The 69,260-nt window shown below is 38.4% G+C and overlaps 10 protein-coding genes across 11 annotated transcripts; 4 read left to right on the plus strand and 6 right to left on the minus strand.

Annotated features, from left to right (window-relative positions):
- The first annotated feature begins 10,977 nt into the window (after window positions 1-10,977).
- On the plus strand, window positions 10,978-11,569 carry LOC5573146 (ejaculatory bulb-specific protein 3). Its single transcript, XM_001660712.2, has one exon. The coding sequence runs from the start codon at window positions 10,993-10,995 to the stop codon at window positions 11,470-11,472; it is 480 nt and encodes a 159-aa protein (XP_001660762.1). The 5' UTR covers window positions 10,978-10,992; the 3' UTR covers window positions 11,473-11,569.
- Window positions 11,570-12,273: 704 nt separating this feature from the next.
- LOC5573147 (ejaculatory bulb-specific protein 3) lies at window positions 12,274-12,859 on the minus strand. Its single transcript, XM_001660713.2, has 2 exons — window positions 12,828-12,859; window positions 12,274-12,730 (listed from the first exon to the last, which is right to left on the minus strand). The coding sequence occupies exon 2, from the start codon at window positions 12,709-12,711 to the stop codon at window positions 12,325-12,327; it is 387 nt and encodes a 128-aa protein (XP_001660763.1). The 5' UTR covers window positions 12,712-12,730; window positions 12,828-12,859; the 3' UTR covers window positions 12,274-12,324.
- Window positions 12,860-14,000: 1,141 nt separating this feature from the next.
- On the plus strand, window positions 14,001-14,662 carry LOC5573148 (ejaculatory bulb-specific protein 3). Its single transcript, XM_001660714.2, has 2 exons — window positions 14,001-14,020; window positions 14,112-14,662. Exon 2 carries the CDS (start codon window positions 14,131-14,133, stop codon window positions 14,515-14,517), a length of 387 nt encoding a protein of 128 aa, XP_001660764.1. The 5' UTR covers window positions 14,001-14,020; window positions 14,112-14,130; the 3' UTR covers window positions 14,518-14,662.
- A 5,879-nt stretch (window positions 14,663-20,541) lies between these two features.
- LOC5573149 (ejaculatory bulb-specific protein 3) lies at window positions 20,542-21,227 on the minus strand. Its single transcript, XM_001660715.2, has 2 exons — window positions 21,188-21,227; window positions 20,542-21,091 (listed from the first exon to the last, which is right to left on the minus strand). The coding sequence occupies exon 2, from the start codon at window positions 21,071-21,073 to the stop codon at window positions 20,687-20,689; it is 387 nt and encodes a 128-aa protein (XP_001660765.1). The 5' UTR covers window positions 21,074-21,091; window positions 21,188-21,227; the 3' UTR covers window positions 20,542-20,686.
- On the minus strand, window positions 20,542-37,153 carry LOC5573151 (ejaculatory bulb-specific protein 3). Its single transcript, XM_001660717.2, has 2 exons — window positions 36,762-37,153; window positions 20,542-20,681 (listed from the first exon to the last, which is right to left on the minus strand). Exon 1 carries the CDS (start codon window positions 37,151-37,153, stop codon window positions 36,767-36,769), a length of 387 nt encoding a protein of 128 aa, XP_001660767.1. The 3' UTR covers window positions 20,542-20,681; window positions 36,762-36,766.
- LOC5573150 (ejaculatory bulb-specific protein 3) lies at window positions 30,217-30,964 on the minus strand. Its single transcript, XM_001660716.2, has 2 exons — window positions 30,832-30,964; window positions 30,217-30,769 (listed from the first exon to the last, which is right to left on the minus strand). Exon 2 carries the CDS (start codon window positions 30,746-30,748, stop codon window positions 30,362-30,364), a length of 387 nt encoding a protein of 128 aa, XP_001660766.1. The 5' UTR covers window positions 30,749-30,769; window positions 30,832-30,964; the 3' UTR covers window positions 30,217-30,361.
- Window positions 37,154-48,045: 10,892 nt separating the features above from the next.
- LOC5573152 (ejaculatory bulb-specific protein 3) lies at window positions 48,046-48,807 on the minus strand. Its single transcript, XM_001660718.2, has 2 exons — window positions 48,678-48,807; window positions 48,046-48,593 (listed from the first exon to the last, which is right to left on the minus strand). The coding sequence occupies exons 1-2, from the start codon at window positions 48,715-48,717 to the stop codon at window positions 48,187-48,189; spliced, it is 447 nt and encodes a 148-aa protein (XP_001660768.2). The 5' UTR covers window positions 48,718-48,807; the 3' UTR covers window positions 48,046-48,186.
- Window positions 48,808-49,032: 225 nt separating this feature from the next.
- On the plus strand, window positions 49,033-49,704 carry LOC5573153 (ejaculatory bulb-specific protein 3). Of its 2 annotated transcripts, none has more exons than XM_001660719.2 (2): window positions 49,033-49,142; window positions 49,237-49,704. In XM_001660719.2, exon 2 carries the CDS (start codon window positions 49,256-49,258, stop codon window positions 49,640-49,642), a length of 387 nt encoding a protein of 128 aa, XP_001660769.1. In that variant the 5' UTR covers window positions 49,033-49,142; window positions 49,237-49,255; the 3' UTR covers window positions 49,643-49,704. The 2 variants fall into 2 exon arrangements, with proteins under 2 accessions (XP_001660769.1, XP_021703265.1); XM_021847573.1 differs by lacking the exon at window positions 49,033-49,142 and adding an exon at window positions 49,156-49,175.
- A 6,201-nt stretch (window positions 49,705-55,905) lies between these two features.
- LOC5573154 (ejaculatory bulb-specific protein 3) lies at window positions 55,906-56,540 on the minus strand. The gene is made up of 2 exons (XM_001660720.2): window positions 56,522-56,540; window positions 55,906-56,437 (listed from the first exon to the last, which is right to left on the minus strand). Exon 2 carries the CDS (start codon window positions 56,417-56,419, stop codon window positions 56,039-56,041), a length of 381 nt encoding a protein of 126 aa, XP_001660770.1. The 5' UTR covers window positions 56,420-56,437; window positions 56,522-56,540; the 3' UTR covers window positions 55,906-56,038.
- Window positions 56,541-57,411: 871 nt separating this feature from the next.
- On the plus strand, window positions 57,412-58,105 carry LOC5573155 (ejaculatory bulb-specific protein 3). The gene is made up of 2 exons (XM_001660721.2): window positions 57,412-57,501; window positions 57,561-58,105. The coding sequence occupies exon 2, from the start codon at window positions 57,581-57,583 to the stop codon at window positions 57,965-57,967; it is 387 nt and encodes a 128-aa protein (XP_001660771.1). The 5' UTR covers window positions 57,412-57,501; window positions 57,561-57,580; the 3' UTR covers window positions 57,968-58,105.
- Window positions 58,106-69,260: the final 11,155 nt, after the last annotated feature.

Here is a 69,260-nt window from a genome sequence, read left to right on the forward strand (position 1 = left end):
TTCGATTTTACATGTCATTTCTGTATAATTGTGTTCTGAATCATTACAAATTGGACTTCAAATTTGGGGGTCAAATTGGACGAATAATATGAAAGAAAATATTCCAGTGGCGATTGAAGGATGTTTGTTTATTCTATTATTCTATATTTATGTGAGCCTACTGTAGTAATTTTAAGAACGTCTGTTAGAGCCAAGATTAGACCAATAACTGACAGTCTATTTTTTTTCTTATTTTTCTCTGCTCGCTTCTTTTTTATAGTTATTTCTAAGCCTGCTTAACAATTCAATTACAATTCATTACTTCCTCACATTACACTCTCTTTCTACTCCTTTTTAGATTTAATTCAGTGTTTAATAAACCTTGTCATTGAAAATGTACAAAATAGGCTTGTTTCAGATATAATTGATTCTATGTTCTATTACAATGCCAAATATTATAAGAAGCCAGTTCAAGTCAAGGTTCAAGCCTTCAATTTGAAAGTTCATTCAACTCCAAATTGGGTCTTTTAAAGTACCATTACCGTTTAAGGCTGAAGGATAAACCCACAACTCAAATATTCAGTGGTAAACTAGACGATGTTGAAATAACACCATAATGAAGGTACTGATATCCTGAATATTAGATTCAAAGTGAAATTTGTTACTTCGGCATCGATTTGGAGGATCTCTCGTGGCTTAAGAGTTCAATTGAAAAAAAATGGCGAATTTTCATGCATAGTAGTCATAATATGCTCCACAGAATGTGCTCCCGTAGCCTTCGATTACATTATTTTATATTGAAGCTCTCTAGGAAGTACAATTTCACAATTTTAAAATAACAGTAGGCCTCTTTTTATAAGTACTTGGTCTTTTTCTAATTTCCAACGATATCTACATCGTTTCATCAGTAACGACGCATTTAGACAGATGAGTTCTTATTTTGTTTCTTTTGTTCAGTAGACTTTCTATCAGATTGCTTATTTGTGAAACTAAATATGCTATCGAACCATCATAGTCTAAACATCCGATGGCGTTTCATCAGACATCCTCTTCTGATGTTTCTAATAGATCTTCTCTAGCCTTAATTATAGAAATCTTCTACCGCTCATTTACCTGATTACGTGATCATCGCTCCAAAATTTTCTTGGGTGTAAGATTTCTCTTTGGACGGATTGGTGTTTTTTTTTACGAGATAATATTCTAAATTCTGCATGTTTGGGCATGTTTCATATTTTTTGACGGCATGTTTCATACTTGCTTCTTACGTTAATTCTGGCCCCTAGAAGTGTTTACGAAGAGTATGATCATCATAAAGTACTGCTACCGGGTACCCCCGTTGGTTTGACCACATTTAATCTGAACACTTTTTAATTTGTATCCCGCTAATTTGCAGATTGCAGATCAGATTAAAAATGGTTCAAACGTCATTTACCTCGTGGAACGGAGTAAAGTGAAAAGGAACGCTGTGGAACGGAACGCAGAATCAAAACAAAACAGCGAAAGAGGTAACCAGAAACACGTTTCTAGGGTGACTAGATGTTCAAATTAAAAATGAACCCCGATGGTTTGCATGAGGTACCGTTCAAATTAACGGGGGTGTACGGTATACGGGCTTGTTAAGAAGGTTGCAAAGTCTTATGTCGAGACTTTCTACGTTGATTTCAGGATTAAAAGCGATAAAATGTTCATGTTTGTTTAACTCTTATTTGCATATCATTGCTTCAGTTCCAGAAGAGCTCTGCATGAGCATGCGATGGTCCTAATTTAAATGTACTTGGATGTATTTTACAACGTACTATAATGATGCTCAAACGTAGCCATGCTAGATATCCCGTATCTTGAATATGAACCACTTAATATAAGGTCCAACATCATAAAGCTGTATTGAAACACGAAATTGTCTGGATTTTGTTCATTAGACCAACTGCGTTAGCACTGAATGATCATCAAATACCATCAAATTTGCATTTATCGTTGCCATCAGCCTTATTCTGAGTCGGGTGAGTCGAGGCGTGCTTATCTCAGCTTACATGAGACGATTAATGTAAATCTAATGGAAGCGAGTTCATAGAATAACCCTGATTTTTTTGTTCGCTGTTATCACCGTATGCATTGAGTGGTTTGTCACTAGCATATTGAAAAACAATTCTCAGAATCAGAGATATCGATATATTTTTTTTGTATTAATTCCAGGAGACAAAAAAAAAAACTTTGCCACTTGTTACGTTATTCTTCATCAATGTATTGTTTTCAGAATGGAAATTGTTCAAAGACACTTCAATTTTATCGACATTGAACAAAACTTGTTTTTAATTTTCTTCAATATTTGCTAAAATTCCATGTTGAACATGGAAACTTTATGCATATTGCAGCGTTACAGTCATTAGTCAAACAAACCAAAATCATAATTTATTAAACAATATGAAAGCGTCTATTAGTTACATGGAAACACCTTAAAATTTTCATCGCCAAAAACAAAATTTACTTGTTTTACTCATTGACTCTGTCTAATCAGAGATCAGTTTTGTTCGAAGATTACTGCCCATTTCCGTCAAAATCTCATTTTGGGTTTTCTGCCATTGTACATCAGAGACATTTTCTCACTGATTTCGGTCTATTCCATAAATTTTTATCTCCAAATTTCCTTACTGTTCAAACATAGCCGAGACATTTTATATCTTGAACTTCTGTGAAATAACTTTCATTAAATAACATTCATTCACTACTGAACGTATACTGCTAATCATAAATATCATCAGGATGAGAGAGATCCGTATCAGAGCAATTCAGAGCTATAGTGTTGACCTGGCCCCAGAATGAATGAAGAAAAAAACTGTGTGGCGTTACCTAAACCAATGTCATCTCATTCTGGGTTCGAAGGTATTCAAATATAATCGACATTGAACGTAACTATGATTTGGCATTATGCACTTTACTGTAGTTTGTAGCAGCTACCATTATATTGCATTCGAATAAAACTATGTTTTATTGTACAACTTGAAAAGATTTTTTTTTTTCGTTCTGTGGAAACACCTACATATTTTTTGAATCAATTTTGCCGATTATTAAACTCCTATAAGTAATAATACCTATAAACTCCTATAAGTAATAATCGTGCCGCGAGCCGAGATGTGCAGGGATAGGATGGGAGCATTCTGACGGACGAGCGTAAGGTGATCGAAAGGTGGAAGCAGCACTTCGACGAGCACCTGAATGGTGCTGAGAGCACAGGCAATGAAGGACGGGACAACGGAGGAAATGCCTTCGTCAGTACTGCGGAAGATGGAAACTAACCAGCCCCCACTTTGAGGGAGGTTAAGGATGCCATTCACCAGCTCAAGAACAATAAAGCTGCTGGTAAGGATGGTATCGGAGCAGAACTCATAAAGATGGGTCCGAAAAGGCTGGCCATTTGTCTGCACCGGCTGATAGGCACAATCTGGGAAACAGAACAGCTACCGGAGGAGTGGAAGGAAGGGGTAATCTGCCCCATCTACAAGAAAGGCGATAAGTTAGATTGTGAGAACTTTCGAGCGATCACCATTCTAAATGCGGCCTACAAAGTATTATCCCAGATCATCTTCCGTCGTCTGTCACCCGTAGTAAACGAGTTCGTGGGAAGTTATCAAGCCGGCTTCGTTGACGGCCGATCGACAACGGACCAGATCTTTACTGTACGGCAAAACCTCCAAAAATGTCGTGAATACCAGGTCCCAACGCATCACCTTTTCATCGATTTCAAGGCGGCATACGACAGTATCGGCCGCGTAGAGCTATGGAAAATCATGGACGAGAACAGCTTTCCCGGGAAGCTCACGAGACTGATAAGAGCGACGATGGAAGGTGTGCAAAATTGTGTGAAGGTTTCAGGCGAACACTCCAGTTCGTTTGGATCCCACCGGGAACTACGACAAGGTGATGGACTTTCGTGCCTGTTGTTCAATATTGCACTAGAAGGTGTTATGCGGAGAGCCGGGCTTAACAGCCGGGGTACGATTTTTACGAGATCCAGTCAATTTGTTTGCTTCGCGGATGATATGGACATCGTTGGCCGAACATTTGAAAAGGTGGCAGACCTGTACACCCGCCTGAAACGCGAGGCAGCAAAAGTTGGACTGGTGGTGAATGCGGCCAAGACAAAGTACATGCTAGCTGGTGGGGCCAAGCGCGACAGGGCTCGCCTAGGTAGCAGTGTTACGATAGACGGGGATACGTTCGAGGTGGTCGACGAGTTCGTTTACCTTGGATCCTTGCTGACGGCTGACAATAACGTTAGCCGTGAAATACGGAGGCGCATCATCAGTGGAAGTCGGGCCTACTATGGCCTCCAGAAGAAGCTGCGGTCAAAAAAGATTCACGCCCGCACCAAATTTACCATGTACAAAACGCTCATAAGGCCGGTAGTCCTCTACGGGCATGAAACGTGGACGATGCTCGAGGAGGACCTGCAAGCACTTGGAGTCTTCGAACGTCGGGTGCTTAGGACGATCTTCGGCGGTGTGCAGGAGAACGGTGTGTGGCGGCGAAGGATGAACCACGAGCTCGCCCAACTCTACGGCGAACCCAATATCCAGAAGGTGGCCAAAGCTGGAAGGATACGATGGGCAGGGCATGTTGCAAGAATGCCGGACAGCAACCCTGCAAAGATGGTATTCGCTTCGGATCCGGTTGGTACAAGAAGGCGTGGAGCGCAGCGAGCTAGGTGGGCGGATCAAGTGCGTATCGATTTGGCGAGCGTGGGGCAGAACCGAGGATGGAGAGATGCGGCCACGAACCGAGTATTGTGGCGTGAAATTGTTGATTCAGTGTTATCTGTGTAGATGTTAACTAAATAAATGAAATGAAGTAATAATACGAAATTCATTCATTGCAATACGTTAAATTGTACTCTATTTTAAATGCACCCCGTGAAATTGGGCTAGAGGCCACCTAATACGAAAACAAACGACACTTTCTGAACATACAGTAGTACTGATGTACTATTCCTTCTTCTCGAGATTTTAGTTATTTCTATCAATTGTGGATATCTTCTTCATCAATTGCCCAAACAATAATTCACGCATATATATACTATATTCTAGTCTCTAGATTTCAGCCCATTTCCGTCAGAATCTAGTCTCTTAGGTTCTCTGCCTTTGTCCATCAGAGACCTTTTTGTTCGGATTTCTGCCCTTTTCCGTCAGAAATCGTCAATTTTCGTCTCCGCCCATGTCCGTCGGAGACTACTGTTACAATCCTTTTATAGGAATTCTGTTCTCTCAGAATCTTCATTAGTTGTTTAATATTTAAAAAAATATTACCTGTGTACTACCAACTACGCCATTGTAGTAATTTTAAGAACGTCTGTTAGAGCCAAGATTAGACCAATAACTGACAGTCTATTTTTTTCTTATTTTTCTCAGCTCGCTTCTTTTTTATAGTTATCTCTAAGCCTGCTTATCAATTCAATTACAATTCATTACTTCCTCACACCTACGTCGTTAGCATCAAAAGAATAAAATTTGTTTTTTTTTTGTGAAAAGAAAACTTAAATGGAATTGCTTTTTTTTTGTTTTTGATTCTTTTCTTCTTCTTATTGAAATAAAAAATAAAAATGAACATTTACTGAATTTCGGTAAAAATGTGCCGAAACTATCGGCAAAGCATTGCCGATCTGCTCAGCAAATTTTGACAGCTGGATGAGTTATACTTTTTACAGTCGTGTTCGGCACTTTGAACTTTTACCGAGATTTTCGCCGAGATCTCAGCTGTTGGGTTCTCGGAGAAATGTTTTGCCGGCCTCGGCGATATAAATTAAGTGTGTAACGGATCCATCCAGTAGATTTTCCACCGCACTGAGCATATATGCAGAGAAAGTTAATTCATCGGTTTTTGGCAGCCAGCGAATTCCAAACACCGATTCTGCCACATCGGACTCTGAACTCCACACCTTAACAACTGACGTACATTGCTCTCCCAAACGAGATATTACTTCCGGGCGGTTGGAGGCAAGGTTTCTTATTTCAAACTCTCCCTGTTAGTGAACATATCGCAGATCTTCTGCCAAACAGAGGATTCCCCCCACAGAATTTCGACTGTCTAGAATATCATCCACGTTGTGACCTTTAACTATTGCTTCGGCAGCGTCTGGAACGTTTTGCTCGTATTCCTTTGTGGCTCCGAAATACCCACGATTATCAAATAAACGGCCGGCTCTTCTAATGGATCTTTACGGTACAGGAACATCTGTGATTTCTGATCTTGTTGTAAGATCTTGAACTGATGATACATTTCCTTAATTTCACCAGTTAATGCCACTCGTCGCTGTCTGAATCGATATTGCACACTCTTTAGAGGCATCCAGGCATCAACATATCAGGGCCTGACGGAAGCTTCGAGTTAAGTGATCCACCGTCCGGCATCCCAAATCAAACACAGTTTTTGTGGTTTCTTTGGGTTGATCACCAAGCCCGATGGCAAGTACCATTCCCAATCTAGATCATTAGTGCGCACCCCTTTTCGAATAGTCGTCCAATAAAACGTGCATTCGTTGACACAGTCCAGGTGGCTTCTGCATCTTTCGTTCCACGCTCTTCAAACGGCTCAAGGCCATGGTGTAACTTCCTTCCTAATAAGGCCAGTTGCGAAGCCTCCTGGTACACGCCTAGTAGGTGATTCCAGAATCTGTCTGGCTATTGTGTTCTCTGTAGACTCAAGCTTGGTTCCCAAATGCGATGTCCATTAGGATATGCTGCTTTACCAATTGATGTAGCTGCTGATCTTCCGATGGACGACTGACGTGAAAAAATCCTCGTGAATGCTCAGATTTACCTAACACACCACCGTTTACGCACCATCCTAATCTGGTTTTTGTGACGACTGGCTGGCCGCGATTCCGCTCTCTAATCTTCAGCGGAGCCGCCAAATACAAATGCTATGCTATAGTTCAATAAGCCATAGTTTCCCAAACTGTGGGTCGCGACCCCCAGGGGGGTCGTGAGCTAGTGTTTAGTGGGTCGCGAAAAAAAAATCTTTCTTTATCTATTTTCTAAGTTTTGAATGTTTCCTCGATCTTTAGCCACTTCATAACAGACATTATCTTCATTAATTAAAAAAATAAATCTTGTGGTGATGAACTATGCAGGTCAGAGAATACTAAATAATGATCACAATTTGATTTGAACATTTATCTTAATCTTAACTGTCAAAGTCGTTAGGTAGTAACAAATTCCTGATGAACAATGTTGCTGTAGTTTGAGTTTCCGTAAGAGAAGAATGAAAACTAATGACTTTCAAATATTTAATTTTCCTCAAACACTGAAAGTTTCAATTGATTTTGAGTATGATTTTCACGCCTTGTCATTGATCATAGACAAAGTATCGAAATACCATGCAAGTTACAATAAAGAATTCATTTTTTCAATAATTTATACCTGGTGGGTCGCGAAAAAGACGCCTGATGGCTAGGTGGGTCGCGCACCTAAAAAGTTTGGGAACCTATGCAATAAGCAATTGCGGCCGAGCTTCTTTGTATACTTCGATAGGGAGCCCTTTGAGGTACGGAAAGTTTTTTTTATTAGATCATCCATCTTGATAGACTGAACAGATAGTTTCATTGATACAACGGTGCGTGCGTTAACCAAGCTTATTTCTAACTGAAGAGAAAAATGTTAAAAAATATGTTGTCATCAAGTATGAGAAGCTTAACTATAATAAAGTAAATATACATAATTTACTAGCAAAATTTTCAGATTTATTTATATTTTTGGTAAAAACAATCTAAAAATAGTGTTTTACTAAATCCAGGATAACTCATGAAGCGGCAGATGACGGCAGCTAATTTTTTGTATACGACTAGTCAAGAACATAAGTTTTATTGTCGCGAAGAAAGAAAAGTGTGGTCACGCGGGGCTTTTTTGTTGTGGTGGATGGATAATTTGGTGAAAATATGTTAAAAAATGCTTATATTTGAGAAAATTTTCATGAATTTATATTTTCCAAATGTATTTCTGAAACATATTGCGTGTTGACGAAGTGTTTTGAAGAAGTCATCTCTAAACTGGTGTTCCAATAAACTTTTAAACGGAATTCAAGATAGTTTGTCCCATATGTATATCTACCTCTCTATCTATCCTTTGATTTTTATTAGAGTAATAGTATTGTGTTTGATAAAAGCCATATTATACGATACCAGTTTGGTGATGACTTTTTCAAAACACTTCGTCAACATACAATATGTTTTAGAAATACATTTAAAAAAATATAAATTAATGAAAAGTTTCTCAAATTTAATCATTTTTTAACATATTTTCATCAAATTTTCAAACCTCCACAGCAAAAAAGCCCCACGTGGCCCCACTTTTCTTTCTTCGGGACAATAATGCCGCTTCATAAGTTATCCTAGATTTTGTAATAGTGTTTTAGACTGTTTTTACCAAAAATATAAATAAATCTGAAAATTTTGCTAGTAAATTATGTATATTTACTTTATTATATTTAAGATTCTCATACTTGATGACAAAATATTTTTTAACATTTTTTTTTGTATGAAAAAATGATCAAAATCGATTTTTTGACTGTTTTTACTAAATTGTCATATATCGCAATCCACGTCAGTGATAGAGTGTAAGTGTCTTCCGAAGAAATGTCAAAAATACCTCAATGAACAACTTTGCAAAAGAAAGTTTTTTGCTACGACGCTCCTATCAAAAGATAAAACTGATCTAGATCAGTTTTCACTTATCTAGATCAAATCTGAATGTGTCAAAACATAGTACAAGTTATTCCAAAACACTTTCTCGAAGACACCAAACCTCTAGGGTGCATATCTAGAGTACTAGAGGTTTTAGCCGTCGAAAACTGCGATCTGCCCCAATTTGCGTCGTCATCTCGCTGGCTTTCCGAAGCATGTGCGTCGTAAACCGCCCAAAGAATGCGAGATTTACTATCTTTGAAGTCAAAAAAAAACTATCTTTGAAGTCAATCCACTTGAGCTTGATCATCGATGGCAGCTTTTCGACCAGGTCGTGTAACATAGTCGGATTTTTGCTTCGCCGACACTAGATGGTCACGGTAATACTGGACCGTCATTCCATATCCAATAAGAGTGTCCAGTCTTCCTTCTCTTGGAGAAGGTGTGAACCGAATTTGTCCCAGAATGGAATTGATTCAAACTTCTGGCCGACCAAACAGCATGCTCAACGTGTCGATCACACTTGAAACCGGCGCTGGAAGTAACAGGCGGCTCCGAACTGCCGCTAATGCATCACCTCGCAAACAACGTTGCAGACCGATAAGGTTCTCCGCATTAGAGTAACCGCATTCGGTAGTCGAGTTCTCGAAATAACCTATAAAAACTGACCAGTCTTCCAGATTCCCGGAAAAACTGGGCAGATCCTTCGGCAACACCTGTCGAGCAGTCAATTGCGAATTCGTCAGGGCAGATAAGCCTGGGTTGATATGTGAGGCTGCCTGAACTTGTCCTGGATTTGGTTCACTCCTCAGGGCTCCTAGACCTGGATATGAACAACTTTCTTCAGGAACTGTAGGTAGGTGTAACAGATGCGACGGTAAACTGGAAGGAGAAATAATTTGTTGTATTTGGACATTCTACTCTCTTCACGCTTCAAATACCGAAACAGGATCTCGATCTATGACTGCTTGTTGATTCGCTTTAGGATACGCACCGGTATACTTCCCTTGGCTGGATTTACTTATCGGTTCAGGGAATGGCGGCATTCCACCATCTAATGGCAGATTCATCGCCTATTCCACAGCATTCTGTATACGCGGTCCGTACAGCATATTGAACTTCTCCGCGAAACCCATATGCTCCAGTATTCTTTGTAATTCTTCTCGACGTGTGTCCTCTTCATACCGAATCTTCTTCAGACGTTTACGGTTCGTGTCAACTCCATCCTGCACTCATTTATCGGCTTGTTTGCTACGTACCTCCTCAGCATCTTTCGCATCTTCCTTACTAGGCTTCTGTTGTTCCGTGTTTACTCTATGCACCGAAGATACGCTGCTATTCGAGCTGGGATTGGTCAATGTAACCTGTAGCTGCGAATTCAATATTCGGTATTTTTCAGCTAGATATTTTTCTTCCAGACTTCGAATCAGATCCGTACGAAGCTTCTCATCTTCAATTTTCTTCTTCGCTAACGCATGATCCTCTTCATGCTGACGTCGTTGTCTCTCCAATTTTTTTGCGCTCTAGTTCCGCCTCCATTTCACACTGCAGTCTCTGTTGTTCGATTCGCGCCTTCTCGAGTTCTGCTTCTTGTTTTCGACGCTCTTCTTCTTTCAGGACATGCTTCAGCTCCAGTTGCTTCCTTTCTTCGAGCTGTAGCAACTCTAGTTGCCAAATACACACTATTTTTCTATCAAAACACACTAATGGTCACTATATCCGCTTCCCACTGACGAGATTGCCGAGACTGAACAAATAATATCACCAGAGATATCATAATTTCAAATGATAATGAACACGCCTCAAAATGCGACAGGTTTGGAGCTGCCGAACAGATTCGCCTGCAGCTCTTATGGGAAAGCTGCCGAAGAGAATGAGCTGCTGACAATAGTCACACTGACAAAAGAAGCACGGCATCGGCACTTACAAAAGAAGCACGGCATCGGCTTAGACTGACGAGAATACGTAAATTCCCCTTTGAAAAAAGATACAATTTTTGATCTGAAAAATTGCACATGTTCGAAAATTTTGAGGACATATTCGAAACCAGCAGGCCAACATCCATTTGCAATTTCACATTCATTGCAAATGGTCAAAGCAATTCAAAAAAAAATCAATTTTGTCGCCCAGTGTAATTTTTCGCACATGCAAACCACAACCAGTTCAATGTCAACTCTTTCAATTGGCCCGAGCCGCTGGACACATGGACTGTGTCTATGGGGGGTTACATAGGATCGTCGTGAGATTGCAGCCACGGCACCTCAAATGCACAATCTCAAGGAAGAAAGTCATCTGCACGGACGCAGTGCGAAAGGATTATAAATAGCTGAGTCAGCATCGGAATGGATCATAGTTCAATTTCGGCATCGAAACCAAGTGCACACTTCAAAGTGCTCAACAGATCATTCACCCACAAATTTGGTGCTACCGATACCATCATGAAGATCTTCGTCGTTGCTTTGGCCCTGATCGCTGCGGTTGCTGCCCAGGATGAAGCCATGTACACCTCCAAGTTCGATAACATCAATCTGGATGAGATTCTGATGTCGGACCGTTTGTTCAAGAACTACTACAACTGCTTGACCGATGCCGGACCGTGCACTCCTGAAGGCAACGAGTTGAAGCGAGTTCTGCCGGAAGCTCTGGAGACGAACTGTGCCAAGTGCAGCCCCAAGCAGCGTGAAGCTGGAACCCGTGCCATCAAGTATGTGACCGAGAACCGCGCCGAGGAATGGAAGGTTCTGCGGGCTCGTTTCGATCCGGAAGACAAGTACGTCGCCCAGTATCTGGCTGAAGCCGAGAAGGAAGGAATCAAACTGTAAGCTGATGGGCTTCCAAAAACTAGTGTTTCTAATTCATTGTTCTGTTAACCTGAGTGAATGTTAGCGCCATAGTAGAATAAACAATTATCAAATTCAGCATGTCGTCTTTCTATTAGCATATTTTTTCCTAATGAATTTCTGGCTCTAGTATTTATCGATAGTACCTATCATCACTTTTAATGATCTTAAAATTTAGTCCGGATGAGTCACTCCATTGCTTTTAAGCATCCATAAACCGTTAGAATTGCAATTGTCGGAATACTATGAATAATTCGTCTGCCAGACAAAACAAATTTCGCGTCGAATCTAAAAACATATTGAGTCATAGTGACGATCTTGTTTTGTACAACTAATCAACGATAACAATCTGAAATAGGTATTTATTGATCAGCAAAATTTCAGATGGCAGAGCGTTGAAGATCAGCAAATCAAAGTACTATAGGTATTTGGGTTTGACAATAGTCGTTGTTATCGTTCTTTTTAAACGATTGTTCTTCGACAAGTTCTTCAAAGTTGTTATTAGTACCCTAAAAAAAGATGCTGCCATGATTTTTCAAAAAAATCAAAAGTCCATTTTCGGTTTTCGGGTAACATTGATAATGGATATGTTAAGTTTAACTCAGTTGCTCTTCAACATTGGAGGCGAACGACCTTTGAAGATCATTCACGAAAAAACGATCATTTTCGACATCCCGCACCCCTGTTTTCAAAAATCTTGTATGAAAAATAGTAATTTATCGATCGAAAATTAAGTGTTCTAAGAAGTTTATTTTTAACGGGTAGTATTGACAATGGATTCAGTTTGTGAAAGATCATTTCATTTGGTATATTTTTGAGACTAGAAAAATGTCTTTACAGCTTGATTCCATCCTTGTCTGCATCAGCAACGTATTTCTGGACGTACTTGTTATCTGGGTCGTACTTGGCCTTCAGCATGGTCCATTCCTCTGGCTTGTTCTCGGTCAGGAATTTGATGATCTTGGTGCTGGACGTTTGCTGTTTTTCACTACATTTAGAGCAGTTGTTCTCCAGGGAATCGGGCAGGACACGCTTCAGTTCGTTTCCTTCCGGAGTGCAAGCTCCAGTATCCATCAGGCAGTTGAAGTAGTTCTTGAACAAACGATCCGACTTCAGGATCTCATCAATGTCGATGCTGTCGTACTTGGTGGTGTACTTGTCTTCTTGAGGCCTAGCAGCAGCAACGGCGAACAGGGCCAGAACAACGATGAAGAATTTCATTTTTCAACTGTTTTTTATGCTAAAACGATATTGTTTGATCAAAAGATAAGTAGTTAGTACACAAATCCTGTGAGAAAATCTTTCAAAGGATTCAAATGAAACCAAGATCAACTCACCTTGTTTCTTGAAGCTGAGCTGATTTGAACTATGCTCCTATCAAATCTAACAGCTGCTATATATACCGGCAGATTGCAGAGTTCTTCTCTTCTCCATCCTGCGGGATGTTGGTTTTTGCTATCGCACTTGCTCTTCCTTTTGAAGCTTGTGTGAGTTAATGATCATTTACCACGGTACCACCGATCGCGAGGAAATGAATGTGTTCATGTCGTCATTTAATTCTGCAGCGTCATAAGGTATGGATGATAGCTCGCGAAAACAGCTTGCCAAGGAGCTTGATCTGTATTTTTTAATCGATTAACATCAATAATGATGGGGAAAAGTATGAATCATCTGAAAATCAGTTTACGCTCAATGCATAGCTCATTATAAAAATTTGTACTGTGACGCTCTCAGCGCTTTTGTATGCATCGTAATATTATTTATTCCCATTTTCTTCAAATAGTGTGAACAAATTCCATTGAATATCATCAAATGAATACGAATTTAAACCACCAATTCCTCAGCCGAGTGGTAAGAGTCCACGGCTACAAAGCAAAGTCATCCTGAAGGTCTGGGTTCGATTTCCAGCCGATCCAGGATCTTTTCGTAATGGAAATTTCCTTGACTTCCCTGGGCATGAAGTATCATCGTACCTGCCACACGATATACGAATGCAAAAATAGCAAGTTGGGCATACTGATACTAGGCAAAATTGTTCACAAACGTAGTTCTAAAATTCTCAGCTTCTAATTGATATTGCATTTTGACACTTTATATTTGAACAACATCTACCTACTTAATAAAAAATGTCACTTAGTATCTCATTTCTATTCCGAAAGTTGAAGATTTTGAGGTTAAAAAATTGTCAAACATATTTGTAATTCTGTGGAAAAATTTCAGCTCGTTTTCTTGGAAACGAGCAAAACTAGGGCATGCCAAAATAGAGGATTTTGTATTCGACGTGCGCTGCTATTATACAGAACAGCACTGTACATGACGACATGAATGCGCTCATATCCTTGCGATCGATTGTACCATGGTTAATGATTATTATCTCACACAAGCTTCAATGCGGAGAGCAATGCGTGATAGAAAAAAAACACATCCCGCAGGATGGAGAAGAGAAGAACTCTGCAACCTGCCACTATATATAGCCGTTGTTTGGTTTGATAGGAGCATAGTTCAAATCAGCTCAGCTTCAAGAAACAAGGTGAGTCGATCTTGGGTGAATTTGAGTGCTTTGCTAGATTTTCGAACAGGACTTCGTACTAACTAATTCTTCTGAAACAATATCGCTTCAGCCTAAAAATCTTTCGAAAAATGAAATTCTTCATCGTTGCTCTGGCCCTGTTTGCCGCCGCTGCCGCAAGGCCACAGGAGGACAAGTACACCACCAAATACGACAGCATCGACATTGATGAGATCCTGAAGTCGGACCGTTTGTTCAAGAACTACTTCAACTGCCTGATGGATACTGGAGCTTGCACTCCGGAAGGAAACGAACTGAAGCGTGTCCTGCCTGATTCCCTGGAGAACAACTGCTCAAAGTGTAGCGAGAAACAGCAAACCTCCAGCACAAAGATCATCAAATTCTTGACCGAGAACAAGCCAGAGGAATGGACCATGTTGAAGGCCAAGTACGACCCAGATAACAAGTATGTCCAGAAATACGTGGCTGATGCCGACAAGGATGGAATCAAGCTGTAAACGAAATGACACTTACCTGGAATCCACGAATTATTAACGACCTACAGCGAAGATTTTTCTGTAATCTTATCATTTTCGATCATGAACTACGGATCTCTGTAATAAGTTGAAGACTGTATCAATAAAATTGAAAATTTGGTTTAAATATGACTCTAACATGAGAAATATCACATTCTATTAGAAGTTCAATAATTCAAAAATGGGAATGGATGGTTAACGCAGGCAGATCCTAAGGATTTTCCCAGTGCAGGATAAATAACATCATAACCTTATGAGAATCCTTTGAAGGATTCAGCTTCATTAAGAAATTTGTTGAACACCTAGTTCTACGGTTTGTAGTTAATTTCTATGGAAAAGATTAATCAGCGATTGCCCTTATGTCTCATATAAAGCCTGACTTTTAGTTCTGCTAGAAACTACTTTTATCTATATTCCGTTATATATAAGCCTACTTTTCATCAAGAAGATGAACAATATAATGGTCTACTTTTCCTACCAGACGAAACAGTGCTGAAAAGTGCTACTTTTTAGTACTGTTAACGGTGCTGAAAAGTAGCACTTTTCAGCACTGTTTTTGGTGTTGTCAACTATTGAATATTGAATCACACGTCTCTTCTCTAATTGCTCTGGATTATTCAAAAACTTATTTAACTACAGTCAACTCTCCCTTACTCGATATTGAAGGGACCATCGAGTTAGGGAAGTATCGAGTTACAGAACACAAAACCAATGCAACTGCGATCCAAGGGACTATCGAGTTTGCCATGAAAACTAACTTTTACTATGATTCTTTAACTCGATATCGAGTTACGAAATATCGAGTAAGGGAGAGTTAACTCTAGTTTCTGATTCTACATACAATGGGCGATCCAAATCCGACTCATTCTTATTAATTATAGGATTTACGGGCGGACGTAGAATATGTAGTTAAAATAACATGTTGACTCACAAAATATCCGAATTTTTCTGCAAAAGGTTCGTTCGGGCCTCATCTGCCAATATGAGGAACAACAGTGTGTAAAATATGCCAGATAATTGCATATGAATGCAGCGTCTTTCCTGTTCCGAACGTACTTCAAATGTGCTACCGATGGAAGAGTAAAAATTTGTGAAAGTCCTGTATGAACAATATCTTAGCCTACGAGATTGAAAACTCTGATTCGATATTACACGTGGATGTTTGTCCATGTGAGTTGCCTTCTGTTTCTAGAAATAATCCAACTAGAACGGCATTGCAAAAAATGTTGTATGCAATGCGTTGCAAAACTCTATTTTTTCACCTCTCGTCGTATGACAGATGGCGTGATGAAAAACAGCCTATTACGATGAGAAGTTGCAAAAATAACTATTTGGCCCGCGTCATGCTCATTGGCGTAGGAACAGGGGGATGGGCAGGGGGGCCAGGCCCCCCCAGAGTCATTCAGGCCCCCTCCAGAATTTTGGATGATAATATATATAAATATTTAAAAAAGTAATAATTTAAATAATTTTGAATTCTAGAAAAATCTTCTGAATCTATTGACAAACATACATTCTTCAGTAGTTACGTTTTTTTATTTTGTTCAACAATAGTGGGAAAACTGCGCTTGTCGTACACAGCATCAGTGTGGCGGTCCTGACCTCGGTGAATCATGCGACAATCGAAAAATTAATCGTCCGACTGCCACTCGACATCTCCAGTGCAAAATACTGTAATACAAAAAAGCGAGAGTATCCTGGGAATTCGGTTCCTTAAATTCGTATTTTTTGTATGGTGCAAACAATACTATTTCAAATGTTTTAGCATAGAATTTCAACTGCTATTTTCTTGAAGGGTGCCCTGATCGAGGTGTCCGGTGATGATGATTGCCCTGTCATAAGATTATTTTAAAGAAATACACTCATTATTTACAACTCGTATAGTATCAGTCAAAACAATTTGATAAAAAAGCTGCCGGCAAATAAATAAATAAGCAAAATTACTAAAGGAACTTCTTTATCATAAGATAGCAAGGCCTAATTCATAACACATCTCTCCAAGAAATTTCAACCTGACTGCTTCTAGGAAAAGTTAAAACATCGGCTGTAGGTTTTTGTTCCAGCAATATCTCTTTTCTTTGTTATCGCTTCATTTTTTTTTAAATAATTTCGCATGAATGAACTTTTTGCTTAAATTCTAAATTAACTCTACCAAGAAAAAAAATACAGTCTCAAGAATTTTCGTTTAATCAAATTAGTTTGGGTAAATCGAAGAGTGGCTTTAAACCTTTTGTTACAAATCTCTTAGAAATTAGTTAAATAATATTATGAGATTTGTTCATGTTAAAGTCGATTCCGAAATGTGTTCCCGAATTCAAGGAGTTAAGAAAAACAGATTTAACCTTTTAAACGATCATACTTCGCATTGGCATTTTTTACAAAAAAAAAACAATGTTTTTGTCAAATTCCTTCATATACCGTTTTGATTCAAGCATATAAATAGGAACATTATGTATGATACCTAAGCGTTATCAAGCTACTAAATCACTTTAACTTCGAATGGTGGGTAAATATTTGAACTTTACTGCTAAAAAAATAAAAACTAGTGATCTTTACATGCTTCTTATTCCGGTCCTCACTTTTGCTTCATATTACGGACACTTTGATACGAACTCCGGACAGCTCAAAAAACAAAACTAAAATAGTTTAATTATTGATTAGGCTTCCTCGCCGTAAGAGCTAAGTCAAAACTAGTTGCACAGTATAAATTTTCATGGATTGCTATGCTGAAAATGAGAATGCTTATTAAAACGCGCGTGGAAGCTGCGAACTTTTAAACGGAAAATTTTGAAACATTTCAAGTGAAACCTTTCCCATGCAAAGTTGAGTGTCCGGAGTTTGAATCAGAACGGTAGTTTTCCCAAAAAGTTATTAAAACTTTTAACAAAGTTTATCAAAGTTCATTCCGAAATATTTTCAAAATACATCGTAAATTGCGTCACTAATCTCCTTTGTTTATTTTTTTCTCCTGTAAACTCTACTATAAATCCCCGGGTTACACAGGAATTATATACGAAAAATATTTTGGGAATGTCCTTTGACTTCGAATATTCAGAGAAAATTTATTGAAAAAACTCAGGAATACTTTTGCTTCCAAAATAATCTGTGAAGAATCATTTAGCAAAATAACTGGGCAGGGATTTATTAAGAAATTCGTACAAAAATCTTCCTCAGCGAATTTCAAAAGTAATTGAAAATTTCCTATATTATGAATTTGTACCACAAGACATCTTTGGCTTTGTTGAAAATACCACCAATATTTTCATGTTAAACTTCTTCAGTTCTACCACAATATTTAAATATTCCCTGCAAGCAAGAAAAACATAGTTTTAAGATTAATCTGTTCGCCATACGTTTATGAAGCATCGAAGTTCAAAACAAACACCTTTATTAAAAATTCCATCCGTTTTAACATAAATCATTATCTTTTATGGAAAACGATATATATGAACAAAGTTTTAAGTTAATCCTAAAAAACACCAATGTTTTCTCTGTGGTACAGGTCAGGACGTCAAAAAGATTCAAAAATTCTACGGTGAATTCTTGAATTTCCTGACAAGAATTCAGGATTTTTAAAAATTCAATTTGACCTTAAATAATAAAAAAGTAGAAGTCAATGAAGCGATTCGTTGAGTAATTTCTGAAGATATTTCTAAAAAATATTGTTTATTGTTTATTGTATAATCATCTTCGATAATAATATCGTACAGACTAAATGACTAACCTATATTCTTAATCCTAGTTTTAAAACAGTTCTTCGACAAATTAAAATCAAACATTTCACAAACAGAGTTAAAATTCCTTAAACAAGAGGTGAGAGGGTTATTATATCCGTAGTTCGTTCTGTGCATAGGGATGGCCATGAGTGGTGCATAACGCAGTAAGAAGAATGCATAGATTTTTAGATATTCTTTATAGAAGAATGCTTGAATTAACATTCGGAAGAAAAATATATAACCTAAAAAAATACTCACTGAATTTTCTAGCGAATATTTTTTTTAGAAGTTCGAGAATGAATTGTAAAATCCTTTCGTAAATCTATTGAAAAATTTCTGTTAAGATATTCACACTAGATTCGATAATGCTGTTTAAATTAAAACACCTCTGGAAAATTGATGGGTGGAACCATGTGACTTTTTGGAATGATTCTAGGACAACATTTCAGGGGAAATAATAACATAATTATCCGAAGGAATCTCTGAACACATTTATCGGGAAAATTTTGAGCTAAACATATTCCGTTAAAAACTTTAGAATTGTTGAATTAAAAAATAGGTAGGCGTTATTGAAGAAATTTCAAAATATAAAATGCCAGAGAGAATTTTGAAAGAATTCGAGGATCAATATCAAATTGATTTTAAAATAAACCTAAACTGCCTATAAAAGCATAACTGTCCCATATGGAATTAGTAGACTTTGAGAAAACAGAGCTCAAAGTTCCAAGTTTGTCTTCTCATACAAATGTTTATACTTTTCTAGTACATTTCAGCATGCTATATTCATTTAGCATCACCGCACAGATAATTCATTTTGCTCATATTAATCAGCAAAAAATATAAACATGAACAAATTTCACGTTTTACAGTTACTATTCGAGTTGAAAGTTCATATAGAGACTGTAAGGCCTTTTTCCAATATGGGACTACACCATCTTCAAATTTTTCCACAACATTTTCGAACATAAAGAAAGAATCCAATGCTGCTGATCTTGAAGACAATTTTGGTAGTATTTCTTGTACTATTTGTTACCGAAAATCCTCTACAAATTATTAATGAACAAATGGATGATATTTTTACAAACAATTAAAATTTTTGTGTAATAAGTACGTAGTTTACCTTCATGGAAAAATGTTAAAAAATCAGAATTCTTCACAAGATTTTTTTAAGCAATTTGATACAGATTCTTCGAAAAATGTTATGGTCAGATTAGAAAGCCTAAAGAAACTCCAGAATCTGTTAAATAATATCTACTAATCTCGGATATGATTTTCCGTGGGAGTCCCATCAGGAACTCTGTGAAAACTTGTTACGGAAATGGATTATGACGAGATCCTCGGTACCTACAAATTTCGTGCAAGAACTACAAACCACTCGTGAGTTCTTTAGAAGAATTCTTAAAGGAATTTTTAACTGGATTAGACAAAGAATTAATATTTTCCGTAATGGAAATTGATATTTACAAGTATCATCGATACGTACAAATATAAGAAAAAATCATAAACGGATAAAATCAACGCAAATTTAAGCTAATTTGTGAAATTCATGTTTATTGTGAGCGATATTACTTCGTTGAACCAAGAATTTACTAGGCCCCCCTATTCCCCCTCCAGAAAAAAATCCTAGCTACGCCAATAAGCAGCTTGGCTGAGGAACACTGGTCCAATTTCTTGCTTATAGTTGAACACACGACCTGTTCAACATTTTAAACAATTGGCAAATCACCCCAAGTTTCGTATTTCTGGATTACTTTCTGAAAGAGCTCCAGAAGACGGGCAAAGCAGGACTTCTGTATGTTTTTAGCGCAATCCAAGATGGATTTCTGACACATCTTATTCTTCTCCTACTTGGCATTACGAACCCACTTCACAGATTAGTGTGCTAAGAATATTTATACAGTTATTAACTGAGAGCTTTCTTTGCTAAAGTTGCCATTTTCGCATTCCTAAATCGTTGTGACAAGTACGATAATACTTTATGCCCAGGCAAGTTAACATTTTTCGTACAAGTATTAGAATTTTTGATAAAAACTTTGAATGTAGCTTCTGGCAGAACTAAATAGCGGGCTTTTCAGAAGACATAAGGGTTAACTTTTTTAGAAGTTAATAACAAACCGTAGAACTAGGTGTAAACAACTTTCTTAATTAAGCTAAATCCCGGAAAGAATACTCATAAGATTATGATGTTATTTATCCTGCACTAGGCATATCCACAAGGACTACCTGCGTTAATTATCCGTTTTTCGTATTTAAGTGATATTATATTGATATTCCTCAATTTAGAGTCATATTTGAACAAAAATCTGCAGTTTATTTATACAGTCTTCAACTCATAACAGAGATTCGTTGTTCATAATCGAAAATTATCCAATTCCAGAATAATCTTTGTGATATGTCGATAATACTTCGTCAATTCCAGGTAAGAGCCATTTCGTTTATAGCTTGATTCCATCCTTGTCGGCATCAGCCACATATTTCTGGACATACTTGTTATCGGGATCGTACTTGGCCTTCAGCATGGTCCATTCCTCTGGCTTGTTCTCGGTCAAGAATTTGATGATCTTGGTGCTGGACGTTTGCTGCTTCTCGCTACACTTGGAGCAGTTGTTCTCCAGGGAATCGGGCAGGACACGCTTCAGTTCATTTCCTTCCGGAGTGCAAGCTCCGGTGTCCATCAGGCAGTTGAAGTAGTTCTTGAATAAACGGTCAGACTTCAGGATCTCATCAATGTCGATGCTGTCGTACTTTGTGGTGTACTTGTCGTCCTGGGGCTTGGCGGCAGCCACGGCGAACAGGGCCAGAACAACGATGGAGAATTTCATTGTCAAGTGATTTGAATGCTAAACGATATTGTTTGGATACAAGATAAGAAGTTAGTACGAAAATCCTTTGAGAAGATTTGTCAAAGGATTCAAATGCACCCAAGATCGACTCACCTTATTCCTTGAAGCTGAGCTGATTTGAACTATGCTCCTATCAAACCACCCAACCGCTATATATAGTGGCAGGATGCAGAGTTCTTCTCTTCTTCATCCTGCGGGATGTGTTTTTTTTTTTTCTATCGCACATTGCTCTCCGTTTTGAAGCTTGTGGGAGATAATGATCATTAACCACGGTACAATCGATCGCGAGGATATGAGCGCGTTCATGTCGTCATGTACAGTGCTGTTCTGAATAATAGCAGCGCATGTTTATTTTAAAACTAAATGATCAAATTTGGCATGCTATAGTTTTGTTCCTTTCGAGTAAATAAGCAGATTTGTTTTCACAGAATTACAACTATATTAAATTTCGTAATTACAATTTCAACTTTTTCTTAGCCCTTACCGGAAAAAGATGTGATATTTTACAATATGATATCGGTTTTTGAATTTTTGTTTGAAATAAAAACAGCTTGATTGCTGAACACTTAACAGGGAACAAATCTAGAACATGCCAAAATTGAGCATTTTGTATGATAATCGTCTTACGTAGCAATTATTCAGAAGATCACTGTAGTTCGTGAAGAGGCAATGATTGCTCAAGAAAACAGCTTGCCAAAAAGCTTGATCGGCATTTTCAATCGTTGAACATCAAGAATGGTGTGGAGAGATATGACTCATCTGATCAATGATAATCATGAAATGCAGTATACGCTCTCGATGCATGGCTAATGATAACAAATTTTATTGTGACGCTTTCAGCGCTTTTGTATGGACCGTAACTTTATTCATCACCATTTTCTCCAATAAGCATGACACTAGGCGTAACATTATATGGGTCCTGTCATACTTGTTTCGTGGTAAAGTGAGCATTTAAGAATGCATCCAAAATGGACCGATTATAACATTTAAACTAACATAACACATATTTGGCTAATTTTTTTTTTTTTACTGAAGATTGGAATTGGCAAAATCGTGTGTTAATCGATTTTTATAATTTCTCTCAAAGTATTCAAAAAAAAGTAAAAATAATGATACTTTGAACATTTTGGGTATGTGACAAAAGAAGAAATGACCTCTAATAAAATACTTGAATCAACTTCTCGGATTCTGCGAATCCCTGGTCAGCAAATTGGAAATTCTATTGCAATTTGGCTACGGCTAAATGTCGTCGAAAACAAGATTTTTGGTTTTATATTACCAGTTCAAGAGTGACAAAACATAAATTTGAAATTTCTTTTTCTTCTTCTTTCTGGCGTTACGTCCCCACTGGGACAGAGCCTGCTTCTCAGCTTAGTGTTCTTATGAGCACTTCCACAGTTATTAACTGAGAGCTTACTATGCCAATGACCATTTTTGCATGTGTATATCGTGTGGCAGGTACGAAGATACTCTATGCCCTGGGAAGTCGAGAAAATTTCCAACCCGAAAAGATCCTCGACCGGTGGGATTCGAACCCACGACCCTCAAGCTTGGTCATGCTGAATAGCTGCGCGTTTACCGCTACGGCTATCTGGGCCCCAAAGATTTAAGTTTTTTTAAATTTTTTTAACCTTCGTGTCGTCACACCAAAAGCACCACGTTAAATCTGTGTATGAAAAACGATGTTTTGCACCCAATAAACGACAGCATGACTACTGAAGTGTTGTTCAGATGTCTGAAACCACACGGAAAAAAATCTGATTCCCAAATCATGATTTACAAGTCATGAAATTCATAATTCGGTTAGGTCATGATACCAGGACCACAAATCATGGTTTCTGGAGTCATGATCATGATTCCTCATAAGCGTAACATCCAAAGTAACAACACTAAACGGGGTGCATTGCATCATTTCATTTGTTTCGATCACCTTCATTTCAATATGATGAAATGGTAGTGTGGTATGATACGGGACCCTCTCTCAACCAGAAGGTTCTTGGTTCGAATCTCGCTATAGTTTTTTTTTATTTTTTTATGCGCGACTCATGATTTTAAGTATGTGATTCATGATTCCGAGCAATCCGCAACAAAAACAACGCGTGTGTTGCATTACGGAAATTTGGCTCATGATATCATAAGTCCAAATCATGGTGTACGCGGGGATGAACCAGCCTCGGGCTGAATTTCCCCTTAATAAAGAGTCAATCAATCATCATGATGTATTCAAGCTGAAAACACTCTGAAATCATGATACCATGTTTTTGGATTTTGATTTCTACGCGTGTAGCAAGAGCATGATGATTTGATTTGACATAATTTGACATAATTTTGCTTTCGATTAATCAAATTTTAGTCTTATCCATATTATGCGTCGTTTTTGATCCCAACTTGTCAGTATTTTAAGGATTTGTAAAAATCATTTTTTTTTAAATCTGCTACTGAGCGATGAACATACATTACTGGACTAGTAAACTCATTAAGTCTGTTTATTTGACCGTGAGCCGATAGTGTAGCCTGGAAGTTAATCCAAAGAAACGCACAAAGGCGATCGCAAAAAGTTGTGTCTAGAGTTACTGTGAACGTGCTGTAGCTTTACAGTATGGCCCGTAAAAAATACGAAAATCGTCTTATCATGTTTTATGGTAGTTTTTATATAAAAAATGAAAACGAAGCAAAAATGTTATTCATTATTTGTGTTGTTTAACCTGTTTAAATACTGTTTTTCGCATAGGGTCTGATTTTTATCTATTTCTTTCTCCTAACTAGAGAGGAATAGGCAGCAAACCTTCAAATTTTATCATGCAGTCATCGAGATCAATATCTTTGTGATGCAAGATTCTTAAACCTCTTCGATGCAGTAAGCATCTTTACCGGCCCTGTCTCGAACATTCTCTGAATAGTAATGTTAATATTTTCAAAAATTCAGTATGAATTTCGAAGGTGGAAAGTTTATCATCGACGATCAAACGCTTTTCTGGATTTCAGCGAACAAAACCTTCAAACTTTTCTGCCTTAATATATGGTTTAGGTTAACCTAAAACATATATTAAGGCAGAAAAGTTTGAAGGAACTAATTAGTTTGAAAAATATGACAAAAATCGTTATAGATAGCCAATTTGTGTTAGAATTCCGCAAGTGGGATGCCGACAAAGATGGCGCAACAACTCCGGCTACGGTTGCTAACGTACTTGAAGCTGAATTTTGTTTGGAAAGCTTGGATAATAAAACTGCTTCCAAAGGGTAGTATTGTGGCTCGAATGAGATTCGTTCCTTTTGTAGCGAAATCGGACATTTCTCGGAGGACAATGCTTCAAGCTGAGCTGAGACATCGAAGAACAAATTGAAGTGTTTATCCAGCTTGTCCAATCGCGCTTTGACTTGCCCAAGATGCTCATCAGGTTTGAATTTTTTTCAGGAAAACTTCCAACAACGACATCGACTCCAACAAATTTGCGATCTTCTGCTGCAGTTTCGCAATGGTGTGTGCAGATTCGTTTTTACTCATCATCAACCGTAGGCTTGGATATGCGAAACACAAATATGGTTGGCGCCTTCTATTCACTGGAACGTCTCAGGGCAATGATTTCACGGGTTTTTGCACTACCGTGACGATTCTTGTTGCACTCAATCAGGTTCGAAGGACCATTAAATGTTCATGAAATTCGTCACTGTACCCGAGCAGAAGAAAATAACTACTGAATACCAAATTGAGGTATTCCATACCAGATAATTTCCAATACTTACAACCTGAATGAGGTATGAATGAGCCCTGCATAAGAGGTAAAATACCTCAAATAATACCTTCTGCATATTCTACAAATACCAAGCTGATAACTAAATCAGGTATTGTAATACCTAAATAATACATGATGGATTTTCATATAAAAGTGAAATTTGTCAATACCTCCAGCAGTCCTTAATAGCTATCGAATACCAAAATGAAGTATTTTTAATTGTTTTTCAAATACCATTATAATACCAAAATGAGGTTTTGACAACTAAACAATACCTAATTATGGTATGATACCAAAATATGGTATGCATAAGTTATTTATGAGTTATTTGTTCCTCCTCGGGTATCGGGCTCAAATGATTCCGTAGGGATAATAAATCAAAACGCGCGCAATTTTACTTATTTCCTGTTTATTTGGCTCGATCGATATGTGTGGTATCAAGCGACGGCGGTTAAATCTCAACTGCCTGAGTGTTGTGTGTGCATGCCTATTGCTGTTTTGTTGTTCCGTTTTATTCTTTTGTGTTGTGTTTTTGTGGATCGCGTGTTTCCAGTACTTGTGTGTGATTCATAAAAATTCATTGATAAATTACGTATCAAACAAATGCAATGTAGCATTGTTCTATTGTAGCAATGAAATGTCCATTAATGGGTGATATATGGTTACCAACGCAACAAAAATGGCAAGATTTTATTGCTCTTTTTATCGTCAATCCTTCCCTCACTCAGGCAAATAGACTATAGAAATACCTAAATATCCCTTAAGAAAATTCGCCACAAGAAATTCTGTTGAAATTCGTTGATTTGTCTAACGAGAAACCAGAATTTGAAAACAAAAAATAAGCAACAACCTGGAATTGAACCAAAACCATATGATTGATAGGCCCGTGCGTACACCGCACGGCTATCGACGAATAAATGTGCCGAGATGCTAAAATGATACATAAAACGTGAAGATTTATCCCCACACAATGAAAACAAAACAAAATCTCAACAGCAAAAAAGCGACAACCGTGATAAACTCGGAAGTGCAACAGTCTTGTCCACTTACTTATTGCGCACTTCACCCCAAATTGGTCTAAAGGGTGTCCACGATGAAATTGCCAAACACAACATTGATTCGCAAAATTCGAGTTTTCATCCGATTGCCATCAAATTTTCAGGGATTGAAAAATAACTATTAAACTTCATTTTACTCGTATTTTATTTACAGTCCATGCGAAAATGCCCGCACCTTGGCCTTAACCCCGGCCATAAGATTCTGCACAACCTGTGAATCAACCGTTTTTGCATGTAATGTACTTTCTTCAGTTCCTCGACTGTCTTCACTACCGTGAATTCGGGTGTAATTGATCGGTAGGATGAAATTGATCACCGTGTCACGCGATTTTATTTCTTACTAATAGTGCACCAAGTTCATTGCAACCTATAGTAAATGTTTGTCTTAAATAATGTTTAACTGTGTATAGTGAAGTTGTTTGTGCCACAAAATATTTATTTCTATGAAAATAGTGTAAAATTCTAGAATCATGTTTGGTGTGAAATTGATAATCATCTTTAAACTTCTAGTTCTAAACAAGGATTTGGACATTGTGTAAACGTGAAAGTTTGTGAGGATGCTAAAAATATATCTCCAAAACAGATTTCACTATCAAAACTCTTACCAATTTGCTCGTTTTGATGAAAAATTCAATTTTCTGCTACAAAGTAGGGAAATCCTTTGGAAACTGCCTACATTCAGGCGTTTTCCGCGGTATTTTTGAAATTTAATTATTGATTATTTCCATAAATATTGTCTCGTTAAGAATTTGGCAAGCATATTTGGATTCAGGAGGCCCAAATTAAGTATGTACAGTTAATTTCAAAACTAGCTTTAATAACATTGACAAGTGATCAATTTCACCCCGAAATAGGATTCCCCGATTTTTAATTTTAGAGCTGATTTTTGGCACTAATATCACATTTGTCAAAAAAAAATTCGGTACATGAGCCAATGAGGTTCACCATCGTACTTGTTTTCCTGGTATTGATAACATTTCAGAAAGCATACCTAGAAAACAGTGAAAAATGATCAATTTCACCCGAAATTACGGTACCTTAGGTCGTTTAAGAAAGTGCTGCTTCATAATCGCCCAGTACTTCTCGATGGGGCGGAGCTCCGGAGTGTTGGGAGGGTTGAACATTTTTGGCACGAAATTGACCTTATTGTCCGCATACCACTTCGGCACATCCTTGGAGTAGTGGCATGAGGCCAAATCCGACCAGAAGATTGTTGGGACGTTGTGGGCCTTCAGATGTCGTGTAGATGTCTTGCCAAACCAGGAATTTCTTCGCAAATTTGGACATCTTCTGAGTGTGGACATGCTCCGGAACGCTGAACTTATCCTTGGCCGTGAATAACAGGTTGCCGGGGATCTGTTTGAAGTCGGCCTTCACATATGTTTCATCGTCCATGATGCAGCATTCAACTTTCGTCAGCATGTTGAGGTACAACTTCTTGGCACGGGTTTTGGCGGACTTGTTCAGCTTCTCGTCGCGATTAGGGGCCTTTTGAACCTTGAACGTTCGAAGCCCAGCCTTAGTTTTGGCCTTCTGGACAAAACTTCGGCTTAGGTGCAGGTTCTCAGCCACATCCCGAACGGAGGCGTTCGTGTTTCGGTTGAAGGCCCCAACTACGCGGTTGAGATTTTTGGAGTTGTACGGAATACTTTTTCCTTCACTTCTGGGCTTCCGATCGGTGGTCAATCGTTCCTCGAACCGATTAATCACTCGCGACACCGTGGAATTCGCGATTCCCAACGTTTTAGCGATGGAACGATGCGAGAGATCCTTGTTCTCGTGATGAATGCGCAAGATTTTATCACGCACGAGCTATTCTTTTTACTCCATTTCCGTGAGTTTTGATCACAGGACTTTAAAATTTGCAGGATGTGAATAATGCACTATGAACTAAATCCACCCAAATTTTCATTAAATTCCAACCAACGGTTAAAAAGTTTGAGCAATTTCATAGTGTGGCAATTTCATCGTGGACACCCTTTATCACCAAATTTGTAGAGTGCAAAATACTGTGATAAGCGTGCACGTTTGCATCGGATTATCAAAACGTATTCGGTACACTTGTTCCTTGAACCACTAGGAATAAGTGCACTAAAAACACCATCATGATTCGACGTAACCCTGAGCTGCTTACACACTTTGAAGAAGCTTACACACTTGAGACGGTCCAACTTGGAGTGAAATCGACAATATTTATCACTAGCAACGAAAGGGCGCTGCTTGAAGTTGCACAATTTTCCCGACCAAGACATGCACACCATTCATGGTCCGGAGGATAGGCGTGGCGAGTCATCGAAAACATCACACAATTAATTTGGGTACAAATCCCAACAAAAGAAAGTGAACAAAATACGCATATGAATCATACTAAAAAAAGCAACGCTGACTTGACATCCAACGAACAAAAAAAAATTTTGTGTTTCTATTTTTATCCTTTCCTTCATGCATTAAAAACACTTTGGCTAAAGCTTACAGTACAGACAGTAACTATACTTTAGCAATTGCCAACATAGAGCTAGGAAATGTAGCCGTATTTACACATTAATAGCGATCTTTTCCACTTTTATACTGCATTAATCAGACATGTAATGCAGTATGACTTTATATGCCATATTTTATAGAAGCATATAAAGTGATATTGATGCAACTATATACAGCTGTACGGTTACTTGGGATCGTCAGAACATTTATCTGCTCCTGAGAAATATGTAACTCTAGTTATGACAAATACTTTCTTAAACATGCTCCAATAAATTTAAAAAACTTTAGTTAAACACTTGATAGCAATACGAATCCGGATGGATGCAGACCAGTGTTCTTCTTTCTCTGATCCTTCTGCAGTAGGGTGCGGCTTATTTTTAGAAAGTTCGCAAAACCAAAAACTCGTGTGCTCTTTCACAAACTCGTATGCCAAATCACATAAAGAGGGAAACCTCAAAAGCCAAAAATATTAAGATTTAGAGGTGGCGTAATCGCCTCTAAGGTGGGGCCTTCCTTAGCCAAGTGGTTAGAGTTGGCGGCTACAAAGCACAGCCATGCTGAAGGTGTCTGGGTTTGATTCCCGGACGGTCCAGGATCTTTTCGTAATGGAAATTTCCTTGACTTCCTTAGGCATAGAGTATAATCGTAGGGGAATTAGAGGCATAATGGACATGTTAAGCAAATGTTCGTTTTAAGACCCTTAAATGGCAATGTTTTTAATTTACCCCCGGCTAGTTTTCAAGTTTGATGTTAGTACGACGTGCCACATTCATTCATAGTGATAAAAATCATATCATATGTCAGAAAGGCGAGATAGAAAACTGGGTCGGAAACAAGGCTGGTAAAAAGGTATAGGGGCGAAATGAACACCTGCATGAAATTTAGTTATTCCAATATATTCAATGACTGTCAATCATTCCGATATGCAAAAGGGCTCTCCCTCAATCATAATAGCTAAAAAGAACCTTTCTGGGTTCGTTACTTTGCTCAAAAATTAGATACTTCCACGGTCTTGCTTATATGCCAATTTGAAACTGAGAAAAATGTTAAGTCAAATTTTGAAGAACAATTGAAGCAAAAAATAAACTTTTATACCGTCAAACATTTCAAATGCATTAAAGATTTCATGCAGTGAATGAACTTTTGATGAAATATGCGTATTATCAGATATTGAGAGGGTGCCCATTTCGCCCCGTATGTTCATTATGCCCCTAATCCCCCTACCTGTCACACGATATACGAATGCGAAAAATGGCAGCTTGGCAAAGAAAGCTCACAGTGTAATAACTGTGGAAGTGCTCATAAGAACACTAAGCATAAAGCAGGCTCTGTCCCAGTGAGGACGTAATGCCAACAAGAAGAAGAAAGGAACACAAAATGAACGTGCTTTCAAATGTATGTCTTGATAATCTTCGATGTGTTTCATTTAAAACCTACCAAGCATTTACAAAAACTATTTTTGGGAAAATAGTATATAGCTTCCTAAAAAATAGGTATCCCTAATATAATCCCTTAAAAAACTCTGGATGCAATCCATGGAAAACAAAATCAGGAGGAGATACCTATTTTTTTTTAAATTGCTGAAGAAATTTGTATAGCGTTTTTTTTAAATATTTTGTGAAAACCTTGCAATATTTCTGGAGCGATGCTTCAAGTTGCTTCGGAAAGAATCTTTGCAAGGAACCCTGGTCCTGCTCATGATGTCACTTTATGTTCCTTTAATAGATATACCCTTGATGGAATTCTCCATGACGTTACGTTTTATGCAAAAGTTTAGAATGTCTTGCTTGACTTGAAATGTAAGCCCAATGTTATCGAAGTATGTGATATTCTGTAATATAGAGCCATATTTAAACAAAAATCTGCAATTTATTGATACAGTCTTCAACTCATAACAGAGATCCGTTGTTCAAAATCGTAACAGAAGAAAACCAAGAAAAATCTTTGCAGTGGGTCGTTAATACTTCGTCAATTCCAGGTAAGAGCCATTTCGTTTACAGCTTGATTCCATCCTTGTCAGCATCAGCCACGTATTTCTGGACGTACTTGTTATCGGGATCGTATTTGGCCTTCAGCATGGTCCATTCTTCTGGCTTGTTCTCGGTCAAGAATTTGATGATCTTGGTGCTGGAGGTTTGTTGCTTTTCGCTACACTTGGAACAGTTGTTCTCCAGGGAATCGGGCAGGACACGCTTCAGCTCGTTTCCTTCCGGGGTGCAAGCTCCAGTGTCCATCAGGCAGTTGAAGTAGTTCTTGAACAAACGGTCTGACTTCAGGATCTCATCGATGTCGATGCTGTCGTACTTGGTGGTGTACTTGTCGTCCTGAGGCCTCGCAGCAGCCACGGCGAACAGAGCCAGAACAACGATGAAGAATTTCATTTTTGAAATATTTGTTTTTAGCTGTAACGATAGTAATGTGAATATAGATATGATAAGTCCACTGAAGTATTCTAATGCCTCACATTTGTTCTTGAAGCTGAACTGATTTCAACTGTACTGTTGTCAATCTTGACAGAGGCTATTTATACAAGTAGATATCTTCTGTTCTTCATCCCGCAGTAGGTTTTTTATCGCAAGGTGCAAAATTCTTCGAAACATTACATTGCACACTCCATATGATCGAAAGGAGAGGAAACCATTGTTATCGTCATCGATCCGTACAGCAGAATCAACACCAAGTATGTGGTATGAAGAAAAAAAACGTGACGAAATCTTCAGTTTGGCTATATGCATGTAGAATGATTGGCAAAATTTGATGAAGAATAATGACGTCACAGTGCATTCACAGCCAGAAAGTAAATGCATTCAATTATTACGAAATTATTGCAACGGTTAGTTATTCAAAACGAATCAACATTCGTTATGCAATGAAATTTGAGTCGATAATGGAACGATCAAAATATTTACGCATTTCACTACCATTAAACGTTTGCTGGTTTGTTTTTTGCATCCATTCAATTATCTGCGATTCGCATCTTCCAATTCTACGTGTTTGATCCGATGCAATGCGAGTTTAGTGGTTTTTTGCGTTGCTTCCTTTTTCATGTTTTCCATATCGTGGGCTGAAATGATATATACTCGTTTAGACCAATCAGTTCAAGGTCAGCGCTACCGTTGAAATCAATTTACTGGCGCTATATGAAGTGCACTAAACAGATAAAGATGCGGATATGCGTGCTTCGAAGGGTTGGCGGAAACATCCATTTCAAGGAAGAAAGTTGTTTAGTCTTCAATCTTGAAGATCATAAAAATCTGTCTCCGAACCAAAATTGTTAGGTTTTAGGTAAATAGAACTTTACGTAAATATAATCAATACCTTAATGGATTTCGTGTTACATCATTGGAATTCTAACCTTCGAAATACATTTTGCATACAATTTCGTTTATTTTTTATCAAATTTGTTGCAAAATAAGACTTGTGCGATTGTTGACAACTACAACTTGGCAATATGAAATTAAATATTGTTGCATAATCAACTCTGAAAATTTGATCTGCGGAAGTTCACCACGGAAAAAAATCAATTATAACTTGCATATTTTGAATCACAAGCTGATGTACTTTGGTCCTTTGGACATAATACAAAACAAATGAAAACATATGTTTTAACACATTAAACTCGGCAATTGCTAAGAGCTGTCGATTAATTATGTTCGACAATTTTGACATTTTTTCATCTACTTCTCTCCCTATAGTAGGATTTTTTCTTGCTGTGGTCTTGCTGTGGTTTTGATCACCAGAGTAGGATTTTTTGTATGGAAATAAAAAGGACCTGGGATCGAATCCTATCCTCGAGACAGTCACTTATGACACAGAACAGATAGCCATCTTAGAACAAAAAGCCATTTTCGGCTAGAATACGAGGAAATACGTAGAAGAGTAGGCGAATAAAACATTGTTTGCCCCATCGGAATTTAGAGTGCAGGATATTGACGTTAATTTCGTCTAAAATAGTTTCCTTGGCTCGTATAATTTGTCTGACGTTATATAAACATTATGAATCTGCCATCACAGTAAGCCTTGAACCTAAATCGGAACATTTGTCAACAAAGGTCCGAAACTTTAAGCATTACAAATATAAACAGTTTTCCCCTGATAATTGGCTTTCACATCCTTTTGGATTGGGAAAGTATAGAAACATGGTATGGCAACTGGTTACATGCAATATGTGGGACCAGAGTTTTTGACATGAACCAACAACTACCAACCTTCTTCAGCCCCTTGCGGCACGGTGAATGAATTTGTTATCGAAAAAAAAACGTTAAATTCATGTGCACCTTTTTCTTCCATCGTGTAATGCTCAAGCATCAACCATTCAAGCATGAGCAATCATCGAACAAAATTTCGTTCGAACTAAAGCCAATTCTCATGGAAATCTATGAACGCATTTCAAATTTCATGTGTAGTGCAATGAAACACGCAGCGGCTCTTCCATCACGATCGCATTATCACTCTCGTGAAGGATGTGGTTGACATTATTTATTCATTCATTCATTCCTATGCGTTGAGTTTTCTTTATTGTTTTCCACCAAAAGTTTGCTATGATGTAAAGCAGAAAAAAATAGCTGTCAGTCTGTTGTGCAAGTTTTTAGACGAGTGCAAGATTAATTAATTTGTCGTGGTGTTATGTTATTTTATTTCATTGATATAAATGAATACAATTTTAGTTTTGCACCGGCACCATTAATTTGAAATGCATGAAAAATATTTTTCTCCAAATCCTCAGACTCAGCGTTTGTCATGGCACGTTATGTAGCGCATCAGATTTAGTATCCAGAGGACAATTGATGGCTGACTTTTGATTCATAGCCAGTGAGGAGAAACGATTACCTAATTCTGGTATTCTACCAGAGTGCGTTCTCCAAAATAAAAAAGTGCATTTATTAGTTGTTGTTTCTGTAGTTTATTAAATGTAATTTATACTAATCGTTGGTAATTTATCTCCACGAATTTCTTGAAAAATGCGGGTCGAAGTGCGGAATTATATCGAACCGATTAGGCGTCTTAAGCTAAGTATGCTGTTTCGCTTAAGAAAAGTAAAGAAATTCCCTGACTGAATGGATCAAGAAATTTCCTACAGGGAGCCCCCTTTGAAATGACATTTCTTTTCTCAATTGCGGACTAAGATCAGAAATGTGATTTTCTTGACCATTTCTGGGGAAGAGATTTTCCACCCATCGAAATAGGCGATTTCTTTTCTTGTCAGTAGGAAACCAGCCTTTAACCGCAATGTTGAGTGTGATATGAGCAATAAGCTTGGTGTAGATACCAAACTAATCCGATAATTCTAATATGATTGGTGGTTGTATCATAATGGTCGCCAACTCTAAAACTAACTCCACTTCATTGTTTTTGTTTCTCAATATGTACAGAATAATTATTGTTTGTATAACTGATATTAACATGGATGAACATGACCCTAGTTCAGTAAACCAGCAGGCCGATCAAACGTCAAAATGTTTCGAGTCAAGAGACAATGGACCTATGCACGAGTTCACTAATATGACGTTTTAGCGGTGCCAAGTTCACTCGTTCCCATGGTCACGTAAATAACACGGCACCGCTCAAACGTCAAATAGTGAACTCATGCATTGGTCCATATAAGAAAAAGTTTAGAATATAGTTTTTGGTGAATTTACGTACAATTGCTGACCCGACATCCCAAGTATCACTATATTAGCCGAATAACTACTCTACATATTCAAATAGGCGAATTAAAAATCATTAGACTTGATGAAGAGAAGTTTTTTTTGTTCAAAATCCTCTGAATCGCAAAAAAAAAATCTGGAGACTCTTGAACAAATACACCAAGCGTTTAGGTCACCTACCATTTATTTTTAATTTAAAAATGTAAGTTTTAAAGAAATCTTCTTTTACTCTCTTCTTAGTCTGATCATCAAAGAAAAGAAAGACCCGAAAAAGTTGAGGAAATGATATCAAAAATTATGTTCAAATTGTAAAATAACTTACTACACACATTGTTGTAAAAGAAAAATAAATTCCAAATCTGGAATATTGTGCGAAATTTGCATGGTATTATTTTCTCAATACAGTACTACACAATTGTCAAGTTTGAAGGCTACTAGTACTACTTACTACTTATATTACTACTAGTATTAGTACTTATATTACTACTAGTAGTACTACTTACAAGTTTGTTAATAAAATTTTACAGTAAAATTGCTTGTTTTCAAAATGTTGTATGCCGTTTTTGCTAAATGATATATTTGCAATAACTGAACAACAATGTGTGTAAAAATAGTGAATTTTATTTCAGGAAAAGTTATGTCTGAGCTACGATTAAAATTTCAAGTTAATCGGAGCACTAGAAGCCGAGGTCTATGCTTCCAAACTTGACCATTTTGTGTTCAGTAACTGTAATTTAAATTTCCGAAAAAAATGCAGATTAACGTTCAAGGCTCCGTCATCGAAATCTTCGTCATCATAGAAACTTCAAAAGCAGTTTTTCTGTTAAAAACTAAAAATTATTCGATGAAAATGTGTTCACTGTATTTCTGTTGGAGAATAGAATACAGTGAACACATTTTCCTGATATTTTTGTTGATTTAAGCCTGATTTGCTACTGAAAAGGAATCGCTAAAGAAATTTCTCGCCGATTCCTTGAAGAAATTTTTCTACAGCGACTCCCATTTGAACACGGCATAAAAATTAACAAGGCTGGATCTTTACTGATGTAAATATCAAGTTTGATTGTAAACACTCCTATCGTACCATATACCTTCCGGACTACTAGATCATTTTTTTAAGAAATTTGTTCGAGGTGGATAGGAATGACGTTGTCAAGTAGCTGTCAGTTTTCGGAATATACCACCTTCTCAATATGTGTACATCGTGCATATGAACTGACATTTCCTTTCAACTGCGTACTGCGATCAGAAAAAAGCGCATAATTGATCGATTCATTGCAGAAATTTTCCATGCATCAAGATAGGCTGAGAAATTACTTGTCAGCATCAAATCAGGCTTTAGAACGAAAAAACTACTTTTGAAAATTCCGAAATCAATGACGGATCCTGCCCCCTTAAATTAAATGTAATGATATTGCTGAAAGTTCGAAAAAATGATTTTAACGAACATTTATCTCATTCGTATTTAAATTCAATTCTATAAAATATTGTACGATCTTATTACTAAAACAGGGAGGAAATTCAAAACCATCTATCGTTAGACTTAGACTTAGGGGCCTATTATGTAAATCGAGCAGATTCATGTGACTCGTCTGTATTCATTGTCGATCAAAGCAAGCATGCATATTTCAGATGTCACCCGTCGACTCCCATAGTAATCCAGTCACATAGAGTGACAACTGTCGAAAATCTCGAGTGACAGAGCTGAGTCGAGTGATTTTTTCGGTCGACAGTGACTCTAGGCGAGTCATTTTGATCGACTCGACTTATAAAATAGACCCCTTAGACTAAATGAAAACATTCCACTTTTTCTGGATATTACCTTTCTTTTACAACAACCTTCTTAGGTTAGACTGACTACACATATCAATGGTTGCTATTCCGTGATTGACCGAATTCAGTGAAGAAGCACATAGAACCATCTAGAAGTTCGGCTGGGATTGGCTAAATGTTCTTCAGTGTGCTGAACACTCGAAACACTCGACTAAGGAAGGCTCCTTGATAAACTTTGATGTAGTTGATTTGATACCTCTCAAGTATTTATAAAATATATTCCAGGAAAAATAGTACAGAGCATCCTAAAAAAATATAATCCATATAGAAACTCCGGGTGCACTTCCCGAAACAAATCAAGGACACATACCTAAAGGTAATTGTTTTGAAATTGCAGGAAATTTGTTAACGGGATTTCTAAGAGGTCTATTTTCTAAATCGATAAGATTCACGTGACTCATCTGTAGTCACTGTCGATCAAAGTAACAATGCGTATTTCAGATGTCACCCGTCGAATCACATAAAGTGACAGGAATTTTTTGATCGACAGTGACTCCAGTCTCGTCATTTCGATCGACTCAATTTATAAAATAGGTCTCTAAAACAGTTTGTGATAAGCTTGTATTATTGCTGAAGCAATGCTACAAGCTGCTTCTTTGCAAGAATCCCTGGACCAGCTCATTATGTCACTTCATGTTCCTTCAATCGAAATACCCTTTGTTGGAATACTCCATGGTGTTAAGTTTATTTTTTTTTTTTTGCAAAAGTTTAGAATACCTTGCTTAACTTGAAAAGTAAACCCTTTATTATCGAAATATGTGATATTCTGAAATAAAGAGCCATATTTAAACAAAAATCTGCGATTTATTGATACAGTCTTCAACTAATAACAGAGATCCGTTCTTCAAAACCGTAACAGAAGAAATCCAAGACAAATCTTTGCAGTGGGTCGGTAATACTTCGTAAGTGCCATTTCGTTTACAGCTTGATTCCATCCTTGTCGGCATCAGCCACATATTTCTGGACGTACTTGTTATCGGGATCGTATTTGGCCTTCAACATGGTCCATTCTTCTGGCTTGTTCTCGGTCAAGAATTTGATGATCTTGGTGCTAGATGTTTGCTGCTTCTCGCTACACTTGGAGCAGTTGTTCTCCAGGGAATCGGGCAGGACGCGCTTCAGTTCATTTCCTTCCGGTGTGCAAGCTCCAGTGTCCATCAGGCAGTTGAAGTAATTCTTGAACAAACGGTCCGACTTCAGGATCTCATCGATGTCGATGCTGTCGTATTTGGTGGTGTACTTGTCGTCCTGAGGCCTCGCAGCAGCCACGGCGATCAGGACCAAAGCGACGATGAAGAATTTCATTTTTAAAATGTTTGTTCAGTTCGTGTTGAGCAACCGAAGTGTACGGTCGTTCTTCAATAAATCGGAGCTAAGACCCCTGTTGGTTCGTACCTCGTTAATATCTCGGAGCGCTAGCGCTACGCCTTCCGACGAAAGGATTTCGTGAGTTTAGTGTTATTGGTCAACCTAACCGCGAAGTTTTGCCACCTCTAACCGCGATTTTATTCGCGAGCGGGGTTACCTGTCGTACCAGGCGATCATACGCGTGAAAAGTGTCGGGGTATTGTAAACCACCTGTTTGGGCGACAAAGCGTCCCCACCTTGTGCATGCCGTGTATGTGAACTACGAAGGACCAAGCTACTCCTTAATGCTATAGTGGTTGTGAAGTGCAAGAAGTAGAGTGCAAGAAGACATCTGTAGGCGATAAGCGACGAACTTGATCGCTACTGAGTCACCAGAAGAGCATCGTTATAAAAGGTAGGGTCAGATTTTCCAATTCCTAATTTCCAATTCCCTCCGCGCTGGGGTAGGTAGTGGGTGACCACTATCACTTTATGCGGTATTTGATCTCGCTGAAGCTGTTGGTATCAAGTTAAGTGTTGAATGGCCTCCACCAGTGGGGGCGACCCAGGAGGGTCAAATAGAAGAACTCTGCCGTTGTATATGGACCCCCACAACGAGTTCGGTGCTGTGACAACCTTGCTAATGACCGGTAAAGATGGGACAAATCTCCCAATTGAACCGTTCATCATTGGGAAAAGCCTTGAAGACTGGGCAGGACCGATAGAAGACTCCAGAAGTGTAAGCAGATGTACTAAGTATGTTATACGGACCCGGAAGCCTGCGCAAGTTGAAAAACTCTTGAAGATGACGCATCTCTGTGACGGAACTGAAGTTTCAGTAGTGTTGCATCTAACGCTCAACATTAGCCGCTGTGTGATTTCCGCCTATGACGTGATAGAAAAGGACGAACAAGAGATTGTGGAGAACCTAAGCAGCCAAGGAGTGATCAAAGCCCGTCGGATATTGAAAAGCAACAAAGATAGAACTGCAGCCATTATCTTGACGTTCAACAAGAGCGTATATCCCGCGAACGTTAAAATTGGAGTACTCAACTTCAAAACACGCCCATATTACCCAAACCCGATGTTATGTTTCAGCTGCTTTGAATACGGACATCCTCGTTTGAGCTGTACGAATTCCAAACGCTGCTACAACTGCTCGCAGGATCACGAAGAAAGAGAAAAATGCGAAGACGCCCCTTTTTGTAGAAACTGCGAAAAAGATCACCGACCCACCAGTCGACAATGCCCAATATACAAAAAAGAGATGGAGGTCATCAAAACAAAAATCGACTGCAACCTGACAGAGGCTGATGCGAGAAAACGTGTTGAGGCGGGAAATGGCAGTTATGCTCGGATTGCTGCACAGCCGCGATTGGATCAGATAAAACTAAGTGATTTATCGACCCAACTTGCGGAGAAACAGAAAAAAATTGAAGAACTTGAAAGTAGTCTGGCTCATGTCACTCAAGTATTGGAAGCCAAATTTGACGATATCGCTACCAAGAACGCTGAGAAAGATACTCAAATAAAGGAGTTGCTCGCTGACTTGAAACAACGAGACGAAAGGATCGCCAAGTTAGAGGCGGGAAACCAAGGCATGAAAAAGTACATCGAGGATATAAAAATGAGAGCTAGAACTAACTCGCAGAGCAGTGAACCGAGTCACTCAAAGAGCAACAACAAAAAGCATAAAACGAAACGAACAACTCCCTCGAATGAAAATGACAATGGGGACATGCCTCCAGGTCAAATATGTCCCCACCACCGAAAAAACAATCAAACACAGTGAGAAGTCCCATCTTGACCAGAAACACCATCAATAAATCCAGAAACGAAGCGGTAGACCCATCCGAAACAGACGATCCAATGCATTGTGACTCTTCCAACTCCACCGATTATGGACCAAGTAGAACCCAATAATTTAGCGTTACGATCAACCATCGAATGCACCGCAAACAATCAGCAGCATACAGTAAACCCCAATCAATTTCTGTTAGGTCATCAACACAGCCGGTTTGAGGAGTGCGAATGTGCAGTACCACACTCACTTCTAAAAGAAGCGTAACAGGAAGGAAAATCCATCCGGGACGCCATACCCCAACCCGTAGATGGAGGACCCTACTGTTCGGCCGGCTCCAGTTCTTCAAGAGCCAATGACATTCTTTCAACAAACACGATACAGCTTTTAGATCATCCTTCCCTCAATAATCCCAAAAACCCTACACCAAACTCCTCTCATACATACAATCCAAATTCTGGCCAAATTAGCCAAAACAGTAAAATAATAAACAGAAACGAATCAAGTGCGAAACTATCGACCGTTGCCAGACAGAAGTCAATACCAATCAAGGGTAGCTATCGAACAAATAGGATAAACAATTCAAGTGACAACCAACAAATATCACCAATTAATGGTGGTCAAGACATTAGAATAATCAATTCAAGTTCAGAAGGCTTCGGAGTGGGGTCCGTAAACCCCCGGCAAGTCCCTGCACTGGCCCTGACCACAGATGTTCCCAGTTCATGGATTGAGCCTGTGGCGGCAGCTGGTGCGGGGAGCTTGTCTGTATCTCAGGCAAGTAACATCATATCTTCTTCTCTAAGCTCAAATGATGCCGCAGAATTCTCCACAGCAACCTCTCGACAATCAACATCTCGCTTTTCATCAACCGATGCCAATCCCGTCAACCAAGATATTAGGATAATCAATTCAAGTTCAGGAGGCGTCGGAGTGGGGTCCGTAAACCCCCGGCAAGTCCCTGCACTGGCCCTGACCACAGATGTTCCCAGTTCATGGATTGAGCCTGTGGCGGCAGCTGGTGCGGGGAGCTTGTCTGTGTCTCAGGCAAGTAACATCATATCTTCTTCTCTAAGCTCAAATGATGCCGCAGCATTCTCCACAGCAACCTCTCGACAATCGACATCTCGCTCTTCACCAAACGATGCTAATTTAGCTCCCATCAACCAACATATCCATTCCGTAGCAGAATCGGAATCATCAAACCCATCTGGAGGAAACAATCAAACTTTTGTGCTACAGTGGAACATAAGAAGTGTATGGCGGAACTATGCTGAGCTCCGCAAAATCGTCGATGACAGCAATCCAGCGATAATTTGTCTTCAAGAAATGATGACAACCAGAACAAATAACCTACTCAGCAACAACTACGCATGGTCGATCCGCAATCGACCGGAAAGCATGGGCAGCGGTATCAGCGGGCTTGGCGTTCGACGTGATATTCCTCACGAATTCATCAACTTTGCATCTGATCTTCTCGTATGTATCGCAAGAATAGGTAAACCGTGGAACCTCACAATAGTGTCAATTTACGTCCCACAATCCGTAAGTAGTGACGCTCTCACAAGTAAGTTGACTGATATTGTACAATCCCTTGAGCCGCCATTTCTCTTGTGTGGCGACTTCAATGCTTCTCACGAAGTGTGGGGTAGTTCACGTTCTAACAATCGCGGGCGATCTCTCTTGGAATGGGCAGTTGATAACAATCTCATATCACTCAACAACGGTTCACCAACGCACTATCATGCTTCTTCGGGGACGTTTTCTGCAATCGACGTCTCGTTTTTCTCTAATTGTCTCGCATCCAAGTTTTCTTGGATCTGCGACGACGACTTACATGGAAGTGATCATTTCCCAATTTCAATTCAATTGAACAATCCGCTCCCGACCATCCAATATACGAAAAGATGGATTTACAAGGATGCTGACTGGGGAAAATTTGAAACAATAGTGGCTAATAAAATCCCTCCAAACACCGTCACCTCTATAGAAGAAATTACACAGGCCATTCACGAAGCAGCATTGGAGTCCATTCCCAGAACTAAAGGTATGCCCGGGAAGAAACGACAAATTTGGTGGAACGATGAAGTTAAGCAAGTTGTGAAAAACCGAAGAAAAGCCCTGCGAAAACTGCGAAAGCTGAAAGACGACAGTCCTGGTAAAGAAGCAGCCAAACAACAGTTCAACGAGGCTAAGCGGGAAGCGAGAAGAATGATCGAGGAAGCCAAAACGAATTCCTGGACAAGTTTTCAGGAAATATTCACAACTAAGTCTAGTACTTCACAGCTATGGCAAAGCTTTAACAAACTCAGTGGTAAGAGGCGCACTAATAAACTAGGAATGATAATCAACGGAGAACACAATAGCAACCCTACTGCTATAGCCGACTTTCTTGTAGAATTTTTCGCTTCTACGTCGGCTAATGAAGGATACTCCGAGGAGTTCTTGCGGAAGAAACTGTTAAGAGAAGGTACCCCACTTAATCTCATTTCAAACAACGTCTCTCCTATGGACCAAAAGTTCTCCATTCAAGAACTTTTTCAAGCTCTTGAAAGCGCAAATGGAACTTCAACGGGCGTGGACAACATAGGTTATCCCATGATAAAACATCTGCCTTTTCACTGTAAACTAACCCTCCTCGAAGCCTTCAACCATATCTGGATGACTGGGGATATCCCATTGACATGGAAGGAGAGCATTATTATTCCAATTCCAAAACCGGGAGAATCTGCAAATGGTGCTAATGGTTTTCGCCCCATTTCACTGACTAGTTGCATGGCCAAGACAATGGAAAGGATGGTAAACCGCCGCTTGATGGATTTCTTTGAGTTCAACAAAAGACTCCACCCGCGTCAGTTCGCGTTCCGCAAAGGAAAAGGCACTACTTGCTATTTCGCCGAACTAGATGAATTCATCACGGAAGCGGCGAAGAAAGGAGAACACTGCGAAGTCGTCACCCTTGACATTAAGAAGGCTTACGATAAAGTTTGGCACAGAAACATCTTAGATACTATCATCGAGAACAATCTTGGAACAAACATGAACAAATTCCTCAACAATTTTCTTCAGCACCGATCAGCCAGGGTTAGTTTTGCAGGCGCCCTATCAAAGTCTAAACACCTGGAAAATGGAGTTCCTCAAGGGTCTGTATTATCAGTTTCCCTGTTCTTATTGGCTATGAACTCGGTGTTTTCTATCGTTCCAAAGAATGTGCAAGTCTTTCTGTACGCAGACGATATAATCCTAGTGGCTGCAGGAAAACGCGTCAGTTACCTGAGAAAACGACTCCAAAAAGCGGTTAATCTAGTAGACAAATGGGCTACAGATATCGGGTTCGACTTATCTTCTTCTAAATCATCCACAATGCACTGCTGAAAACTAAAGCGTCACCGTAGATGGCATCTTGAGGGCGCCAAAATCATTCTAAACGACAATGAGCTAGATAAACCGAAGGTAACAAGAATCCTTGGAGTGCTATTTGACCGGAAATGCACCTTCAATGCATATACGAAGCACGTAAAAGAAGAATGCGGAAGTCGACTAAACCTACTCAAAGCTATATCGAAAGGTGCGGATCGGAAAACATTGCTGTATATTGGAAACTCGATTGTAATTTCGAAACTTTTTTACGGAATGGAACTATTAGGAAATGTAAATATAGAAAAACTTTCTCCCGTATACAATCAAGTTGTCAGAACAGCATCTGGTGCTCTAAAAACATCTCCAATACTTTCTCTGATGGTGGAAAGTGGATGCCTCCCATTTCAGCACGCAGCAACACTGACAATCATCAAAAAAGCGTGTGCAACTCTTGAAAAATCTGCAAGCGGAACTAGCAATCTATGGGTCAAAGCCGATACTTTATTCCAGACGCTAACAGGAAAACCATTGCCAAAATTAAGTAAACTGCATACAATGTTCCACAGAGCGTGGAACAAGAAAAAACCTTTTATAGACTGGACTGTAAAATCAAAAATCAGAGCTGGACAAACACCTCATCTGGCACAGGATATTTTCCGCCGAATAGTTTCGGAAAATTATGAAAACTTTGACCATTGGTACACAGATGGATCACTTGCAGAAGGAAAAGTGGGGTATGGAGTTATTGGACCTGGCATTAGAATTGAACAAAGTCTTCCTGAACAATGTTCAGTGTTCACGGCGGAAGCTGCAGCTTTGGCCCATGCAGCTCATCGTGCTAAAACCAGGTCTGTAATTTTCAGTGACTCAGCCAGCTCCCTTCAAGCGTTGGAGTCAGGGAAATCAAGAAATTCGTACATACAAAAAATCGAAAAAGTTATTGAAGACAAAGACTTGAGGTTCTGCTGGATACCGGGTCACTCTAGGATTCCAGGAAATGAAGAAGCGGACAGTGCAGCAAACTGCGGCAGACACAAACCAGTTGGAGAAGAAGATGTACCAGCGCAAGACATAAAAGTATGGGTTACACGAGAAATCTGGCGTGCACATCAATCAGCCTGGGACCAAGCGCCTCGGAATAATTTGAAGATAGTTAAACCGAATGTTGGAAGATGGATTGACCGATCAAACCGCAAGGAGCAAATAGTCTTGACTAGACTTCGTATTGGTCACGCCTGGTTCACGAAACGCTACCTCTTTGAGAAAAATCCTCGTGAAAAATGCACTCTCTGTGACCGCTACCTGTCCGTTCATCATGTACTGGCATCATGCCAGTCGTACAACGCGGCGCGTCGAGAACTAGGAATTAGTAACGAGCTACGAAGAATTCTTCAGAACGAAAAAACGACCGAAACCAAACTCATTAGCTTTACGAAAAAGATAGGAATTTTCAAGTGCATATAATATGTAACAGTTACTAATGTTTATTTTTCAAATAAAGTATTCAATAGAGACGAATGCCCCTTCTGGGTAAAGTCTCTCTAAACAAAAAAAAAAAAAAAAAAAAAAAAAAAAAAAAAAAAAAAAAAAAAAAAAAAAAAAAAAAAAAAAAAAATGTTTGTTTTGAGCTGTAACGATTGTAAATGTAAATATTAGTTAGATGATTCTTCTCTAAGTCCACTGAAGAATTCTAATGCCTCACATTTAATCTTGAAGCTGAACTGATTTCAACTGTACTCTTGTCAATCTTGACCGAGGCTATATATACAAGTAGGTATCGTCTGTTCTTCATCCCGTGGTAGATTTTTTATCGCAAGGGGAAAAATTCGCCGAAAATTACATTGCACACTACATAAGATCGAATGGAGAGGAAACCACTGTTATCGTCATCGATCCGTACAGCAGAATCAACACCAAGTATGTAGTATGAAGAAAAAAAACGTGACGAAATCTTCAGTTTGGCTATATGCATGTAGAATGATTGGCAAAATTTGATGAAGAATAATGACGTCACAGTGCATTCACAGCCAGAAAGTAAATGCATCCAATTATTACGAAATTATTGCAACGGTTAGTTATTCAAAACGAATCAACATTCGTTACGCAATGAAATCTGAGTCCGTAAAAGATCGATCAAAATATTTACGCATTTCACTACCATTAAACGTTTGTTCGTTCTTATTTTTCATATTTATATACCTGATTATCTGTGATTCGCATCTTCGTTTGTTCCGATGCAATGCGAGTTCAGTTTTTTTTTTTGCGCTACTTCCTTTCGCATGTTCTTCATATCGTGGGCTGAAATGATATTTTTCGCACTTGTTTGGACCAATCAGTTCAAGGTCAACGCTACCGTTGAAATCAATTGACTGGTGCTTTGTGAAGTGCACTAAACAGATCGAGACGCGGTTATGCGTGCTTCGAAGGATTGGCGGAAATATCGATTTCAAGGAAGAAAGTTGTTCAGTCTCAACATTGCGAGATGATTATAAAAAAAAACTGTTTCCGAGTCAAAATTGTAAGGTTTCAAGTAAATAAAATTATACGTGAACATAATCATTACATAAATGAAATTCATGTTACGCAAAGGAATTCTTACTCTCGAAATATACTTTACAAGCAATTTTGTATATAGACTTCAAAAATATTAAAAATATTGTGTGACAAAATTTGTGTAAATCTTTGTCATATTAGGGTAGTTCAAAATTCAGAAAAGGTTTGAAAATCCAAGCTTCCATACCATTCTTACCTTCTTTACAACAAAAATAGTGTTGTGTGAAATTTTCAGCACTCTCGGTGGTGATTTTAAGGTGGCCCTAAGACGATGTAAATTTATATTGAACTTACCATGGAGAAATTTTAAAAAATGTTCCAAACGCGTTAGTACTCTAATGTAAGCACAGATTTATCATTCCATAGTGAAAACTCATTTCTCATAAAACATAACAAAGGAAGTACCTGAAGAAACAAATCCATTTTGAGCACATTTTGTTTGAGATTTTTGCAGAAGTATTCTGGACTATAATAACATATGTAGCGAAACAGAAGCAAACGTATTCATGGATATCTCTTCTCCCATCTGTCGGATTGAATTGTTCAATTCCCTTTACTAAGGTTTCAAGAATGAGTTTTCACTATGGAATGATAAGTATGAACCTACTTCGTTTTTGGGCCACAATTAAAATACCATGGAAAAGCTGAATATGCTGCAAAACAACTTGAAATATTTTTTTTTGTAACATATTGAGCTCGGAAATTAAAATTTCGAGTTAAGAGCTGTTTAATCATTACTTTTTTTTATTTCCACCTCTCGCTGTATAAAGAATTTGTGTATGAAAATAAAAATAATGTTTATGACACGTAAGAAATTGCAAACCCTTCCTCAACCCATTTTTCTGTTCCTGTTCGAGATGAAGCACTGCGATCAGTTTTCTTTGATCTTTTGTGGTATGCCTGTGTCCTTTGTTTAGTGCATGTCGTTCTGCTCCATTACTATTGAGAAAAAATGAAGTAGTCGTTTTTTATACAAATATCATTTATACCTTTTGGAGAAAACAGTTTGTCACCATTAAACTCTCAAAAGCGCGCCCCTTAATCAGGTTCGGCCACTAAGCTGGTTGAATGATACTGATTTTGACCATGCATTGGTACTCAAGCGTATCAAATTATTGCTTCTACTTATAAGCTTCAAAGTCGTTTCTTGAAACTGTGAACAGGTTTCATCGCATGAGACATTTAGATTCCTTGTAACAAAAAGCTTATTTTAGAAGTTAAGTGGTCTGCTACTCCACTGATTCGGAATCGTTTCCCTCCTAGATATCGAATGATAAACTTTTGAACTCGGAAAGAAATTGTCTCATGAGTTGAAACCAACCTCCGTTGCTGATTGAGCCATTTTTCCACTTCGACCTCCTCCTCATCTAGGACAAATAGGTGGGTCTTAGTGGCTTGTTACTCTCTTCTACTCTTCCGACCGTAACTTACAAGTATTCACAAGAACAGATACAACAAGAGTACAATATGGTAGATCTTACCCTGTAACGCACCTCGTAAAGGTAATCTACCCGCGTTACGGGTCCTCAACCCATAATCTCGTACGTAATTAACGGACGCTACCTTATCTAGTTGCATCATTTAGGGACGATTTATCTTATTCCTCTGAAGGCTCATTCAAAATCAGCATACTACCTTTGACTATAAGTCTTCAGATTTACAAGGTTAATAAGATTCTTTCGGATTATGAACAACATTAATACCAACACGGAGTCTTTGAATAATTTTCTTTTTGTAAGATATACCAGCTAAAAGTATTAAGAGTAGCGTCGTTGGGGGTGAGAATAAGTCAAAAAAGGATATGTGCGAATTATTAATTAATTAAAATCATCGCAATTGAATTCCAATAAACTACAAATTTGGTGTGAATGTTCTTTGATGGTGTTTTAACAGCTGTCTAAAAATGTAATGAAAAATATTTACTCTCCACGGCACTACAAGTAAATAAAAAATGACCCAATCTCACCCCTTGGATGGGGAGACATTGGGTCATTGTAATAATTTGTTTATGAGAAAATGATTGCAAAACTATTCACAACAAAAACATTGATGATTAATAATTAATCAAAAACAATAAGACGAAAAGACATCTTAGATATTTCACGAGTGTGATTAATTCATTTAAAATTACGATTACTCCAAAAAATTTAAAAGCTATGTGCAAAAAGTATAACAAATTAGCATTTGTCATCAAGTTTTCATAAATTTTCTTGTGTTTTTCCTTCAAAGTCTTATCTTTATTGCCATAGCCTATTCAATTTCCCCAAAGGTGTACTAAAATCGTGATTATTTTAATCCTTTGCATATAGTTGATTTTCGGTGCAGCATTCCGCGATCAATAGATTTAAGGCAGTTTGGCAAGTTGTTGACGTCATAATTCCGATATTATCTAGATCCAATAGCTCTCTTGTATTTCCGCGATATGTTTCAATAAGATGGAAATACTAATAATTAATTGAAGAATAAACACATCCCAATGAAGAAAAGTGTGTACTGTAAAACGTCAAAACGGTAGACTTGTGTTTTTGTTAAAGTAATATCAGCGTTATTGGCTGAAATATTTCATAAACCATATTTTCCCGTTTTGACCCAATCTCACCCCTTAGACCCATTGTCACCCCCCTCCACGGTACAGTAATTTGTCTCTCCTAAGCGTGCCTACGAACAACAGTGAGAGATGTGAGAGATTTTATTTTCAGCGTCGCTCTGTTGTCTTATTTCCACCATACACTTAGGCAAATGGACTATCGAAATACATAGGAATCCCTTATCAAAATTCGCCACAAGAAATCGGGTTGAAATTCATAAATTTACCTTATGAAAACAAAAAACGATCTCGCGGTAACCTGAAAACAAACCAAGAACCTTGCGATCGATAGGCCTGTGCGTACACCTGATAGATTCAATTCATGTACACTCTGATACGGTTTCATGTAACGTAATCGGTTTTTCTCTTCGGGACTTCTCAACCATGCATTTTTACTGTGCTGGGAAGACACGATCGGATTCGCAAATTTCTTGAATGAATAGCAGTTTCTGCATACAATGTTGATTATTGAACAGCTCGAACATGAACAAAACCCAATGAAGCGACAATGAGAGCGAAACATGGACATCATTATTAGAAATAAATATGTAAAATTTGGCATTCTTGAAAGTTTATTTTAATGATTTTCAATTTGCATCATCGACGGGTTGTAACGAAAACGGATTCAGTTTGTGAAAATTCTAAGCGTTTTGTTAATATTTTTTGAAATTTCAGACTAGTTTGATGACTTTACAGCTTGATTCCATCCTTGTCGGCATCAGCCACATATTTCTGGACGTACTTGTTATCGGGATCGTACTTGGCCTTCAGCATGGTCCATTCCTCTGGCTTGTTCTCGGTCAGGAATTTGATGATCTTGGTGCTGGATGTTTGCTGCTTCTCGCTACACTTGGAGCAGTTGTTCTCCAAGGAATCGGGCAGGACACGCTTCAGTTCGTTTCCTTCTGGAGTGCAAGCTCCGGTGTCCATAAGACAGTTGAAGTAGTTCTTGAACAAACGATCCGACTTCAGGATCTCATCAATATCGATGCTGTCGTACTTGGTGGTGTACTTGTCCTCCTGAGGCCTCGCAGCAGCAACGGCGATCAGGACCAAAGCGACGATGAAGAATTTCATTTTGAAATGTTTGTTTTGAGCTGTAACGATAGTAAATGTTGAATAGATAGTCCTATACCCTTTCAGGAAGTCTTAAAAGGTAGAACCCTTTAAGAAGGACTCACCTTGTTCCTTGAAGCCGAGCAGATTTGAACTATGCTCCATTCAAAACATACAACCACTATATATACTGGCAGGTAGCAGGATTCTTCTGTTCTCCATCCCGCGGGATATTTTTTTCTAACGCACATTGCTCTGCATTGAGAATCATGTGGGAAATATATTTTTTCACCACGCTACAACCGAACGAAGGGGGATGAACAAGCTTTTCGGAAAGCTTTTTCGCGAGCAATTTTCGTTCCATTCTGATGCTGCAGAAATTGATGACGACTTGAACGGTTTCATCCCCCTACGATCGATTGTGCCGGTATCAACAATATCTCCAACATGATTCACGAGGCAGAACAACGTATGATAAAAAAAAATCTGCAGGATGGAGAACAGAAGAAACTAGACAGCTGCTACTATATATAGCGGTTGAATGTTTTGATGGAAGCATAGTTCAAATCAACTCAGCTTTTGGAAACAAGGTGAGTTGTAACGAAGGATGCATTTCTACCTTAGTAAAACTTTCTGAACTGATTTCCATTAAAACTTTTAACTTACCGAATATTATTGTTTTAGCATAAAACAATCATCAAAAATGAAATTCTTCATCGTTGTGCTGGCTTTGTTCGCCGTGGCTGCCGCAAGGCCTCAGGAGGACAAGTACACCACCAAGTACGACAGCATCGATATTGATGAGATCCTGAAGTCGGACCGTTTGTTCAAGAACTACTTCAACTGCCTGATGGACACTGGAGCTTGCACTCCGGAAGGTAACGAACTGAAGCGCGTCCTGCCCGATTCCCTGGAGAACAACTGCTCCAAGTGTAGCGAGAAGCAGCAAACATCTAGCACCAAGATCATCAAATTCCTGACCGAGAACAAGCCAGAGGAATGGACCATGCTGAAGGCCAAGTACGACCCCGATAACAAGTACGTCCAGAAATATGTGGCTGATGCCGACAAGGATGGAATCAAATTGTAAATTAGTTGATCTAGTCCGTTTCCGTTCTAAACCGTTGAAATAAACTCCTTATAAACTCTGAACTTCTGTTTTTTTTTTTCATTAATTTGCTATATCGGTGGAGAGTCCAGTAGACGTTCGACGTATTTTTTATCTGCCCTAGAACAACCTCATATTCTATGGTCTCTACAAATCTTATCGTATTTAAGAATAACAATTACCTACCATAATCGATATAGCTTTAATTGGTTTTGGTCTTGTCGGATTGGTTTTCCTAACACTCGAAACTTTCTCTATTTTCCGCACTTTTGTATTAATCTTCGATAATAAGTCTTCGATCTGTTTAGTGGAATACCAATAAATAAATTGCACTAGAGTTATAATTTTTCAGACATGCGTATTTTGACCTTTACTGTAAGGCCGTCTTTAGTGTTGTGTACTATATGCCAATGGACACAAACTCATTTACGTAATATCTAAGTAATCCAAATTCATAGACCCTTTCGACTCTGGAAGCATATTCACTTTCCTCGCAAAAGCATGAACAGCCCATGGCAGGTTATTTGTTGATTTCGCCTGGATTCGTTATTGTTGGTATTTTCTGACTAGCAGTATGAATAAATGATTCACGAAACAATTATACTCGCTCCAACGTTTCGATTCCGATTTGAATCTTCATCAGGGGATCTGTATTTTATTGAAAGATATAGCAGTAAATGGAAATTTTTGTACATTCATAGGAAAAAGGAGGGACCAAACGTTTTACATAAAAAATAATAAACTAAAAATAAAAAACATCTCCTAACAAAGCATTATTCGTCACTGTCTACAAACTTTTAGCCTGTACTGTTGTCTATGCATATCGGAATGTTATGAAAATTATTTATATAAGTTAGTTTTTTTGTGATTTGCGTCAAAAATCAACTTACGGCATGGTAATCTAGTATTGCACGTCTAACACCTACACTCTACTTTATTTCTCCTACATTTTTTGTAAAACACTTTTCACTCGTCGATAACTAATTAAATTCTGTTAATCGAGGTGTATCTACTGGTTTGACTTCATTGTATTTCCTCTATTTGTAATGTGTTTGTGTCGAGTCAATTGCTACTGTGTTTATTTCTGTGCGATAATCTTTTAAGGTGAAACAGTTTGGAATAAACTTATAAGATTATACTAAAACTTCAAAGGCATAAATCTCGCGAAGAAAGCATCCAACAACAGTACACTTTTTATTTTGGCTTTGCACACTGGCAGAAAGCTTGAAATAAGAAGATCAGAAACGTTTGTCACCTATTTCTCCAGTTAAGTGCCTTTGAAAACGTGAGTAGGGGCACAAGTCGGCCATTGTGCCGGCTATCTATGGATTCCGAGATGTTTCACCTTATATGTGTACATAATCCCTGTAAAGCATGTGTATAACTCTAATGTAATTAACTGAAGTTTACAATTCGTCCTGATGCTATTGGCGTGCTCCAGAAAATCATCATTCTTGGAAAAAAGGCCTTTATTGCTTAGTTATTAAAGTTACAAGCTTTATAGAATTTATTATTCCTTAAAAATTACATCGTTCTTTGTACATAATTGCTAATCTTTATTCAATGACAGCAATTCAGTGTAAATGCTAGTAATATTTCTGAGTTTTAAGTCTTAAAGCCTTTGGTCTTTGGGCTGGATAATTTTATATGTGGGAACCAGACATAAAACGGTTGGGCATAGAACTATTTGGTCACCTCGAATTGTCATTGTCTTACTCATGGTGAATCAGTTTATTGTGACTTTCAGTTAAATTACATTCCTTGAGGCTTCGATGCAATCGATTGATAATAAGTTAATAAATAATTCAATCATAATCATCGAACAAGATAGTCAAGTTTATTCTGTGTACCGGTTCAGGAGAGATGAGGAGAGATGTCTGCAAGAAACTTCAAAAGAATTTTCAGAAGTACAACAAAGCTGACTTCTTGCACTCTATCATGTTGTTCTCGAAAGACATTTGACATTTCGTCGAATGACGTTTAGTCGAAAGTACGTTTGGACGAAGGGACTTGTCGTCGAATAGACATTTGGTCAAAAACGTCTGATTGCAATAGAAAGGATATTACATTTTGTCGAACCGAAATTTAATCGAAAGACATTTGATCGAGTCTCAATAGTATGGATACAAAATTTTACGTTCAATTCGATTACCGTCCAGAGTAACATTTTGTCGCTAATACACAGAGTAATTGAATATCTGAAAAAGTAGTAGCTATTTTACCAACAATGGATATGCAATTAGCAAAATTTTAATATTAAATTTGAAGAACCATAATCTCCCCTCATATAGCTCGACCCTTTGAATTATTGGCGTTTTGTACTGCTTATTCATTCAGCCTTGTTTTTTGAGTCGAAAAGAGTTGATCCCAAATTGAAGTAAGCTGACTTTTGTCACTTCAACAAACTCGTCTTACCTTACCCAACATTCAGAATAAGCATAATTTTCATGTTTAGTTATTTTCGATCAAACTGTTTCTCATTGCTTTCATCGTAATCATACAATCCTCCTACCGCAATCTTTGTTATTCACTCGAAGTTGAATCTATGACATTTGGTCGAAAGACATTTGGTCGAATGACATTTAGTCGAATGACATTTAGTCGAATGACATTTAGTCGAATGACGTTTGGTCAAAAGTACATTTGGTCGAACGGACATTTCGTCGAATGGACATTTGGTCGAAAAGGTTTAATTGCAACAGCATTTTGTCGCTCATACGCAGGATAATTGAATAATGGGAAACAAGTATCGACCATTCTACAAACAATCCATATGCGGTTAGCAAAATTTTGTTGTTCAATTTAATGGACCCTATTCTTGCGTTTTTTGCCATTTCATGCTCCTTTTTTATTCAGTAGCGATTAGCTGATCTTAAATGGAAGTAAGGCTACTACAGTCACTACAGTCAACTCGTCCTCCCTTACTCGATACATAGTAAGCACAACTTTCTCGTTTAATTGATGAAAGATTCTAACGCAAACTCTGTTATTCACTCGTGGTCATGAACACCGTCAGCAAAGCCATATATTTTTGTGAAGAATGTTATTAAGATGGAAGTCACAATAAGGCAATTGGCCATAATTAGAGTTATCGATAATTAATATTCACTTCGTCATAAAGGTTTTCTTTGAAGCAATTTGTTCCTGCCATTCTATTCAAAAATCTAATCCACGTCCGTGAACTATATGACTCGGAATTCAAAGAAAGATCCCGAGCACTATTTCCAAATGCTTTCATCAGATGAGGATTATCAGTTCATTACGAAGAACGATGAAATTTTAAAAGAATAATAAATTTAAAATATCATCATGTACACATCATTTACGATAAAGAAGCTAGTTGAGTAGTCTTCAAAGAATGATGATATTTTAAAAGAATAATAAATTCACTAGAGCTAAACATTTCAGTCAATTAATAAAAAAAACTACTTCTAAAAAGTTAATATGTATAATCATCGAGATCCTAGATATTGGCAAAGTAGCAAATCACAAACAAATAGATTTATGAAATTTCGAAATAAAATGTCTCATGTTTTATTCGACACAAGTTTTTAATTCAGATTATTCAAAAGAGTACACTATTTTACCAACTTTGCAAAACATAGATGCAATAATCAATTTTACCAAATGAACTTTCAATAAACCATAACCAAAATAACCTTTCGACCAAATTTCCGTTCAACTAAACATCATTCGACGTTCTAAAGCCATTCGATCAAATGTCCATTGGACCAAATGTCCCTTCGACTAAATGTACTTTCGACCAAATGTCATTCGACCAAACGTCATTCGACCAAATGTCTTTCGACGAAATGTCCTAAAGCCTACAAAAAGATATGATATTTGGTCGAATCGACATTTCGTGGAAAGAATTGTGATCGAATCTAAATACTATGGAAAGAAAGTTTTACGTTTAGCCTGACTACCGTCGAGAGTAGCATTTTGTCGCTTATATAAGAATGATTGAATAATTGAAAAATTATCAGCCAGTTTACTAACAATCTATATGCGATTAGCAAAATTTTGATATTCAATTTGATGGACGCTCTTCCAACTTATTGATCTATCTCATGCGTTTTTGACGTTTCATGCTGCTTTCTAGTTCAGGTATGTTCTGTTTTTCGAGATGAGCTGATCTTTAATGGAAACAAGCCAACTTTTGTCACCTCAGTCAATTGGTCTTCCCTTACTCGGTACATAGAATAAGCACATTTTTCATTTGTAATAATGCAATCCAAAGCTTCTACTGCAAACTCTGTTATTCACTCGAGGTCATCAACTTTGTCAACAAAATCATAAATTTGCTTGAGGAATATTATTAAGCTGGAAGTCACAATAAGCCAATTGACCGTAAGTAGAGTTACCGAAACCTAGCATTCACTTCGCCATAAACAACAGTTAATGATTCAGATTATTCAAAATAATACACTATCTTATCAACTTTGTAAAACAAATATCAATTTTAACAAATGATCTTTCAATAAACCATTCCAAAATAAGCTTTCAACCCAACTTCCGTTCAACTAAACATCATTCGACCAAAATAAGCATTCTAAAGCCCTTCGACCAAATGTCCATTCGACTAAATGTCCGTTCGACCAAATGTACTTTCGTCCAAATGTCCTTCGTCCAAACGTCATTCGACCAATTGTCATTCAACGAAATGTCCTAAAGCCAAATGTAATGTACTTTCGACCAAATGTCCTAAAGTATTAAATGTAGCAAGGAAAAAATATTAATCTGTTCAATTATCTGAATAACTCATATTCTACTAAATTCTGTACTAAATGTCCTTTCAACCAAATACCCTACACTTCTAAAATCAATTAAATTCTCTTCGACCAAATGTCCATTTGACGAAATGTCCATTCGACAAAACGTCATTCGACCAAATGTCAGAGATTCGAACGTCAAATCGCACAACAATAGGGTAAATTGGTATAATGTGCGCCCCAACCGGGCAATACGCCCCACTTCATTTTCAAGCGATTGAGGCTTCTTTAACACGTAAATACGATTACATACCTTAAATATCCGCGAAAAAATGATGATGCGCATTTAAGATCTTTGGGAAGTATAAACAATCAATCTTCTTCTTTCTGGCATTACGTCCCCACTGGGACAGAGCCTGCTTCTCAGCTTTGTGTTCTTATGAGCACTTCCACAGTTATTAACTGAGAGCTTACTGTGCCAATGACCATTTTTGCATGCGTATATCGTGTGGCATGTACGAAGATCAAGCTGTAAACTCATCTACTATGCCCTGGGAAGTCGAGAAAATGTCCAACCCGAAAAGATCCTCGACCGGTGGGATTCGAACCCACGACCCTCAGCTTGGTCTTGCTGAATAGCTGCGCCTTTACCGCTGCGGTTATCTGGGCCCCAAACAATCAATAGAAATACCAAAAATATCGAAAATCAGCTTTTTGGCGTAAAATTTTGGGACCGATAAGCAAGCCTCGTTGTAAATGAAACCCATCCTTTACTACTGTACTTATTACAAAAACTTTTACCGGAAGACGACTGCTAATGGACCCTTTTAAGCTAAGCAAGTGGTGGAATTCTCCTTGGAAACATTTCTACAACGCTGCGGAACTTTTTCTACGGGAGGGGCATATTGCCCGGTTTGTTTTGAAACGTCAAGATTTGGACCGTTTACAGAAAACGTCTTGTACTCTTTTTAGAAGCTACCTCGCAAGAAAAAGTTGCATGCAGAGCAGGACCAACTAAGTAAATAACACTTTGACACCAAAACCTATAGAAGTAATGCATTTGCCACTGCGATGGAGCAGTTTTTCCTTAGGGGGGGGCGTATTATACCTGTTTACCCTACAAGCGAAATTTGAATTTTCGAAGCGCTAGACGGAAATGGACGTGCCCAAATTTTGAACAGAATATGACAATGATCGCTCACCGCGTTCATGACAATTTTTTAGGTTTTGCTTTGCAATTTTCGAAATCTTTATCCGTGTTGGTAATCAATCTCGCATTATCGAATAACAACCATAGAACAAATTTGATTGTATGTTTAAAATAACTGCTTATTCACGGCTTGGCTTTGCTTTGTAGCCGCGGACTCTAACCACTCGGCTAAGGAAGGCCAACACTTATGACATTTGAAATTGTCGCACAAGTGTTTTAAATATAAAGATGTTTTTACATGTTTTGGCTGAAATTCCGACCTATTACGAGGATGGAATCCACACAATGAAATGTAGTTTCAAGCGATTGAAAAAAACAAAAAATAGCGTTCTTGAAATATTTATTTCATCAATTTGCAATCAACATAAGCGACAGTTAGTAACGAAAACGGATTCAGTTTGTAGAGGTCATTGCGTTTTGTCAATTGAACCACCATTTTGGACCAGATAGATGAGTTTACAGCTTGATTCCTTCCTTGTCAGCATCGGCGACGTACTTCGCGACGTATTTGTTATCGGGGTCGTACTTGGCCTTCAGCATGGTCCATGCCTCTGGCTTGTTCTCCGTCAGGAATTTGATGATCTTTGTGCTGGATGTTTGCTGCTTTTCGCTACATTTGGAGCAGTTGTTCTCCAAGGCATCGGGCAGGACGCGCTTCAGTTCGTTACCTTCTGGCGTGCAAGCTCCAGTGTCCATCAGGCAGTTGAAGTAGTTCTTGAACAAACGATCCGACTTCAGGATCTCATCTATATCGATACTGTCGTACTTGGTGGTGTACTTGTCATCTTGAGCTGCAACCACGGCAATCAGGGCCAGAGCAACGATGAAGAATTTCATTTTGAATGTTTTTTTAAGCTGAAAAGACAGAGTTTGTTTAGTAAACGATCATCCTTTTGACAATTTAGAAGGAATCGTATGCACTCTTAAGGAATAACCCACCTTGTTCGTTGAAGCTGAGTAGATTTGAACTATACTCCTATCGAAACATGCAGCTGCTATATATAGCGATCGATTGCAGATTTGTTCTGTTCTCCATCCTGTAGGATGATTGTTCCTACAATTGCAATGATAATTGTGGTACAACCGATCATTGGGAGATGAGCATGTTCATTTCGTCATCATTTTCTGCAGAATCACAAACGAAGGATGCTTGCTCGCGAAAAAAGCTTGCCGAAAAGCTTGATCTGTAATTTTTAATCGATACAAATGACGAACGGTGTGAACGGTCTGATCAATGTCAATCGCATGCAGCGTGAATGCAGCGATGCCAAGTTAATCATATCAAACTATTTTGGATGTGTTATGCGGTCTAACACATTATATGCTTTCTTGGCGAATAGATTAAGATGTGTGAGATTGAGGTTAAGGTACTTTCAGAAGCTGATTTGTGACCAGATGAATGTTTATTTGCTTTAACCTTGAGGCAGGCACGATGATCATGCAAGTTATGACAATTTACATTTCGAAAAGATTCTAGACCGACCCAGGCCCGTCCAGTTTAGTTGTAGAATAGGTTTGTTATCCTAAAGCTTAATAAGGTCTTTAAAATTAAAGGACTTTTAAAAAATTATAAAATCTAATTAGCAAATCACAGCGAATAAATTTGATAAGAGCAGTCGTGCTCGGGCATCGAACTACAGCTCGTTCGGGGATTGACATTGATCAGTTCCTTCATATCATTCGTCGTTATCATTTTGAACCTTGCAGATCATGATTATTACGTGAGTAATCATCCTTCTTATATTATGCAGAAATAGATGACGCTTGAACGTATATTATCATTGCACACAAGCATCAAAATTAAGAACAATCATCCCACAGGGTGCAGCTAAGAACAAACGCTACATCTGCCACTATATAAGGCAGCTGTTTGGTTTGATAGAAGTATAGTTCAAATCTGATCAGCTCCAAGGAACAAGGTGAGTCTTTCTTAAAGGGTACTAAGGAACTATAAACTAACCAATCAATACCATTTCAGTTCAAAACAACCATCCAAAAATGAAATTCTTCATCGTTGCTCTGGCTCTGATTGCCGTGGCTGCCGCGAGGCCACAGGACGACAAGTACACTACCAAATACGACAGCATCGACATCGATGAGATCCTGAAGTCGGACCGTTTGTTCAAGAACTACTTCAACTGCCTGATGGACACTGGAGCTTGCACGCCAGAAGGTAACGAACTTAAGCGTGTCCTGCCTGATGCCCTGGAAAACAACTGCTCCAAGTGTAGCGAGAAGCAGCAAACATCTAGCACCAAGATCATCAAATTCCTGACCGAGAACAAGCCAGAGGAATGGACCATGCTGAAGGCAAAGTACGATCCAGACAACAAATACGTCGCAAAATACGTCGCCGATGCCGACAAGAAAGGAATCAAGCTGTAAATTCATTTATCGTGTCTGAAATGTTGAAACATATTTACAAAACGCAAAGATTATTCACAAACAGAATCCGTTTTCGAAACAAAACTGACTCTTATGTAAATTAGAAACCTTCAAAATAAACTGTTCCGGAACCCTCAATTTTCGTTTTTCAATAAAACTTTTATCACTGCTAAAAACATTGTGCATATTTTGTGCAAATTCGATAACATTTATCAATGGGGGTGCGATAAATTGCATATGGATATTTATTTGGCGAATGTTTGTTGAATAGATGTTTGGTTAAATGAATTTTATTTTCCGTTCAACATTGTTTGCACTTTGAAACTGTATTGTAATATTGATTATAGGAGAAAGCCAGATTTTGTTTCAACCAATAATGAAACTTTAGAAGATTGGCTATTGTTTCGAGTTGTATCATCAAAATGATAAGTCACACTGATTTTGAATTTGAACTGAATTTGAATCAGAAATTATCCATCTATTTTATAAACGATTGTTCTCACAAGATAAATCAGCTTATATTATAATTATACCATCCTTCTCGATATTTTTTATACAAATATTTGAAGAAACACTGTGCTTATTCTGCGCGGCTTTGAGTAGAGTCGAGTCGCTCTCACCTCAAGTGACGTGAGACGACTTATGGTCATCAAATGAGAACGAGTCGACAATTGTCAACTCATTGCACTCGTCGCACCTCACATGCCGGCACATAGCTGTACTAATGTAGTGCTTATAATTCAATTAATTTTTGTTTTCTCCATCCATCTTCTCCCTGTGTCAAAAAAGTAACAAATTAATAACCTCGAAATTAAATTGCGATACCTGCGCAAAGTTTGCACGTAATTTTTATGTTTAAAATATTTTTGTGAAAAAGTTTAGTTTTATTACTAACAAATATTGAAGGCAGTGTAAAAGATCGCGAGAAGGGTTTTTGTGGAAAAAGGTGCAAGACTAACAAAATTTAGAAACGTTAGGCGCTATGTAATCATAGAATTACTTAAATCATTCATTCTTCATTAGAAATAAGTATTTTTAACGGGTGAGAACTACTTAATTACTCATTCGTTAGTTGAAAATTTGGCTTTAAATCAATTATCTTGATAAAACCTCGCCAACAATATTTCGCCAATTCACTCGGTTCATCATGGCTGCTTCTCTCTATCCTCGACTGCGACCCACGCTTTCCAGGTCCTGGTGTACCTGGTCAATCCACCTAGCTCGCTGCGCCCCACGTCGTCTTGTTCCGACCGGATTTTTAGCGAACATCATCTTTACAGGGTTGTTGTCCAGCATTCTTGCAACATGCCCTGCCCAGCGTATTCTTCCAGCTTTAGCCACCTTCACGATACTGGGTTCGCCGTAGAGTTGAGCGAGCTCGTGGTTCATCCTTCGCCGCCACACGCCGTTCTCCTACACGCCGCCAAAGATCGTCCTTAGTACTCGGTGTTAGAAAACCCCAAGAGCTGGCAAGTCCTCCTCGAGCATAGTCCACGTCTCATGCCCATAGAGAACTACCGGTCTTATGAGCGTTCTGTACATCGTGCATTTGGAGCGGGGGTGAATCTTTCTTGACCGCAGTTTCTTCTGGAGCCCATAGTAGGCAGGACTTCCGCTGATGATGCACCTTCGTATTTCCCTACTAACGTTGTTGTCTGCCGTCAACAAGGATCCCAGGTATACGAACTCGTCCAACACCTCGAAAGTAACCCCGTCTATCGTAACACTGCTTCCTAGGCGGACCCTGTCGCGCTCAGTTCCGCCAACCAATATATACTTTGTTTTCGATGCATTCACCATTCGCCCGACTCTTGTTGCTTCGCGTTTAAGGCGAGTGAATAAATCTGCCACCGTTTTAAACTTCTCCCAATAATATCCATGTCGTCCGCGAAGCAAACAAATTGTCCGGATCTCGTGAAAATCGTGCCTCTACTGTTAAGTCCGGCTCTCCGCATGACACATTCAAGCGCAATATTGAACAACAGGCACGAAAGTCCGTCGCCCTGTCGTAATCGCCGAGACTCGAACGAACTGGAGTGTTCGCCCGAGATCTTCACGCAGTCTAATCAATCTTGTGAGCTTCCCGGGAAAGCTGTTCTCGTCCATGATCTTGCATAGCTCTACACGGAAAAGATCTGGTCCGTTGTCGAGCGGCCGTCGATGAACTCGTTTGCTGTAGGTGTTAGACGACGGAAGAGAATCTGGGATAGCACTTTGTAGGCAGCGTTTAGGGTAGTGATTACACGATAATTTTCACACTACAGTTTGTCGCCCTTTTTGTAGATAGGGCATATAATGCCTTGCTTCCACTCCTACGGTAGCTGTTCCGTTTCCTAGATTCTGACTACACTGCAGAACACGTTTTTGTCTCAAGTATCAAAATACCGCTGTTTTCTTAATTAAGGGTTGCTGAATCCATTGCCGTTTTCAATAATATCATAGCACGTCTAGTTACTGAAATATTGGCTATTGAAAATTCAAAATTTGACTATATCAGCCAACTTGCATGCAAGTTTGCCAACTTGTATGGCAATTTATATGCATAATTTGCCACAGGATTCAAACTTCATGTGTATAACAATAATTATCACCAAAGTTCATACTAGTTTCGATGCTTAAAAGTTATTTTTTAATGATTTCGAAAAATATTGTATTTCGCCATATAAAATAAACGAAGAGTTTTGTTTGGAGACTGCAAGCATAGCTTAGCTTAGCTTAGACTGACTACACATATCAATGGTTGCTATTCCGTGATTGACCGAGGTCAGTGAAAATGCACAAAGAATCAACTAGAAGATCGGCTGGGATTGGCCATAATCTTCTTCAGTGTGCATAATTCAGTGGCTCTATTTATACATGGTCAATAACGGCGCCGGCCACGTCCTTGCAGTCAGGTGGGATTGGGGGAAGGAATGTTAGTGTGTAACCTTTGCTATTCGGAGACCGTGTTTGCCTCTGCATCTCCACAAAGGTTACTGGGAGGGATGTTTGTTAATGGGGAGGATCGGTGGGTCACAGGATTCACTTTGATAAGCGATTAGATCATGATAAATATTTATTTGTGAGCTATAAATATGCTTATATGTAAATATAATATTTTCGTTTGGTATAATAATAATAATAATATCTATGTAGAGAAAAATTATGCCGACACTTGAGGTGACGAACCTTTCAAAGTTTGTTGAATAAAGTGAACCTTTCGCAAGTCTACACTCGTAGTGTCGAACCATTCAAAGTTTTTATTTTTTAATTACAAAAATAAAAGTAAAAAGAAAGAGGTGTTTTGAGAAAAAAAAAATTGAACGTAAATAATTTATGAATCTGAGTTTATGTCGACACTCACAGTGACGAACCTTTCATAGTTTGTTGAAAAATCATATTTACGTCTCACCGTTGTAACGATCAAAGGTGCAATCATACATATTTTATAGATTAGAAATAGTAGCATGAAACGAGCTCACCAATTGATCCGTCATCCTTGAGCAGCAACAATCCACTTTCAGCTTCACTCGTTTGCTCGGCTATATAAAAACACACCGAGAAAATGGGCGCGCGACCCGAGAAGGAAAACAACTGACGACTGCTCGGACTTTTCTTGACGCTTTGCCCAGGAGCAAGCGTCAAGGTCGAAAAATCAAAAAGAACTTATTGATCACGCCACTTTTTCACTTTCACTCGACCGACGCGCAACATGTTTGATCATGCCCGCATCGCCGGCCTCCGCAGGAGCAAGCGTCAAGGTCGAAGGATCAAACACAACTAAATGATCACGCCACTTTTTCACTTTCACTCGACCGACGCGCGACTTGTTTGATCATGCCCTCATCGCCGGCCCCCGCAGGAGCAAGCATCAAGGTCGAAGAATCAAACACAACTCGTTTTGTTTGGAGACTGCAAGCATGTTTAAAAAGTCGATTTAATCTAAATTTTATCGAGAAATATCAACCCAATTATATCTGAAATGGAAGTCTAGATCTTATTTTGCATGCTTGCTGGATTAGATCATAAATAAGTTTTAAAAATCATAGTTTAAATTTCATGAAAACATCAATTTAACCAGAGTTTTACACATTTTTGGCAACCTGTAGCTAAAAATTGTGACGTGCTAGGACATTTCTGAATGCAGCATCAGATTCAGCGACCACAAATCTACTAGAGACACAAAATTTAATCCTTGAGACACGCAAAAGTATCATTTTTGTTACGCTGTGCTATCAGCCGATGCAGACAAGCGGCCAACCTGTCCGGGCCCATCTTGATGAGCTCAGATCCGATACCATCCCACAAAGGTTCGATCTAGAACAAATGTCGGACAAAACCTCAAACTCTCCTTAAAATAGCTGAAATCATATATTTAACGTATTTTATGCCATATTTATATATTATGGAATATATTTTCAAATGTTTGGACTTATAATTAGAATATACAGGTTTGAATAATACATTTGCAATTTTTTCAATCTTTCATACATACTGGTCAACTTGGGCAGGCTTGTTCTCAGTTATTGACTGACGGATTTAAATAAATTTAATTTATTTTCACAGCATGTCGGGCATAGCTTGAATTTTAACATATATTTTTGAATATTTTTTTCATGCCTGACACCAATAGTAAAATCAACTTGACTGAAGTGAAATTTTTGACAAAAACTTTACCTAAAATATGTTAGCTATACACAAAAACTATCATATGCAAATTAGTTAATCTCGTCCAAATTTGCAGCTTTATTTTTTTTAATATGCCAATTATCCAAATTTGTAAAAAAAATTCACTAAGAACTCGTGTTTTGACAAATCACTTAAAAATATATGTTGAAATTCATGCTATATCTGAAAACTGTGAAAATTTCATGCAGAATTTATCCATAAATATCTCAGATCTAACCCTACCTCAATGCAAGTATCATCCATTTTATCAGTTTCAGCATGATTGTCATGTCTATAGCTTTAATCTGTTTTCATACTTACTTTGGCAGCAAAACAAATTTATTTGGTGGATTCAGTTACAGCTCAAATTTTAATTCAAAGCACTTCAATACTATAATAATAGCAAATGAAGGTGTGGACAATATTTAATTAAGGTATAATGCAAAAATATTTTATGTGCCATAGCAGTGAATGCGCAGCTATTCAGCAAACCCAAACTGAGAATCCTGGGTTCGAGGTCCACCGGTCGAGAATTTTTTCGTAAAATAAATTTTCCCGACTTCCCAGGGCACAAAGTATCATTGTATCTGGCACACGATATACACAAGCAAAAATGATCAATCGGCAAAGAAAATTCTCAGCTAATAACTGCGGAAGTGCTCATAAGAAATATAAGCTGAGAAGCATGCTTTGTCCTGGTTGGAACGTAACGCCAGAAAGAAGATGAAGAAAAATATTGGTGCGAGCTATTCGTTCTTTCTAGGAATGGCAATCATGGCTACTACGATTGCAATGCACGTATCTGTGATACGCTAGTACGTTATTATTCAACTAGAATTGCACTCCGTAAACATTCAACCGCGTTGAAAGTGGTCTATGGCAAGTTTTCGCAAAATAATTTGTACCCTACTTGAAAGCTCTTATTTTTAGCTTTCGAATGAGCTTATTCTCATCGCGGGCATTCGCGGGCTACTAATGTCTTAGGGTACTTTTATAGCAAATAATATGGTTTATAAAGATTTTTTTGCCTTAATTTACTTTGTATAAATTCAATGAAAAATTTTATTCAATTCAGGTGTACTTTATCTGTCTACAAACAACTTATCTGAAGATACTATGGCGGTTTGAGCTCTCTTTAAATTCATTAATAGCAGGTGAATTATGGATCGCAATTATCAATTTTCTCGAAAAAAACATGTCCATGGTCCACTCAAAGAGTTGTATAAAATTCAAAATTCAATGAATCTGCCTAAAACTTTGGATTTAAACCACCAATATGATAAAGAAGTCGGGAAAAATATTACCGTTCAGAGAAAACAACTTTGATTTTTGAGGTTTTGACCGCCTTCGAACCATAGTGCATCCTTGTCAGCGGCCTTGTTGTTCTTGAGCTGTTGAATGGCATCCCTAACTTTCCCCATCGTGGGAGCTGGTCGGTTTCCACTATCCGCTGCGCTGCCTTCGCTGTCCTGACCTTCTTTGCCTGTGTTCTCTGCGTCATTCAGGTGTTCATCGTAGTATTGCTTCCACCTTTCGATCGCCTTGAGTCCGTCCGTCAAGATGCTCCCATCCTTATCCCGGCACATTTCAGCTCGCGGCACGAAGCCTTGGCGGGATGTGTTGAGCTTCTGATAGAACTTCCGCGTTTCTTGAGAACGGTACAAAAACTCCATCTCTTGACATTCCACCTCTTCCAGGCGTCACTCCTTGTCCCGGAAAGGCAGGTTTGCTTTTTCCGCTTCAGTCTATACCGTTCCACGTTTTGTCGCGTACCATGCTGCAGCATTGCAGCCCACGCTGCATCCTTCTCCTCTAAAATCACCTGGCACTCTTCGTCAAACCAATCGTTTCTTGAGCTCTGTTCCACATATCCGACAATGCTTTCGGCAGCGTCGTTAATGGCTGCTTTGACTGTCCTCCAGCAGTCCTCAAGAGGGGCCCTATCGAGCTCCCCCTCATCCGGCAACGCTGCCTCAAGATTTTGCGCGTACGCATTGGTGACATCCGGTTGTTTAGGTCGCGCTAGATTGTACCGAGGCGGGCGTCGGTACCGTACATCGTTGATGACAGATAGTGTTGAGCGCAGTTTCACCATCACCAGATAGTGGTCGGAGTCAATGTTAGCGCGACCATAGGTTTTGACGTCGATAATGTCGGAGAAGTGCCGTCTATCGATCAAGACGTGGTCGATTTGCGATTCTGTCTGCTGAGGTGATCTCCAGGTGTACCGATACGGGAGGCTGCGCTGGAAATAGGTGCTACGAATGACCATATTCTTGGAGGCGGCAAATTCTATCAGTCGTAGGTCGTTCCCGTTCGTCAGCCGGTGGGGCCTTCAATTCTCCTATGATGATCTTGACGTCGTGGTTTGGGCAGTGGTCGTTTTCGCGTTCGAGCTGCGCGTAAAATGCGACCTTGTCATCATCAGTGCTTCCGGAGTGCGGGCCATGCACGTTTATGATGCTGAAGTTGAAAAATCGGCCTTTGAGCCTCAACTTACACATTCATTCGTTGATCGGCCACCACCCGAGTGTACCGGAGAGTATGCGAGTGCTTCCGATGATGTTGAGAGATTTTCAGTTCCACGTACCGAGTTTCCAATCGCTAGTCCATTTCCGTCGCAGTGGTCTTTGTCGATTGTTCCGGTCCGTATTCTCTCGTTGACGTTCCTGTACTGATGTGCTTCTCAGCTTAGTGTTCTAGGAGAACTTCCACAGTTATTAACTAAGAGCTTTCTTTGCCAAAGTTGCCATTTTCGCATTCGTATATCGTGTGGCAGGTAGATTATACTCTATGCCCAGGGAGTTCAAGGAAATTCCCATTACCGACCGGGAATCGAACCCAGACACCTTCAACATGGCTTTGCTTTGTAGCCGCGGACTTTAACCATTCGGCTGAGGAAGACCCCTAGACATATTCTGATCATTAAGAAGATTGATTTCTTTGACAAAATTGCGCTTTCGTTCTTGGACTCTGTAGAGCACATTCTATAAATTCAATAAACATTCTTATGGTTCAGAATTTTCAGGAACAAAATTTTAATATTATCTTCAGATCTTTCATCTCTTATGTCAATCAAGTCAAAATCACGTTTCGATTTTCAGAACTTAGCTTCTATTCGGTCCTTCTTTAAACTATAGTACAGGAAGTTACCGAAAAGAGCAGTTCAAACCGATGAACGGAGGAAGCGAAACACATATTTTTGCTATCATTCAGGTCCATGCCGGATTATAGTGCAGTAAATCGCTTAAAAAATCCCGAAAAAAAAGTTCAATATTTGAATAATAAGGTAGAATAATTCATATTACCATCAAAATGGATATGATAGTTCCTTAAATCCAGAGCAAAATTGCTTAAAAATTCATAAGAATTCTATGTTTATTATAAGTATGGTAAAAAACTTATGGGAGATTGATTTTTTACCATTTTTCAATTTAAACCGCCCTGTTCATGCAGCTTAGCGCAATACGAAAAAAACGGTATTAGATGCGCAGGACCTTCAAAATTTGTGATTTCGCAGTGGATTGAAATTTACTTCTGCAATATTCATCAACGTTATTTTGAGGAACGAACATTATGTTTGTAATGAAATATACAGAATTTGTTTTTTGTGAGTTGTCAATCACGCATTTCAGCAGTCAAAAAAATCATGGATTAGTTGGCTCACCTTTTTGACTTATTGGGCGGTATGAATAAAATGTAGTAAAGTTGAGTTTACTACATTCTCGGTAGTGAACGCTATATGTGGAACACGAGTGGAACATGTTTGTGTCATTTTCCTTTCTACACCTTTCGAAAATACTACAAACAACGCGTTTCTATGAATAAAGGTGGCATTTACTACAAAGCTACTGGTAGTTAGCTTCAGAGGTTGCTACACATACTTTGAGATTGCGGAATTGAATGGAACAATTTACTTTTGAGTAAAAATCATGGGAAAACGATATGAGCTTTGATATTTCGGAAGGTATTTTGAGTTTTGCTTAGGAATTCTGAGGTTACAAAAACATTCGCCCCTCCAATTATGAGATTCCGGTAAGATTACTAGCTGTAGTAATTTTTAATATCCGTGTGAATTCTTTCATTAAGATAATTATGTTATTTTCTAGGAATTTTGGGAAGTCTGTAGGAATTCAGATATTTATAATGTAATTCTGAATTTTACGTGTAAATTCGGACATCTCATATTTCTTTTGGAATACCGGAATTCCTGTAGGAACTTTGGGATTCCAATAGGGATGTCGGATTTTTAATAATAGTTCTGAAATTTTAAAAGCCATTCTAGGAATTTTGCGGAAATATTAGAAATCTGGTAAAAAATCTAGAATTGGGGTGGGAATGGGATTCCGGTTATTAATCTCTAGAAATTCTGTGGGTATCTTTGAGACGGTATTTCTGTAAGAATCTATGAGATTGCGATGGGATTCCTGCGAATCATTGTGTGAATATTTGGAATTCTGAATATCAATCTTTGTAATTATCGTAAGAACCTTTAAGATTGATCTCCAGCTCCGTTGGAATTTCAAAGCAAAGCTTTAATATAAACCATTTGAATGTCGGTAAATATTTTCTAGATTTCGATGGGATTTTTTGTGAAATCGATAAGAATTTTATTAATTTCAAAGGGAACCCTGGTGTTTTAGGGGAGATTCTCATTGAATTCTAACGACTACCAACGGAGTCACTACAATTCCCATAAAAATCTCTACATTCTAAATTCTATAAATTCCAAGGATGCCATTAAAAACCCCTCCGAAATAACGAGAATATCACAGAAACACTTAGAATTTCCGGAATTCAACATGCTCTTAAGAAAACACACGAGCCTCAAAGTTCTACCACAATTTTACCAGAATATCAGTACTGGTGCTAGGAATATGTGGAAATATGTGGTTCCTAGTTTGATAGCTGTAATTTCAAGATCCCTTCAAAGTTTTAAGCGCAAGCTTATCAAACACTGGCGTTGGCGAAGACCCAAAACCACCCACAAAATTCTTTGATGTACCGTCATCATAAAATCATACACATAAAAAGAATACCAGACTAATCGTAAAATTACACTACAAATATTGTCAAATTACTGCACCTTCATTATTCTGTGCAAATTGTCCCGTAATCGATTAGATTCCATGCATTTCCTTTATATGCATGATTGTATTAATTTTAAGCGTCACTCTGAATAGATTTTTATTTACGTGCAGAATCACTCTGCACTCTGAATGGAATTTTCTTAACGTGCAGCATCAGTCACTGCTCATGGACTTATCCACGGTCTTCTTTTATCATCAACTTTCTTTTTCTTTTCTGCTCTAAATGCGGGCAATGTTTACATAAAATGACATCCGGACCAACATCCGGACGACGAATGTTCACCGAATGAATATGAAGTGGATGAATGCACAACGAAATCGTTCATTTTTTGTAAACACGGCCCGCAGTAAAAGGTGTTCTTCCCGGTGGAAGAAGCAGCGTGACGTCATTGTAAATTAGTTCATGTTCGAAAGCAGTAGGTACCGTAAAACGGGGTAACTTTGATAATGCGAGACTCAACATACTAGACGAAATAACAAAGTTCCTGTTAATCTGTTAAGCAAAACGAATGCAAAAGTAAAGAGTATTAGTATGACACTTCATGTTAAAGCTATTTCCGTTGGAATCAAGTACATTTGAGGATTTATATGCAAATATGGAAAATTTATAAGATTTTAGCAATTTTGAAATGCTCAACAGATTGTTTGTTCTACGATCACTATTTGATGAAGTCATAATGAATTCGTCACATATACTTGATAGCCTAGTTATAGTAGAACTCGAATTCGGTCTCAAAACTCTTAGCGAATACTATTTTTACAAACTGGGACCATTTTTGTAATCTAAGTCGGAAATTTCCATATAGCGTTAAACGCCTAAAGATATGCAACGCCCTACAAATGTTCTATAATTCATTCAATTTTGTTCGATGCTTCATTATCAAAGTTACCCCAACACAGAAAACCGACTTTCGATTATATGAGAAATTATAAATCCATTAAGAATAAATCTTTTGGAAATCTATCAACTGGAATCGATAGTTAGGATACTAGTAATTGTTTTAAAAATATGAATTAAAATTCTTTGAAACAACATGCATAAATATTCAAGTTTTCATCGAAAAAACTATCAAAGTTACCCTGTTTTACGGTACTAGTGATCCTTTATAAGGGAGATACGCGGAAGATGACATTTCTGTCAAAGTGTGAGCCAATCGAGCAGCGAGAGCTCTCAAAGCGTGAGCCAAACGAACATGCGTTAGTTTTGTTTCGAACTTTTCTTGAGGAGTAATGTAATCCGCTTGAAATTATTTCAGTGAAAGTTATTTTGCATAGAGCAAAGAAATATGTTCCTTCTTTTAATTTTTGTCAATGTGATATTTAGGGCCCTATTTTATCAGTCGAGTCGATCAAAAACGACTCCACTGGAGTCTTTGTCGACCAAAAAATTTCGCTCGAATCGGCTCTGTCACTCGAGTTTATCGACAGTTGTCACTTTATGTGACTAGAATACTATGGGAGTCGACGGGTTACATCTGAAATATGCATGCTTGCTTCGATCGACAATGACTACAGATGAGTCACATGAAACCGCCCGATTTACAAAATAGACCCCT

Source organism: Aedes aegypti, chromosome 2 (genome assembly GCF_002204515.2).
Source record: "Aedes aegypti strain LVP_AGWG chromosome 2, AaegL5.0 Primary Assembly, whole genome shotgun sequence".
Taxonomy (NCBI): domain Eukaryota; kingdom Metazoa; phylum Arthropoda; class Insecta; order Diptera; family Culicidae; genus Aedes; species Aedes aegypti.

What these genes read in the sequence shown, in the direction of transcription:
- LOC5573146 (XM_001660712.2), top strand. Translation starts at nt 10,993, where the DNA reads ATGGATCATAGTTCAATTTCGGCATCGAAACCAAGTGCACACTTCAAA.
- LOC5573147 (XM_001660713.2), bottom strand. Translation starts at nt 12,711, where the DNA reads ATGAAATTCTTCATCGTTGTTCTGGCCCTGTTCGCCGTTGCTGCTGCT.
- LOC5573148 (XM_001660714.2), top strand. Translation starts at nt 14,131, where the DNA reads ATGAAATTCTTCATCGTTGCTCTGGCCCTGTTTGCCGCCGCTGCCGCA.
- LOC5573149 (XM_001660715.2), bottom strand. Translation starts at nt 21,073, where the DNA reads ATGAAATTCTCCATCGTTGTTCTGGCCCTGTTCGCCGTGGCTGCCGCC.
- LOC5573150 (XM_001660716.2), bottom strand. Translation starts at nt 30,748, where the DNA reads ATGAAATTCTTCATCGTTGTTCTGGCTCTGTTCGCCGTGGCTGCTGCG.
- LOC5573151 (XM_001660717.2), bottom strand. Translation starts at nt 37,153, where the DNA reads ATGAAATTCTTCATCGTCGCTTTGGTCCTGATCGCCGTGGCTGCTGCG.
- LOC5573152 (XM_001660718.2), bottom strand. Translation starts at nt 48,717, where the DNA reads ATGGAGCATAGTTCAAATCTGCTCGGCTTCAAGGAACAAG. An exon ending in GCTCGGCTTCAAGGAACAAG is followed by an intron (nt 48,594 to 48,677) that starts GTGAGTCCTTCT and finishes CTATCGTTACAG; the next exon opens with CTCAAAACAAACATTTCAAA.
- LOC5573153 (XM_001660719.2), top strand. Translation starts at nt 49,256, where the DNA reads ATGAAATTCTTCATCGTTGTGCTGGCTTTGTTCGCCGTGGCTGCCGCA.
- LOC5573154 (XM_001660720.2), bottom strand. Translation starts at nt 56,419, where the DNA reads ATGAAATTCTTCATCGTTGCTCTGGCCCTGATTGCCGTGGTTGCAGCT.
- LOC5573155 (XM_001660721.2), top strand. Translation starts at nt 57,581, where the DNA reads ATGAAATTCTTCATCGTTGCTCTGGCTCTGATTGCCGTGGCTGCCGCG.